General features: G+C 32.6%; 1 protein-coding gene across 3 annotated transcripts; it reads right to left on the bottom strand.

The window, feature by feature from the left end:
* Positions 1–27,594: 27,594 nt before the first annotated feature.
* Positions 27,595–65,464, bottom strand: LOC127721923 (collagen alpha-1(VII) chain-like). Of its 3 annotated transcripts, XM_052228736.1 has the most exons (21): positions 65,342–65,464; positions 57,499–57,525; positions 57,047–57,064; positions 56,140–56,157; positions 54,894–54,917; positions 54,145–54,171; positions 53,478–53,501; positions 51,931–51,948; positions 49,397–49,701; positions 48,403–48,691; positions 45,469–45,767; positions 43,568–43,856; positions 42,197–42,232; positions 39,102–39,428; positions 36,652–36,762; positions 34,591–34,923; positions 33,294–33,428; positions 31,792–31,899; positions 31,125–31,169; positions 29,497–29,547; positions 27,595–28,222 (listed from the first exon to the last, which is right to left on the bottom strand). In XM_052228736.1, the coding sequence occupies exons 1-21, from the start codon at positions 65,409–65,411 to the stop codon at positions 27,702–27,704; spliced, it is 3,075 nt and encodes a 1,024-aa protein (XP_052084696.1). In that variant the 5' UTR covers positions 65,412–65,464; the 3' UTR covers positions 27,595–27,701. The 3 variants fall into 3 exon arrangements, with proteins under 3 accessions (XP_052084696.1, XP_052084697.1, XP_052084698.1); XM_052228737.1 differs by lacking the exon at positions 56,140–56,157; XM_052228738.1 differs by lacking the exon at positions 57,047–57,064.
* Positions 65,465–72,089: the final 6,625 nt, after the last annotated feature.

Raw genomic sequence — 72,089 nt, 5'->3', positions numbered from 1 at the left:
GTCATAGTAAAGGTCAGTAATTTGTCATAATAAATGTTAGTAATTTTTCACAGTAAAGGCTAGTATTTTTCATAGTAAAGGTCAGTATTTTTCCAAAGTAAAGATCAGTAGTTTGACATAGTTAAGATTAGTAATTTGTCATACATGTAATAAAGGTTTACTTAGTAACTTGATATATAAAAGGTTAGTATTTTTTTATATTAAAGGTTAGTAATTTTTCACAGTAAATGCAAGTAATTTGTCATAGTAATGTTATTTCTTTGTCATAGTAGAGGTTAGTAATTTTTCATATGAAAGGTTAGTAATTTTTTACTGTAAATGTAAGTAATTTTTCATAGTAAAGGGTCATAGTAAGGTTATCAATTTGTCATAGTAAAGGTTAATAATCTGTCATTGTCAAGGTTAGTAATTTGTCATAGTAAATGGTTATAGTAATGTTATTTATTTGTCATAGTAAAGGTTAGTAATTTTTCATATAAAAGGTTAGTATGTTTTTACAGTAAATGTAAGTAATTTTTCATAGTAAAGGGTCATAGTAAGATTATTAATTGGTCATAGTAAAGGTTAGTAATTTGTCATTGTCAAGGTTAGAAATTTGTCATAGTAAAGGCTAGTAATTTTTCATAGTAAAGGTTAGTAAATGGTCATAGTAAAGATTAGTAATTTGTATTAGTAAATGTTAGTTATATTTTTTTTACTGGATATTACAGAATTTTTATCTAACAGAATTAAGAGTAAAGAATATTATTTTCCAAAAAGAACAGATATTATGTTATAGATAATGCATATTTTAAGGTTTTTCTTGTCGTAGAACACACCTCGGGTAGTCATGATTGCCCAAAGAAAGACCTCCCGTTCTTGTCGTAGAACACACCTCTTGGTGTCATGATTGCCCAAATAAAGACCTCCCGTTCTTGTCGTAGAACACACCGTGGGGTGTCAGGATTGGTCAAATGAAAGACCGACCGTAGGGAGGTCTTTCTTTGGGCAATCATGACATATCGAGGTGTGTTCTACGACAAGAAAAACCTTAAAATATGCATTATCTGACTTATATACCGTCAAAAAAATATTATTTATTATAAAGATTTGCAAAATTTAGAATCCTATTACACCGACCACACTAAAGTGGGATATTCCTTTCTAATGCGTTCAGGTTTTAATACGCCCTACGGCTAATTTAGAATGTGAAATAAAACTCACTCATTAATCTAGATACATGTATAAACCTTAGAAATTATTATCCATACACAATAAAAATATTACTGTAACTGCATGACGTAAGACACAAATGATTTGTTACCAACCGATAACGGTGTATAAAGAATAAAAGACACTTTGTAAGTAATGTATTGTACCAACTTAGTTTATGGGGGTGGAGGCTTTGTTTTTTTTCTATTTGTAATGCCATTTATATCGCGGAAAAGTGATTATTTTTTCAACAATTTTAATTGAATTGAATGAAATATTTAGAATGATTTTCTTTTGAATAGCAATATATTCTTTTTAACAGATAATCAAGATATTATTATATATAAGTGGTGCTCATATTGCCGATAAATTGTTGAATCAATCATGTAACACGTATGAATTTTCAAAATATGACTATTTTACACATAGCTTTTGGACAAAATATATATGAGCAACAGCCATACCTAAAAGATATTGTACACTTGCAACTTATCAGATCTCAAAATGAGGCTTTGTTGGCAGTTTTCAATTTTGAGTTATGATTCAAGAAGTGTGAAGACCATGTGTGAAAATGAAAGTCAAATTCAAACATATGAATATATCAACTGATAGTCTAATGTCTTATAAACATTTGAATTATATTATATTTGGTAGAGTTATAACACTTTTTGATTTTCGTTCGAAGAGGCGAACAAAGTGGCCTTATCATTCCTCCATCTTTGAAAAATTTAACAAAAAAGGTTATTTCTTGTATTATTTATTCGTTCAATCAATATTCATTCGGAATAAAAAAAAATAAAAAGGGTCAGAATTATTTCCAAATACGGTAACCGGGAACTCGTTCTTGTCGACGATAACATAAAAATATTTGCATTGGACTGATATCCTTAGTCTAGACAGACTTTATTTTATATCCTATTAGCCGTATTTGGCACAACCTTTAAGAATGTTTGGTCCTAAATGAATCTTTTATAGACGAAACGCACGTCTAGCGTAACATAAATTATAAGCCTGGTACCTTTGATTTGTATTAATATGTAAGAATCATCAATATTTCTTATATCATGTACCCAAGCACTAAACATACAAAAAACATACATATAAAACCTGGTGATGTTCAACTTCCCGCTTATATTTTCCCAGGTGATGCAGCTAGCTGCGACTCGTATCCATGCTTGATATTTGAGGACGATTTCAATACTTTAGATTTCTCAGTCTGGGAGCATGAAATAACAGCGAGCGGTGGTGGCGTGAGTTTTAATTTATTAATTTGACCACATATACTTGATAAGTTTGTATTTTAGGCCTAAACAATACATTGTGTTTCCTGCCTCACGACCTATCCTAATTGTTTATGCCTACCAATAAACACATTTGTTGTTCATTGTTTGTTCAGCACTGTTAAAATCTAGATAATTTGGATAAGCATATAAGTCTATATAAGATATTTAAAAAATATATGTACCTACCTACCAAACCCATTTTTAATATTAAATGCGGTAGGAAATAGGCATATATTTTGTTGGTTTAGTAAACTGACTTAAATTATCAGTATAACTTTTATTTACCGATATTTTTTTTTTAAAACTCCCTAACATCTGATAGGATGTTGTGCATGTATATATTATTGACGAATACAAAATTAACATATTAAGGTTAAAAAGGATCGGTTGAAAACAAAACTTTACGACAAAAGATATGATTTCAGCTTCTCAATTGTGAACTTTCCATTTCTATGTGGCGACATTTAAGCAGCGCCTGCATACAGAGCATATATCTCCCAGTTATATACGATATTCCAGGACTTGTATTTCCTATCAAGATTTCCTTGATAGAGGGTTGCTGCTCACAAGGAAACTATTTAGCCCAGAGGTCCAAGTGGTGACGTTGAAATCATCCCTTCGTAGGTTTGACGGACGCCATCAGGAGTTGGTTGACCGTTATTGAATATCCGTTTGTTTCTAATGTCGTAACTACAATCCCGTCCCCTTTTTCAAAATGTGACCTACCGAAATAGAATTATAACCGGGTTTGTACTAACTTGAGCAACACGAATGGTGCCACATGTGAAGCAGGATCTGCTTACCTTTCCGGGGTACCTGAGATCACCCCAGTTTTTGATTGGGTCCGCGTTTCTCAATCTTTAGTTTTCAATGTTGTGTTTCATGTGCTATTATTTGTCTGTTGGTCGGTTTTTTTTGCCATGGCGTTGTCAGTTTAGTATTGTCTTATGAGTTTGAATGTCACTCCGGTATCATTCGTCTCACTTTTTTAAACAATCAAACTAATCAGCAATACGTCATTTTGTACAGACTGTTTATGACGTCTTTATGCTAAATCAGTTAAATGTGTAAGGATTGAAACTTTAGTTTTGAAAACACATTGTTGTTTTTTGTTGTTGTTGTTACTAGCTTTGAACTATTTGTAGTTGTGTTTTTGTTTTGCTTTGTATTGTATTGATCTAATAGGTCAACGGATTTCAAATGGATTTCCAATTAAAACATTGGCGGGAGGCTTGACGGCGGCTGCCAACAGTTTCCATGCGATAAACTATGAACACGGGGTTCTTATGAACCTTTTAATTTTTTTCCAATTTAGATTTGTTGTAACTGTATACAGTGTTCTTACTGAAGACAGTGATGTTACTGGGGCCATTGGTGTAACTGATGTAAAATGGAGATCAAGTTCGATATTGACGATTTTCAGTTTCAACGTTCAGGAGTTATGGACATTGAAAAATGGAAAAATGGCACGACCCAAATAAACATAAAAAATATGGTCATTCTGACAGCCTCTTGTTATTTTTTCTAATACTTCTGTTATAGGTTGGGTGCGTTATATAAGTTATTATGAAGCAAAATAAGACCAGCTTCTTTTATTGCGTTACTTATGTTATGCGGCGATATTCTGATGATTTTATTTTTCTACTATAAATCATTCATTGATTGTTTCATTTCTAGAGCAACGATTGTATATCATGTATATGACCATATGAAAACCATAAACATGTAATTTTTTTAACAATATGATGTTTTAACTTTTTTTTATTCTGTAGAACTGGGAATTTCAATACTACACTAACAACAGAAGCAACAGTTATGTAAAAGATTCAACACTATATATCAAACCGGTAATAACTTATAAACGTTTAATCACTGATAAGTATTTACAACAACTGTGTCGATGCCTCTGCTGGTGGACATTTGTTTCACCAGCCCAGTAGTCTACACGTCGGTGTTGACATGAAATATCGATAATAATGTTTTTTTTTTATATAAAGTTACTTTTATAAAGACTTGAATTATTCGAAATACTAATGATTGTCTGCCTCCAGGTACAGATAACCTTAGCCGTATTTGTACAACCTTGTGGAATCTTTTGTTCTCAATTCCTTTCATCATTCTACTTTATTTGGCCTTTCAATTTATATTTTAGCGTCACTGGTGAGTCTTTTAAAGACGAAACGCGCGTTTGACGTAACATAAATAATAAGCCTGGTACCTTTGATATTTGTTTAGTGGAGTTGGTGTTATTTCTTATTTATTTGTTTACTGTTGTTGTAAATGACTTTTGGTTTTATGAGTCTCTGTTTACTCGTTGGTTTTGGTTGTTATTGTCATACATTAAATTAAATTTATCTTTGGAATAGGAAAAAAAGAGAGCACATGTGACATGTAGCAATTATAATCGAATTTAATACGTTTGACAATGTTTTCAACTAGAAGTAATTAAATGAAAGATCAAAAGGTTTTGAATGTTTCTCTCATTTCCTCTAAGTTATTAATTATAACACTTGAATTGCTTGACTAGGATCATAAATCTAATTCTCATACAGTTACTTATTTCTTTTTAACAGACACTTACTGCAGATCGTTATGGTGAGCAATATCTTACGAGTGGTTCTCTTGCTCTTTGGGGTAAGCATTAGATATGTTTATTTTTAAACATTAATTTTATGTTTTTCTAAACAAAAGTACACAAGAGAAGCCTACATGCAAATTGATAAGTCTAATACATTTACATAACATTTCTCTATCTTGTTGGTTTACTGGTTAAATTGCCCAAATTTGAACTTTTTGCTGATTAGTGATAACTTGTTTATGAAAATTTAAATAAATACGGTGTTGTATGAATATAGCAGTCACCGGAACCATTATTTGTTTTATAAATTTACTGTTTGAAAAAACTATGAATCATTCAAAATACTTAGTATTATCTACCTCCAGGCTCAGAAAACCTAAGCTGTGTTTGTCATAACGTTTTGGAATTTTGAGTCCTCAGCTTTGTACTTTATTTTGCCTTTCAATTATTTTGATTTGAGCGTCACTAATAGGTTTTGTATAGACAACAAGCGCGTCTGGCTAGAAAAACTGTATTCATCTATAGAGAAGTAGTGAAATCAATAAACTTTTGTCGTACACAATTATATTCCTGATTTTGTAAAATGATTGTTTAAAAATGTATTTTTTTATGTTTTTTCCTTTGTTATACCCACCATTTTTTGTATTGTTTGTAAATATGTAAATATTGTATTTCTCTTGTTACACGTATGTATTGTGTCTGAGTGATCAAATAAAAGTTGTAAAGTTGATATCTTTAAAGAGTTTGTTCATCATTATATTTAATTTTTATATTTCATTAATATGTTACAGGTGGTACACCAGCAGACTTGTGTACCAGCAATGCATTCTGGGGTTGTCAAAGAGACGGATCAGCAAATAACCCGATAAACCCTATACAATCCGCAAGATTAAGGAGTACCAAGGGTTTTACTATGAAATATGGAAAAGTTGAAATCGAGGCTAAATTACCTGCAGGAGATTGGCTTTGGCCTGGTATATTTTTTTAATAACATAGATCGATTTCATATTAACCTTCATCAGTCAAAAAATCCCTTCATTTAACATATCAATATTATATTAATTTAAATGTGATTTGATAAGAGAGACCACAGCCAAACAAAGACTGAGAGACAAACAAAGGCACTCAGATATTTTTTTTTTATCTCATACGTTCATGAGGTCTATATTATATAGACATTAATGATGCTAAAATATTTACTAGAATAACAAACTTACCGTATAAATGAATTACATCGTAATTACGAATTGCGCTTTTTGTAGGAAATGTTGCCATATAATTTACAAATATGTAGGTGTATTACCCGATTTTCAATTCTATTGCTATGTTATTTTATTAACAGACAATCTCTTGTTCTTTTACAATTGTTCTTTCCGTGGCTATTTAGTTTTACAATTTATGTTGACTTTTTTTTCATGTAAATATCTTCTTGAGCAAATGCACTTCTTCAACGAAGGTTCAGATTAGAAGGTTTAAAAAAAATGTTTGTCTCTATTGTCGGCATATTCGGCAATATTTGTTTTAAGAAACGTTACTGAATAATAATTTTAATATATCAAAAAATGTATAAACATAACTACGGTTCCAAGCTTTGTTAGTCCCATATCTTAAAATATCATTTATATTCGTTCATAAAGACCAAAACAATCTGTGGTATCTTTGCAGCTATTTGGATGTTACCCGAAAATAATGCATATGGATCATGGCCAGCTTCCGGGGAAATTGATATTGTAGAATCAAGAGGTACTATAAGAGGCAATTTATGAAATCTAGAATCTTTAGGGAGCAACAATTTGAATGTATATGGGGCTGGGAAGAAAACAGTTATTCTGGATTTTCTTTCTACATTGCACATCTGGGACTATCATGTTGCTTAGCTTATAGTGGTCCTGGATGATTTTCTAAAAGAGGGACGAAAGATACCAGATGGACAGTCAAACTCATAGATCGAAAACAAACTGACAACGCCATGGCCAAAAATAAAAAGACAAACAGACAAATAATAGTACAGATGACACAACATAGAAAACTAAAGACTAAGCAACACGAACCCCACCAAAAACTGGGGGTGATCTCAGGTGCTCCGGAAGGGTAAGCAGATCCTACATAGCATAGCACATCTGGGACTATCATAATGCTTAGCTTATAGTGGTCTTGGATGTTTTTCTACATTGTACATATGGGACTATCATTTTGCTTGGCTTAAAGTGGTCCTGTATGTTTTTCTACATTGCACATCTTGGACTATCATTTTGCTTTGCTTATAGTGGTCCTGGGTGTTTTTCCACATAGCACATCTGGGACTATCATGTTGCTTAGCTTATAGTGGTCTTGGATGTTTTTCTACATAGTACATCTTGGACTAACATTTTGCTTATCTTATAGTGGTCCTGGATGTTTTTCTACGTTGCACATCTAGGACTATCATTTTGCTTTGATTATAGTGGTCCTGGATGTTTTTCTACATAGCACATCTGGGACTAACATTTTGCTTAGCTTATAGTGGTCCTTTATGTTTTTCTACATTGCACATCCTGGACTATCATTTTGCTTTGCTTATAGTGGTCCTGTATGTTTTTCTTCTTTGCACATCTTGGACTATCATTTTGCTTTGCTTATAGTGGACCTGTATGTTTTTCTATATTGCACATCTTGGACTATCATTTTGCTTTGGTTATAGTGGTCCTGGATGTTTTTCTACATAGCACATCTGGGACTAACATTTTGCTCAGCTTATAGTGGGCCTTGATGTTTTTCTTCACATGTTGTTAAATATGAAGTTAAATTTAACATGCCTTTTTTATGTATTTATTTTTTTGGCATGGCTCTTCCTGCATTTGTATTTGTTTTTGTCAAAAGTTTGATCCTGCTTTTATTTCACATTTCTTCCTAACCATCCATGAAAATCAAGAACTTATAGTGGGCCTTGATGTTTTTCTTCACATGTTGTTAAATATGAAGTTAAATTTAACATGCCTTTTTTATGTATTTATTTTTTTGGCATGGTTCTTCCTGCATTTGTTTTTGTTTTTGTCAAAAGTTTGATCCTGCTTTTTATTCCACATTTCTTCCTAACCATCCATGAAAACCATTGTTTTTCTTCACATGTTGTTAAATATGAAGTTAAATTTAACATGCCTTTTTTATGTATTTATTTTTTTGGCATAGCTCTTCCTGCATTTGTATTTGTTTTTGTCAAAAGTTTGATCCTGCTTTTATTTCACATTTCTTCCTAACCATCCATGAAAATCAAGAACTTATAGTGGGCCTTGGTGTTTTTCTTCACATGTTGTTAAATATGAAGTTAAATTTAACATGCCTTTTTTATGTATTTATTTTTTTGGCATGGCTCTTCCTGCATTTGTTTTTGTTTTTGTCAAAAGTTTGATCCTGCTTTTTATTCCACATTTCTTCCTAACCATCCATGAAAATCATTGTTTTTCTTCACATGTTGTTAAATATGAAGTTAAATTTAACATGCTTTTTTTATGTATTTATTTTTTTGGCATGGCTCTTCCTGCATTTGTATTTGTTTTTGTCAAAAGTTTGATCCTGCTTTTATTTCACATTTCTTCCTAACCATCCATGAAAATCAAGAACTTATAGTGGGCCTTGATGTTTTTCTTCACATGTTGTTAAATATGAAGTTAAATTTAACATGCCTTTTTTATGTATTTATTTTTTTGGCATGGCTCTTCCTGCATTTGTTTTTGTTTTTGTCAAAAGTTTGATCCCGCTTTTTATTTCATATTTCCTCCTAACCATCCATGAAAATCAAGAACTCCCCCCCATCCCCCCACCCCCTTCCCCCCCCCCCCCCCCCCACCCCCCCAATAAAGGTGTTTCTTGCAAGCAGGCATGAACAATTTGAAATTACTTTGAATAAGTATATAAAAAGTTTTATTAGAAATGCAGAAAATACTTGTTTTATATTCTTGACTTTGAAGTAGATTTAATTAGGCAGATAACATATACTTTATGAACATAACAGGTGCGGGTTTCATAAATAAAATTCTTGATTTTGTGATGTTTTTCAAGGTAATTTGAATTACCGTGATGGTAGCGGCGTTAGCCAGGGTCGTGATTCTGTGGGTAGTACACTTCACTTTGGACCAACATACCCATATGATCCGTATCAAAAGGCACATGGAGAAAAGTAAGTAAATTAAGATGAAAATAATTAAAGTTTTCAGAAGCCTTTAAAGTTAGTAGATTGCAATGAAATAGGTTTTAGAAAAGTACGAATCATGTTGATAAGAATGATCAAAGCATTGTAGAAAGTTGAGCTTATAAAAGTTTTTCAATGAGAATATGTCCAAGATGGATGGAAATGCATTGTGAAAAGTTGAGCTGTGCGGTAAAACATGTAGGATGCACATACAAAAACCCAGAAGAAGCACATGTAGTGAATGATTTCATTATGTGAAGAGTTGAGCTGTGCGGTAAATAATGTAGAAAGCACATACAAAAACCCAGGAGAAGCACATGGAGTGGAAAGTAACATCACAAAAATACTGAACTCAGAGAAAAACTCAAAAAGGGAAGTCCCTGATCAAATGGCAAAATCAAAAGCTCAAACACATCAAACGAATGGATAACAACTGTCACATTCCTGACTTGGAACAGACATTTTCTTTTGTAGAAAATGGTGAATTAAACCTGGTTTTAAAGCTAGTTAAACCTCTCACTTGAATGTTTTATTATGTGAAAAGTTGAGCTGTGCGGTAAATAATGAAAGAAGTACATACAAAAACCCAGAAGAAGCACATGGAGTAAATGATTTTATTATGTGAAAGAGAAAATAAGTAGATGAAGCGTTCATTGATCTTCATTACCCTGAAAAATGTAAACATTACTTTAAATAAGTTTTGGCAGAAACAGTAAGTCGCCAACTGATCATGGTAAATAACACAATGCAACAGTAAAATTCGTTACACAAAACAGAAGCATGTGAAAAAGGGTAGGAAGTGTGTGTTTGTGTGTGTGATTCAGTAATTATGAAAATCAAGGAAGTGGTGCTAAATAGTTTTACTTTATATGTTTTAAAAGAAATTAAAAATTACGTGCTTGAAATAATAAAACAACGTCCTTTAGTTACATATCATTTTAGAAATCTATGCAAAATTTCTCTTTTTGCAGCATTTTGTGCTCATCTTTTTTAAACTTTCCTTTTTAATGTTTTCATTTTCATTGAATGTGTTTGATCTATACATGTAGCTATTTGTTACATTTATGTTATATAACTAAAAATATTTGGTATGAGTGCCAAAGGGACGACTCTCCATCAAAGTCACTATGTAGTTTAAGTAAGCAATTATACCGCGTTTAAACACGGCATGAAATTATTTTTTCGTTTAAAGAGCAGCTAAATGAAAACTCCCTTTTAATCTCTTACATCTAATCATTGTCTCTATCTACTTATTAATTAACTTAGGCGCTTGACAAGTGGAACCTTTTCCGACAGCTTCCATAAGTTTGCAGTTGAATGGGACGAATCAATGATAAGGTAACGTACATTAAACGTATTTACACTTTAGGTATTCACCTGAATTTTGTTTCCTAATGACTTTAGATTTGTCTCCGAATAACCTTTTGGCGTATTCAACAATTAATTAAAAAAAATATTCTGACTTCATACATTTTAAATTGTGATGCAACATTTTACTGGAACTTAATTGTTTGTTTTTCGTTAATGGCCGAAAAATGTGCATACAAGTGTAAAAACGTCTATTATATTGTATGATATAAGTATTAGCTCAATAGTTTGGAATTTCGACCAAACAGAAAAAAAAGACAAATAAAATAAAAGATATCTTTATTTTAATATATCATCTCTAAAAGCATTGATGCTTTTACGCAAAACAACTCAAAAGTAAGAACCTCCTATAAGAACATTTCTTTATAAGATTACTATTATTTGCCTCGGACTTCGTAATTTTTTGTTATTTGATTTTTTTCTTTGTGGTATTTCCTCAGTTTTTGTTTCTTGCCTAGATTTGTTTTCTCTCAATCGTTAAACATCGGTAAACTGCTGTTGCTTTTTTCTTAGAAAGTCACACTCATACATACATAATTGTTACTCTATATTTTTATCATACTCTTAATTCCTTAAATCATATTTCTTAACTTCAGATTTACAATTGATGGAGAAGAAATCCTGAAAACTGTCCCGCCACAAGGTGGTTTCTGGGAGTTAGGAGAATTTGACAAGAATCAACCTGGCATGGAAAATCCATGGCAAGGAGCTACCAGAATGGCACCATTTGACCAGGAGGTACTTTATATAAACATATGAAATAAAATATGTTTTACTTATTGTTAGATTCTTATGTAGACGAAACGCACGTTTCGCGCGCAATTTTGAAGTCTGATCTGTGATAACATTTATTAATTGGCTTGCGTGCTTTTAACAGGAGAAACTCTGAATAGTTAAATGACTCTTACTTAAGAAACCATTTATAACAAAAATAAAGAACGAGAATAATAATGCCATCTTATATTAAGGCCATCTTTTGTCGTTACGTTTCTTATCAAATCACACCTGAGGTATTCATTTCTTTTTGTTGCAATGTTTGTTTCAATGATTTCGTATTTGGAAGATATTTTTGTTAAATTTGGTCTTGAGTGCTTTTCAACTTTATACTTGATTTGGCGTATTAACTTTTTTGATTAGAGCCTTGCTAATGAGTGTAGACGAAACGTTGATTAAGCGTGCGCAATTGTAAGCCTGGTTATCGTATCTTTGTGTTTGATTTTTACGATTACTGGGTCAATGCCACTGCTGGTTTAAGTATACTCCCCGGGTGTATCTAAGTCTAGTAGTCAACTTTTGTGTTGACAGGATATATCACTTATATAGTCAACTTATAAATGTATCGTTTGAACAATTATAAAATATTCGATTAACTAAGAAATGTCTTCCCCGGGAATAGATAATTCCATATCCCGTGTTTGGCATAATCGGTTTTAATTTTCTATCAGAACGTCACTCATCAGTATTGTATAAATGAAATACCAGTCTAGCGTGCAAAATTTGAGCCTTACATAAAATTCACCAGTGATGCTCGAATCAAACATCAAATATTGTAAAAAGGTCAAAACAAGTGCAGAGCATTAATAACCCGAAATCCCCAAACGGTTATCCAAAATACGGCTTCGGTTATCTTATATGTCTGGGGTAGAAAATTCTCAATATTTCGATGAATTCTAAGTGTTACAAACTGTAAAATTAGGAATAAGGCTATATCAGGCAAGTTAGGAATAAGGCAGGATAAAGAAAAACTTGTTTACGCACAATAGGGTGCTATCTTTGATTAATTGTGTTCACCCTAACTTTTGATGGAACGTATCTAAACTCACTGACTCTATAAACAAGTCAAACACTGGTATACACGTAAAAATATGTCTAATGGGTATGCACATGCGCATAACGTTAATAAGGTATAGTGTAATTATTTTTTTCTTTTATCTTTTCAGTTCTATTTGATTTTGAACGTCGCTGTAGGCGGCCTCGGTTATTTCCCTGACTCATGGAGAAATACACCCAATGCTAAACCATGGAGTGATAGTTCAGCTTCTATTGCAAGGGATTTCTGGAATGCAAAAAATCAATGGTACCCAACATGGAACCCTAATACTAATGGAGGCGAAGATGCTGCACTTCAAGTCAACTATATAAAAGTATGGAAGATGAAAGCCTGATTTGAAAATTTGATGAATAAAATATGTATAGGAAAAAAAAATCGCGTTTTTAAATTGTTTAGGAAATAAAGTATAAATAACATTATATCATTACCTGGATATGAATAGAAAAACTGACGACCACAAATATCATACAATGTACTTTTGTCAAATATATGTTAAATAAAGGATCAGCTTTAAAAAAAACATACGGATTGAAATATTTCCAAAAAGAAAACAACCAATTTCCCTTGTAGGGAAAAAGTTAATGAGGTAAAAGGAAGGCTTCATATTTGGAATTGTGTCTGCCTATCCAAAACAGAGCACCTGTATTCACACAATATTGCTCAGTTAGATATTTATGTTTGTCACTTTTGATACGGTTTATATGGTTTTTCAGTTTGTTCCTGACTAATGATCTAGAGTTTGAATGGTCATTTTGGTATCTTTCCTTTGAAAACTCAAATGTATAATCCTGAGGTTAATGTGTGGTCTTTTACAAAAGACAGCTTTTCGTTTTAGTAGAAATTTGTTTGGTATTGATAAAAGAAATGAAAGTTCCAGACTGGTCTTGAAAGTAGGGAGGTAGGAACTAACGTATAATTCGAACGATCTTCCCTAAATTGATGGCACTGAGGCAAAAAAAAAAAACAAAAACAAAAACAAAAAAACAATTACCGTTGCATGTGTTCTTAAACAAAATGGTCAGACACAATATGAAGTAAGGCACAGTTTTATGTGGTTTTAATGTAGACTGGTAACACTAGCTTTTAGATAATAATATAAACAAGACCAATATCGTTTCTGATCCTGCGTCACTGCATAAGTTGTTAAAAAACAAATCTTGAATATTTCCTTTTTATAGAAGCAAAGAAAAACTTTGATGAAGGACCTATGTCGTTTTGTTTGGCTTTGTTGGCGTATTAAGTTGCTAGTTAAGATTACTACGTTACATATTGTGTTATGGCAAGCCGATTTACTTTTTATTCTAAATTCAAGATATCTAATATAAGATATCTAATAAACGTTATATTATATATTATATCAGTATATAGGAAGAACACCACTAATTCATGTTCCCATTTCTTTCTATGTTAAATTCCTCAATTTCAAGCAGGCACAGCTCTTTTGTTTTAAGTTCAAAAAAAGTGACAATCATTGCATGACAAAGCAACACTTTATGGTGTCTTGGACTGATAAAATCAACATACCTTTCATGACATATAAGAAAGAACTGGTTCCCTGAACTTCGGATGTACCAAAACAAGTACTTCAGATCTGACAAACAGGCAAAATGTACCCTCTTTTAAAAATTTGGTGCAGTTTTAAAAATATTCAAAATTATAAGTCAAAAAGAGTTCTACAATAATCACATGTCATTCAGCTTTTATTTGATACCAAATATACCTAAATACTCTACAGATTTTGAAATTTACACTCATGCGTAGGAACTATTTTGTGTTAAATATGACTACTTTCTGGTATGTGCTTTCTGTCCGGGTCCGAATAAGTGGTGTGACACCTACATGTATAGTTTATAAGATATCTTGAAGTTAGAATTAAAGTAAAACGGCTTGCCATAAATTGTTGACGCTTCTATTGTCATGTTAACTTTTGAATCATGTCTGTTCAAGTTGCTCACACAATTTTATCAATAGAATGGAATTTCATGCAACTATCATACAAGAGGAAGGTTTAGTTAGTCATAAAACCACGTGACATCCTCATTTTCTGAAGAACTACATGACAAACAACATTCAACAATACGCTTCATTCTAAAGACTGAGCAGCACGAACCTCATCAACAAATATCGGGCTTATCCTAGGTGCCTCGGAAGGGTAAGCAGATTCAGCTCATCAACATTCAACAAAACGCATTATTCTAAAGACTGAGCAGCATGAACCTCAACATATATCGGGCTTATCCTAGGTGCTTCGGAAGGGTAAGCAGATCCAGCTCTAAATGTGGCATATAAGTTGTATAGATCATTAAGTTTATCAAAAAAGTATTGACCTTATTTAATAAGCTTTATGCAAACACAAAGTATACTCAAAATCTTCTCTTTACTCGCTTAATCGCATGTCAATAGAGACACCAAGAACATGAAGAAGAGTAAATGGTTAATTATGACCAGGACTTCTCTAAGTAAAGGATCAAATTTGGGGAGTAAACCTTCATCAGCATGAACCTTCATACCTAATCAAGCAAGGAATAATAAACAGACTTTTACGTAAATATGTTGGAACGTTCATGACCAAAAAGGCCCAAAAGAATATTCAAATTCATCTTAGGTCAGCTTTGCCTGAGGGATTTGTTACCTAAGTTTTAAATGAACAATAGACAATAGACAATACTTACTAGCTCACACACATTTACATTAAATAGATATGGCATACAGTAAATTATAAGTACAGTTGGAATTATAATTAAATCAAAATGACAGTCGTATTCGCATGAAATGGAGGCTACCAATATGTATGTGTGTATCGACAGATAAACATTCATTTAATTTACATGATTAATGTCCATGAACATGATGAGCAAAAAAGGTACACATATTAAATAATATTATATATATAATAGATTGTCTAAATAAAATATGTATGTGTGTATCTACAAATAAACAATCATCTAATGTACATGATTAATGTCCATGAACATGATGAGCAAAACAAGTACACATATTAAATAAGATTATATATATAATAGATTGCCTAAATAAAAGACCCATCGAAACAACATCTGATTCAAAAATTTAATAACACTTTTAGATATTTAAACGATATATTGGCTCTCAATAATGACGACTTCAGTATGTACACTAAAGAGATGTATCCTGTCGAACTGACTTTAATTAAAGCTAATACTAACAATGAACACTGTCTTTTCCTGGATCTTTAACGGGAAGCTTAGTACCAAAATTTATGATAAAAGAGATGATTTTTTATTTCCTATTGTTAACTATCCCTTGTCACCATCTTATGGTGTGTATAGATCTCAACGTGTTCGATTCGCTCGTGTATGTAACAACGTGTTTGATTTCAACGAAAAAAATCTCTGTATTACTGAAAAAGTATTACACTAGGGTTGTCGATATCACAAACTAGTCAAAACATTTACTAAATTTTATCATCGGTACAAGGACATCATTCGTAAATATAAATCAACATGCAGACATCTTATACGTTCAGGTATTTCACATTCAATATTTTATGGTAATATTCTTTACAAAGCACAAAAATGTCGACATTCACCGCAAAAGGTAACCAAACCTTTAAACAGACTTATTCGGAAAGGATATAGTTACGATACTGTTGTCAAGTCATTAATGATTGCATATTTTGGTATTAATATTGATTCACTTTTAGGGTCTTTGCATCGGAAATAAACACATTTATTCTAAAACCAGTTGTTTGCATGATACGGGTTATGTTCTTCTCATATGTTTTATGGTGATGTGATACTAAACCCCTAACGGGAGGGATTGCACTTGATTTTCATATGATGTAGACATTAGTAGTTTAATTGAGGTCTGGAGCTGGCATGTCAGTAACTGCTAGTAGTCCTTTGTTCATTTATGTATCATTGTCATTTTGCTTATTTTCTTTTGTTACCTATTCTGACATCTGACTCGGACTTCTTTTTAGCTGAGTTTTACTTTGCGTATTGCTATGTGTTTCTTTATTCTACATTCGCTAGAGGTATAGGGTGAGGGTTGAAATCTCAGAAAACATGTTTAACTCCGCCGCATTTTTGCGGCTGTCACAAGTCAGGAGCCTCTGGCCTTTGTAAGTCTTGTATGTTTTTTATTCTAGTTTATTTATATGTTTTGGAGTTTAGTGTGGCGTCCATTTTAACTGGACTTGTACACAATTTTATTTAGTGGCCAGCTGAGGACCACCTCTGGGTGCAGGATTTTCTCGCTGCGTTGAAGACCCATTTGTGGCCTTCGGCAGTTGTCTGCTCTTTGGTCAGGTTGTTGTCTCTTTGACATATCCCCCATTTCCATTCTCAATTTTAACCATTAATATATTTTGTAGTGATTTTTATAATGACCGACGAACTGCTATTTAGAAATATGGTCATATGCTTCAGTGTTATTATTGATTGAAAGTTAATAAGATTAAAATTGAGATGAATATTACTAGTAATCTTTTGTATGTAAGAATCTCTCAATGGTGTAGAACATGAAATGACATCTTCTTCATGCCAACAGGCAATTCAAATATATTGTATGTCACTACCGAAGCACTGAATCCTGTCCGAGCTAGTGTATTATCCTTGTGAAATAATGGTCCACCAGCAGAGGTATCCAACTGCAGTTGTAGGAAATAAATATTCACACAATCTGACAACATGCATGGAGGGTATGAGAGAATATCTGATTCAAAAGATGAATAAAGGATTATCTATATATAAAGAGAATATTCTAATTTAACGCGGAAAGCATTATGACCAGAACATATAAAATACCAAATGAAACTTCTAATATTATAAAAGCCTATGTAATAGTAATGGAACTTTGAGACTTTTATTAACTGATAATGGTGTTTTCTTCCTTCTATGGTCAGATTAATGTGTTGTCTGTTTTCTTTTGTAGATTCCAACATTCGTTTAGAAAATTGTGTATCGGACAGTCTACTATAGCAAACGTTGTTTATTTTACCCCATCTAAAGAAAAAAAAACGTGTTTGATATTCTATTGACTGTGGTAGTTTTTCCAATGCTACCATCGATATTATATGCTCGTTTACAACATTTGTGGCAAATACGTCCTTTAATTGGCATTAATTGAACAGTCAGCGCTTATTGCTATAAAATCTACGGCTATTTAGAATAATTTAATACATTATTATGAAGTGATTATATCTTCCAGATCTGTAAGGCCTAGAACAATAGTAGTATCAAATTTGGGTAAAAACTATATAAGATGTCTAATAAAGGTTATAAGATATCTTGAATTTAGAATAAAAAAGTAAAACAGCTTGCTATACAGCACGATTGTGGACTTCCCTGCCAATGAGACCAGCAATATATCCTCATTTGACCAGTTTAAAAACTATTTTTCTAGCTAGTGTGGTCCCCAATTGCAGTGATTTGAATACATATATGATCCAACTCGTACTAGACCATATGATAGATATAAGAAGATGTGGTATGAGTGCTAATGAGACAACTCTCCATCCAAGTCACAATTTGTAACAGTAAACCATTATAGGTCACAGTGCGGTCTTCAATACGGAGCCATGGCTCACACCGAACAACAAGCTATAAAAAATACTAGTGTAATGCATTTTAAACGGGAAAACAAACAGTCTAATCAATATAAATAACGAGAAACGAGAAACACTTGTGCACCACATCAACACACGACAACTACTAAACATCAGATTCCTGACTTAGGACAGGTGCAAACAAATGCAGCAGGTTTAAACGTTTTAATAGGTGCCAACCTTCACCCTTATCTGAAACAATAGTGTAACATCACAACATAGAAAGACACACTATAAAATATCAATTGAAATGGCTTAACTCAATCAAAAGACATATTAATAAATAAAGGCAACAGTAGTATACCGCTGTTAGATGTCAAACAATTAAAAAATCCCAATTACCTTCAAGAAAAAGCCGCAAAAAACAATAATATACACAGGTAAATGAAAATAATTTTGTTGTAAGGTATACAGTTTAAATTGAGAATGAATACATTAAAACGGTCTGACCGTACGCGTATGTTCAAACCGTACGAGTATACGCATACAGTCAAGATCGTACGCGAAAGATTCAAATAGTGTTATGGTCTGGAACATATATACGAAATAGTACTTTAAATCGTCTTTTCATATACTCTAAAAACGTTTGCACATCATATAGTTTCAAAGGTTCAATGGTTATTGTACCAAATATCAGTAAACGCTTCACGTCTTGTATCATTGATATATCTGAATTAAATATGCCATAAGAAATTGGGAAAAAATAAATAACAAGGATTTGATATACATTTGTAGTAATCTAAGTTAAATAATGAATCGCCTATCTTTGAGTATCACTTATTGAATGTATGGTGAATCTACCTACATGATTATACATATTGAGTTCTTGTATTTGAATACAGTATCGTTTGGGCAATAATAGCAATCCCCGTTAATCGTGCTTATCCCTCGCAATGTTATCTGGCCATTCCAGTAATAACATGCTCACCATTTTCCCCTATCAAACCTTCACGCTTATCACTTGTATGACAGCCGCAAAAAAATCTATTATATTGACGTTTTAGACTACAGCACTTATATACTACATACTCACAGAAATGAACATAATGCATTCAGTTTATACATTTTTTCGTTAAATAATCAAGAATTTTCCCAATATACTGCCGCAATTTACCCAAAAGAACTTACTTTAAATAAATCAAATTTAAACGGTAACAACTGTCCTTTCCTAGATTTAGATATTTCGGTTTTATACGGGAAACTCCACACTAAAATTTACGACAAAAGGGACGATGTTTCGTTCCCTATTGTTAATTTTCCCTTTTTGGATAGTGATGTTCCTTTGGCACCATCTTACGCTGTTTATATTTCACAACTCATTCGCTATGCCCGTGTCTGTTGTGACGTTTTTGATTTTAACGAACTTAATCTATGAATTACTGATAACTTTTTAAGCCTGGGATTTCGTTACCACAAATTACTTAAAACCTTTACTAAATTCTTCCACAGATATAAAGATTTGGTTTTGAAGTTTGATTGTACCTGTAGAAAACTTAATTCAAATGGTATTGCACATCCTCATTTTTACGGCAATATTGTTTACCGTGCCCGGAAATTTAGAAACGATCCTGGTAAACTTATTGATCCTTTAAATAAACTTATTCTTAAAGTTTACCAATTCAACACTGTAATTCGATAACTAAATATTGTTTTTAGTGGTACTAATATTGATTTTGTTATCTGTAAATTAAAAGCAAACTAAATATTATTGTTATATACATATACACATTCAGGGATCTACAATCTGTCGATAGCTGTATCTTGGCATTGCACAAGGTCATGTTTTTCTCTGACCGTTTATGACGTTTTTACACTAAATCCATTAGATGTTGGATGTGTACGGATTGATAATTTAGTCTTAGATGCATGATTTTTTTTTATTAGTTATTATATGCTTTGAACTAGCTGTCAGAAACTGCGAGTACTCTCGGATCTGTACTTAGTGTCTTTTTGTTGTTTGGATGTACAAGTACCCGGCCACGTCCACTTGTATTTGTAGTATTTGTATTTTTATCCATCTGGTGAGTTAAGCCTCTTTCAACTGATTTGTATAGTTCGTTCTTATGTTGTACTGTTACACCACTATTCAAGGTTAGGGGAGGGTTGGGATCCCGCTAACATGTTTAACCCCGCCACATTCTGTATGTATGTGCCTGTCCCAAGTCAGGAGCCTGTAATTGAGTGGTTGCCGTTTGTTTATATGTTACATATTTGATTTCGTTCATTTTTTGTACATAAATTAGGCCGTAAGTTTTCATGTTTGAATTGATTTACATTGTCTTTTCGGGGCCTTTTATAGCTGACTGTGCGGTATGGGCTTTGCTCATTGTTGAAGGTCGTACGGTGACCTATAGTTGTTAATTTCTGTGTCGTTTGGTCTCTTGTGGAGAGTTGTCTTATTGGCAATCATACCACATCTTCTTTTGAATATTGTAAGACGTCTGTTGATATTTTCCATTATTCATGAAAAAGGATAAGTACATTTGAACAATTGGAAAATGCTCTTCATTTACAACATACCAACCTTTTCTAGTCGTAGCTTACATTCCTGCTCTTTATCGTACTTACAAATCCCGTCAAGGTGTTATTGTGCTGTCGTAAATTTCTGTATTCTTGGCTTTTGATTTAACTAAAGTGCTTGTCTATATGCATTTTTGTTTTTCTTTGTTCACATATTTGTTTGGTTTTATTGTGATTAAGATTATAACACAATGTTGACTGCTATACCCCTATTTTTGACATTTGTACCTAGTATGTCTGTTTTGTTCACACATTGCTGTCAATATAATGGAATTTTATGCGGCTGTCATATAAGTGAGATATTTCGCTAGCTAAAAACCAGGTTGAATCCACCAGTCGCTAATAAGAAAATGCAGACGCAGGCAGGTTAATGCAGTTTTTAAAAAAATTGGCAATGACTCTCTGTGTTTGCATCGCAATCTAAATCTGACGTCATTTTCTTAACTATTCAAAAAATGATTGGCAAGAACGTTTCGTTGACGTCAATTTTGAGATTGTCACGAACAGCTGATCGGACACCTTCTTATTAGGCAAAAACCTACATATTTTTTTAAAGATCTATTAGGTATATTTGAACATGAATCTTCAGCTGCCCTGATTGTACATGCAAAATCATTTCTTATTAATAGGTGTTTATTCCAATTTATAATATATTACAAAAACCCCCAAAAAATTATTAAAATATATACACACATGACTCTGTGCATGAACCATACTAATGGCTATAACTGGCCTGCATTTAATAAGATTGTTTAGGCAGGCACATGAGATGTTTTATTATATGCAAGAACTATTATTTGTTATCATGGCCATAATTGATAAACAACTTTTCATTTATGGTTTTAAATCTGATAGTCATCATACTATCATTTTAAAATCATCCCTTTTAGTGTACATTTAATTTTTTGTCTTTATTAATTTGTTCATTTTTCTTATGTTTATAGTCATTAGATTATATAAAATGTGTATTTGTAATATCGATTCACTATAAAAATGTGTATCAGAAGTCTATGTTTCTTTGTGTAGATCCTTTCAAATTTTGATAAGCATGTTTAAAAACAATTCACATAAATCTTAATTATATTTATTTACAATCTGGTGTGTATAAAATTTAGTTTGGAACCTTTCAGTAATTATTGTAACTTCCTTTTCAGATTGATTTACACCTGGCACATATACGATGACATGTTAATGCATGAAGAGTGTTGTTTCTATGTCTAGGTTAGTCTATAAAAAGGTATATACTATGAAATTTAGAGCGAGGGGCTTGCCCCGAGCTCTTAATTTCATAGTATATACCTTTTCATAGACTATCCAATTTAGCACATATTTACAACTCGAGTAATCTTTTAATTGGTCTATTGATAGTTTATTTTGGCTGACTACTTGTATCACAGGTGTTTGTAAAACGGAGCTCATTAACGAAGTTTTGTAAATCTACTCACTAGTATCATTGTAAAATATGTTATTCCAAAAGGCCCTTGACTCCAGAATGAAAAGATGGTAGCTGCTGGTGTAAGTATGTATATTGATATAAAGCGGTGTTTTACTATACATGTTCTTCTTACATGGTAAGATGACCAAATAAATTGACCAAAAGCAGGCAATAATTAAATTGCAGTGGAAGCTTTACATGTTTTGAAAACATTTTTTTAATTTCACAGTAAAACTAAAGCTATAATAAATTTGAAACATATAGATAGTTTGTCCCCATAGATAAAGTCTAGCAGATAGGCATTAAAAAGCAACTACCAATAGATCACAGATTATAGGTTTTGTGTGTTTTTTGTTTTTTTTTTATTATTTCAAAGTAAAAACTAAAAGATTTATCAGAATATGTTTATATATATATATATATATATAATTGGCACATTATCTTCAGACATAATCACAGTTTTTCAATTCATGACATCGTCCTGAACATGCATGAAATATTTGCCACTGGAAATTAAGCAACCGATAATCAATAAATCAATCAATTCATGACGAAATAGAACACCTTCCTTAAGAAAGTTTAAAAAATTATCACCAAGTTGCTTTAATTTCCCCTTCACAAGGTTTCATAGTACACACTGTTTGTGTACAAAGTAATTGCATGGATGATACATTATCATAATTTTAAGATATCGTTGTACTCTAATCAAGGTATAAAGAACCATATGTATTACCCTTTATTTAAATGAAAGAAATTTGCTATTGTCAAAAACATTTTTTAGATCCAAAGATTTTAATAGGAGGATATTTAAAAATCAACGTGAAAACTAATTACAAACTATTTAATTTAATTTGGAACACAGCATTTTATTTCAAAATAGCCAGTGGCAATATTTGTTTTAAATATCTTGATTACGATACAATGAAATCTTACCCTTGTGGTCATTCATGCGTAGTTACTTAGTACACGGGAAAAGTATGTACTATGAAAATTAGAAGGCAAATATAAGCAATTTGATTGGACGAGAAGTTGTAAGTATGTGCTAAAATATCAAATATGAGGTCTACACTATGTAAGTATTAATATTATAATGTATGAGTCTTGCTGGGGGTCCTTCAGTTCTTTTTTCTTTTCTTATACCATTTCCTATATTCTTTATCAATTTTGATTATTATTCTCTTTTATGTGTATTTTAACACCCAATTATTCTCTGTTATTATTTACTCATTTTGTATTATTTAATTTGGTTGACCTTTATTCTGCACTTTTTGCTCATAAGGATTATTATCTATTATGTAAACACCATCAAGACCCTCAGGTTAGGTGTATATATAAGTTGTCTGTTGTATTGAGTCACACTCACTCAATATTACGTAAGTCATATTAATTAATTAAAAAATGGTAATGCATTGGGATTGGTAAATATCAGCTGAAGTTAGTTGTACTTACAAACTTTATTGTACTTTTACAAAACATTCATCAATTAAAAGTTTTTTTTAAATCAATGTAGAACTTTTCGTCAAGTTTACTTTTAATTCGATAATAATTAAGGAACACACAATTTTGACTGAAGTTTTCTATTTGTATCATAAAATGATTACCAATAACTTTAAAATGCCACTAAATGATTACATATTTTTATAACTTGAAGTTTATGATGTTATACAAGTTTTTACAAACTAAAATCGGAAAAAGTAATCAGAGAACAGAGTTACCACTTGTTTCTTTTGAAGATCAACACACACAAGGAAATTGTCAAACAATGAATGTTTTAAAGATAACAGCTTAAGGACATATAACAAAACTATAACCGCGCTGAGTATGAAATATCCCCATGCCATGTCACATGTGACTTTTGGAATGAAACAATTTTCAGTATGACCACAAGAAAAAAAGGATTACATTACTGTTAAAACTGATTCTGGAACATTGAAGACAAAGAAATAAATTACACCAGAAGAAATGATTGTGCACTTTTTTCTTGTAAGATCAACACGTAAAAGGAAATGTTCATATCATTAATCATCATATGCAAGTTATCGAATTAATTTTGGATATATACATAAAACTGTGAGTTGAGTGAGAATTATAATTCCAACATCATATTTAGCAGGCTGGTAACTGCATGTACTTGCTGGTATATATATTGTAATTCTCAATATTTTACATGTATATAGGAATATTCTTTGCATGTTACATGTGATATGAAAGACAAGTTTAGGAATAAAGAATTTTCCAGTACAACATTAACATATGAAAATCAGCAGTATGATATATTTCTACATTTATTATGGACCACGGAAAACAACAAGAAAATATTGTATGCATTATGATAAGGATTTTCAGTTTAATGTGACATATACAATGCTTTTGGTATAAAGTGTGAGAAAACTATTTGAAAAATATTTAAAAAAAAATCATAAGTTTTTGTGAAACTTTTGAAATAGACATTATGTATTCCATTCAAATAATATTCATAATGAACTCTGGAAGAAGTAATGGCTTTTATATACATAAAACTTTATTGAATAAACACATAGTTTCATCTCTTAAAGGAAATCTCTTATTTTATTTTTTTCTATAACAATTGACAATTTGTTCATACTGTATTTACTTACATCATGTACATGACCTAGTGTTATATTTTTTTTCTGGTTATTTTCTGGGCTAATGCATGGACCTGTTTTTACATTTATTATTCAAAAGACTGCAATGAATGATTGATGCATGTTCAACAAATGAACATAGCTCTAGATATTCTAGCTTAAAACGATATTGATTCAATCAAGATCCATTTACACATGTCATGTGACGGTTTTCCATACTATCTACTTAAAACCGGTTTAAAAAACAAATCGAAAACAAAACTTTATCAGGGCTGGATAGATTAATATTTATGATGAAACATGAGTTAAATAGAAGGGACTTCATACTTGCATGCACTAGTGCTTGTTAAATGTGTTGGTTTTTCTTCTTATAAGGAGAATCATTTTGTTTTTCTCTTTATCTTACTAATCCTTGGTCATTAGATATAAGAAGATGTGGTATGAGTGCCAAGGAGACAACGCTCTATCTAAGTCATAATTTGTAAAAAATAAAACATTATAGGTCATAGTACGGTCATCAAAACAGAGCCTTGGCTCACACCAAACAGCAAGCTATAAATCCCCCCAAAAATGACTAATGTAAAACCATTCAAAGGGAAAACCAACGGTCTAATCTATATAAAAACGAGAAATGAGAAACATTTATGAACCACATCAACAAACGACAACCTCTGAACATCAAGTTCCTGACTTAGGACAGTTGCAAACAAATGCAACATATCTTAAAGTAGTAAAAAACCTATGAGAATCGAATTTAAAAAAGTAACCAAGTTTATATTATTTACAATCGGCACATATGTGGAGTTAGAAATGAACATGGGGTTACGAAAGCTCTTACAATAAATGACAAAGTATAACGTTAGAGTATTCCTCTTTTTTCCCTCATGACTTTCGTATGCATCCTGATTTTTGTCAAGATTCGTGAACACCTTCAAATTTAAAAATGAAACATTGTATTACATCTTCAATATGTCTATTTCTAGTAAAAAACTATCGCAATGTCGTTAATTTCTTTCGCAGCACTTTGATACCAGAAAGGGGAATAATCGATCTGAATCATTTCAGTGTTTAAATGTCGCCGCAAGAGGACTTGAGTATCACTCATTTATAAAGATCGCATTGGCGCACCCCGTTAATATGAATTGATACCTTTAAAACTTGGCATATTTATTCTTGGAAAGCTCATTAATACCAAAATTGCTGTTTCTTGTTTTTAAAATGAAAACAACATTTTTAAAATTGACAAGAAAGTTGACTTTTAGTGTGGGCATGGTTGGATTGTATGTCATTTCTGTTTACAGTTATATTTTATTATAAAAGGGCAAATTGAAAGAAAGAAACAGCTGTTACAGGAAAGATAACATCTTTGTCAACCAAATTCAACTTTATTTTTATTCATTGGTATAGTTTTTGGAGTGTGCCGGGCTCTTGAAGTTGAAGGTTCACGCGCCATCTATGGTTGTCGCCCGTTACCATGGTAACGAGTAGGTGAGTTCTGAGAAACCAGAAATTAGATTTTCTGTATAAAAAGAGGTTTTCACGATAGTAGACAAGAAATTGAGTTTTACTCCTATACTCTATCTTTAGACACGTCGGCCATGTTGGTTCGAATGCGGAGTCATCGGACACATTTGTGCAAACTAGATACCGTAATTAAGATTATGTCAAAGTTTGATTAAATTTGACCAAGTAGTTTAAGAGTAGAACATTTTAGAAAGGAAACGACGACGGACGACGAAGACGACGACGGACAGTGGACGCCAAGTGAAGAGAAAAGCTCACATGGCCTTTTGGGCAAAGTGAGCTAAATATTCAAATATTTTAGCAGATCACTTTGTTTTAAGTATGTGATAAATCAAGGAGTTACTAGACAATTAGTTTAAGGCGTTGCTTAATGTTGACCTCAGATGGACTTTTTTGTTATTTTAGGGCATACAGCGCTCCACTTTTTTCGGTACTTACACCCTTGGCTTTCAGATATTTGGCTAGAGCGTTCCTGATCAATGTAAATCCAGGAAAAGCACTTCGGACGCATAAAATTTACAAAGTGTTATTTTTTTTTACAGGTGTAGGATAATATTTATGTAAACAAGACTGCAAACAATATTTCCCTATAATAGATAGTCGTTGATGTTTCCCTATAATAGATAGTCGTTGATATTAACATGGCATTCTTTAATTAAGAAATAAGTCGTTCATGTCATGCTCTATGCTCATTTTAACATGGGTAGGCATTATATTTGTTGATATTTTACACTGAGCGTTAACGAGCTGTAAAATATGGTCAACTATAATGCCTATCCATGTTAAAATTAGCATAGAATATGACACGAAGGAATTATCTCGATTCTAATAGGACAAAATCGGTATTATTGTAGGTCGAAGCGTACAAAAATACCTTACAAATGTTTGGCTGTTCCCTTTTCCTCCCTTTGATGTATGTATACATTACATTTTCGTATATGATAAGTTTAAAAACTGATTGTAGGGTAAATATATGTTGCTTTTAAAACATGATATAATAAATTTTATGCAAGAAGCTAAAATGTATATATTTTATTAGGATACAAATGTAAATCACAAGAATGTAAATAGTAAGTTTTTGCGCATGTGTCAAATATATTTTGTGCTAATTAGAAGACGGCTTTGTTTACAAAGCGAAATAAGTACGTCATACTAGAATATATATTACTTCATTTAAGAGGTAGGCACCTAACGTATCAAAGCTAATTCAAATAAATATTTAATTGTTGCCGGCTATGCTGTATGGTCGTTGTTCATTGTTGAGGGACGTACGGTGACATATAGTTGATAACTTCTATGTAATTTAGTGTCTGGTGGAGTGTCGTCTCATTGGCCATTATATTACCACATCTTTTTATTTTTATATTTAAGTATTTGTAACTAAATTGGGATCCAACACAAAAGCGCAAAATGCACACACTATCCCAACGATTTACATAATTAAGGTTAATCAGATATGTGAAACTGTTGTTGCTATTATGTTAACTAAAATGAAAATACTAATTGAGTGCATGGAAATATTTTAATGTAAGGTGAATATTCAAATACAGTATAAGAGCTAATGACCATTAAACGTAGAACAACAATGATTGATATTTTCCATCGTCATTTTATTTCTTCCAATCTCCCCAAGAATCTGAAGACTGACCCCAATTATTCCAGTTGGAAGTCGGGTTCCATCCTCCCCAGGAATTCACTGTTTTCTTAACGCTTGTTTGAGGAGCAACGCTTTTTTTAACGTTTGTCGCTATTGGAAGTTGAGCGCCTGCAGACCATGCTGACCAGCCTGACGGAATTCCTTTGTTCAAATTTGCGTTATTACCTGCTGTCCATGCTGACCAAGATGATTGCATTTTGTTCTTATTAGCTTTTGGAAGCTGAGCACCTGCTGACCATGCTGACCAACCTGACTGCATTCCATTGTTGACATTTCCTTGTTTGGCTACCGATCCCTGAGCTGCCTGTCCCCATGCTGACCAACCATTCGGGAGTTGAGATCCTGCATTCCATGCAGACCAAGAAGATGCTGCTTTTTTAGCAATTTTTTGACGTACGGCAGGGCCTTTCGATGTTTGTCCTCCCTTCCATGCTGACCAGGCTGACTTAATTTCCTTCTTTATTTTTTCTTTCTCTAAAAAAATAGGTGTTTTATTATAGACCAGTGATATATGTTAATGAACAATCCTTTCAGTTTGATCTGTTTAATGCAATAAGTACTAATTTGATGATAATGAATAAAATATTTGATAACCATGACTAAAATATTTGATTAGTATAAAGTATTTGATAATTATGACTCAAGTATTTGATAAGTTTTACAAAATAATTTGTTATATGATATGGCGACAGCTTATAGACATTTTATAACCTTGTCGTATATCTATATACCTAAAAAGTAAAATAACAAAAATAACGAACTCCAAGGACAATTCAAATTGGAAAGTACCTTATAAAATTGCAAAATCAAAAGATCAAACACATCAAACGAATGGAAACCAACTGTCATATTCCTGACTTGGTACAGGCATGTAGAAAAAGGTGGATTAAACCTGGTTTTATAGCTAGCTAAACCTCTCTCTGGTCCAGCGTATCCTTCTATGTAAATTAAGTGTAAATTATCATAGCCAGAACATAGGTTTGTCATTATTACCAATGAAAAGAAGCGAATGTATGACTTTCTATTTCAAATCATATAACTACTATTCACTTGTATGTATAAGCACGAATGGGTGTATCTAATTTACACCAATATATAAATAACACATAGCTGAGAGGGTGATAGAGCAGATTGTTACCCCGAGAAAACATTGTCAACTGAGGCGAAGCCAAGGTTGACAATGTCTTTTCGAGGGGTAACCATCTGCTCTATCACCCTCTCAGATACGTGTTATTTAATTTATTATACTGAATGTTCTGTTATAAATTTCCAATTCAAAGTAATAAACTATGACATCTTGTACATATTAGCCATCCGTATTTAATAAAGCGCACACTTGATCAAGCGTCTCCGTGAAGGGTAATAGAGTATTTGCCATATGATAGAGTCGTATTTAATAAAGCGCACACTTGATCAAGCGTCTCCATGAAGGGTAATAGAGTAAATTAACACCCTCGAATTAGTCAATCAAAATATGGCATTTTAACGTGAAGTATAATAATATATTATTGTTAATGCAGAATGATAGTTTTTAATAATTTAGGAGGGGGTCTTGATCATATGTTATTGAAAAACATGATAAATACAGAGTATCCAAGTTCATTTAACGCCATCTTGGTATTAATCGTTATATAGGTAAATTTAAAAAATTATCTCCCCATGCAATATGATTGTGAGGAAATAAATTAAATCTCGTTAACCATGAAACCACTTGACATTAAGGGATACAAACCTCATTTTAAACTCACCTATTGGTCCTATTGTGTATTTTCCTTTATCAAGCACAACATGTATTGTACCTGCAAAATACGAAAAATTAAAAAAAGATTGGCAAATATACATTGAATCATGCAAAACATTTTGCATTTTATTTGTTTCTAACCTCGTATTCTTTGAAACCACAACCTGTTACTTAAGATGTATATTTGTGTTTCTTGCCTCGTTTTCCTTGAAACCACAACCTGTTATTTAAGATGCATTTTATGTGTTTCTAACCTCGTTTTCCTTGAAACCACAACCTGTTATTTAAGATGTATTTTGTGTGTTTCTAGCCTCGTTTTCCTTGAAACCACAACCTGTTATTTAAGATGTATTTTGTGTGTTTCTAGCCTCGTTTTTCTTAAACCACAACCTGTTATTTCAGGTGAAATTTTAAAAAAAGGCAGGACAAAAGTTTTGATTAAAAAAAAAAGGCAGGACCGAATTGAGTGAAAAATAAAAAGGCAGGACAGCGATTACAACTAAAAAATATGTGCAGGACAAAATTGTTCATCCTGGCCCCCCATAAAAATCAAATGGTAGCTTCCTAAGGACGAGAATTTAAACAACTATTTGCACGTTTGTTCATGAACATGTTTGCAGAATATACTTTCAAATAACATGAATAATGTTTTGGATATAAGACAAAATCAAGGGACAACTACAATGGGGAACAAATTCAGATGCAAAATAAAGTAATTGGTATGGTATATTTTTTAATTATGTATAAATACTGACTCTTTGAACCGAATAGAGGAAATCGGGACGAGATATTTTTTTTGTCTCAAGGTTTGAAAACAAAAGACTCGTCGAAGATACCAGGCTTATGATTTTGTAAGACGAGCGTTTCTCGACAATACCAGGCTTTAAAATTTGAAAGACGAGCGTTTCTGGACAATATCAGCCTTAACATTTCGAAAGACGAGCTTTACTCGACAATACCAGTCTTAAAATTTTGAAAGACGAGCGTTTTTCGACAATACCAGGCTTATAATGTTTGTAAGATGAGCGTTTCTCGACAATACTAGGCTTATAATTTTGTAAGACCACCGTTTTTCGACGACAACAGGCTTATAATTTTGTAAGACCAGCGTTTTTCGACGATACCAGGCTTATAATTTTGTAAGATCATCGTTTTTCGACGATAACAGGCGTACAATTTAGTAAGACCAGCGTTTTTCGACGATAACATGCTTATAAATTTGTAAGACCAGCGTTTTTCGATGATAACAGGCTTATAAATTTGGAAGACGAGCGTTTTTCGACGATAACAGGCGTATAATTTTGTAAGACGAGCGTTTTTCGACGATAACAGGCTTATAAATTTGTAAGACGAGCGTTTTTCGACGATAAAAGGCTTATAATTTTGTAAGACGAACGTTTTTCGACGATAACAGGCTTATAATTTTATAAGGCGAGTGTTTCTTGACGATAACAGGTTTATAATTTTGTAAGACCAGCGTTTCGTCTACAACAGACTGATCAGTGACGATCGAATAGAAAAAAGCGAAAAGGCAAATTATGAAGTACAAAATTGAAAAGCATTGTGGACTAAAAATGGAAACAACTGCTCCCTTATCCTGTTGATTTTTTATCCCTTATGTGATATGACACTTGCCATCTTTTCCATCAAGTCCATTTTTCCCATCTGTTCCTGGTGTGCCTATAATATAGATTTCAAATCAATTAATGTATAAAAAATTGATAATTCTATGTTCCATGACACATAGCTATAAAAATAATGTTAGCTATGCATCATGCCAAAAATGGTCAGTACAGTTGAGATAATTTCTTAATTATTAAAATCGGACAGAAACTGTCAGAAGAACTGTTCTAGAACAGTCTTTGAAACAAACTAGGGTAGAACTGTTTTAGAAAAGTGTTTCTGACATATTAGAACAGTTCTACGACAGATTATTCTGACCGTTTGGAAGGGAGATTAGATATTAACACAACTGTATCATCATTTCCTACCTCCGACATGTCTTTTCTGTTTTAGTACACTTTAGTGAGAGAATGAGGGATAAAACATTATAATCAAAAGTACATGTATACTCATCATATTAAGATAAAGCAACCGTAATCATATGATAAGTGTTAACAAGATCATGCAGTATTTTCTTAACCGTTTTATTTTTTTTTCTAATTGAATAAATTTATATTTGCAGAAGAGTTTTTGTTATGAATAATGTATAATGGAATGGACATGAGTTAGATATATATCTTTGAATATGGCGTTAGTAATTTTAATGAAGAAAACAATTCCCTATACATTTATTACTGACCATCACGTCCAGGTTGACCAGGATCTCCTGGTTCCCCTTTAGCTCCTCTCATTCCATTTGGTCCCTTACCACCGGGTCGACCGGGGTAGCCATCTGATCCTGGTTTACCTTTATTTGAAATAAAGTAATAATTTATTAAGTTTTGAATTACAGTGTAAAACTGTTTCATTTGTGAAATTAGCATGCTGACTTAGTTTTTCTTTACAGCCCTTTTAAATGCAACAAATATCTTACATCTTTTATAGCATATCACTCATAGCTTGCCTTCAAAACAAACACAAAAGAAATATTCAAATTCATAAGTCGAAGATAAACTGACAACGACATGTCAAAAACCGATTAAAAACAAACAACAGAATAACAGTCCACTCAATATTACCTAGAAAAATAAAGACTGAGCAATACGATCTCTACCAAAACGCGGGAGGGATCCCAGGTGCTCCGGAAGGTCAAGCTGATCTTACAGGAAGGAAACTTAGTATCACTTACATCATTGAACATAAATCATAAATAAGAATACAAATAAATCTTACCCATTTGTTCTTGATCTCGGAAAGAGGCACTGATAATCCGCTTGCATGGGTTTTGATTTCAAGCTTGATAACTTGTGTTAGTGTCGAAAAATTGAAATGAAATATATGATAAGCTTGCTAGGTAAATCATAATAAAATTGAGAATGGAAATGGGGAATGTGTCAAAGAGACAACAACCCGACCATAGATCAGACAACAGCCGAAGGCCACCAATGGGTCTTCAATGCAGCGAGAAACTCCCGCACCCGGAGGCGTCCTTCAGCTGGCCCCTTAACAAATATGTATACTAGTTCAGTGATAATGGACGCCATACTAAACTCCAAATTATACACAAAAAACTAAAATTAAAAATGATACAAGACTAACAAAGGCCAGAGGCTCCTGACTTGGGACAGGCGCAAAAATGCGGCGGGGTTAAACATGTTTTTTGAGATCTCAACCCTCCCCCTATACCTCTAGCCAATGTAGAAAATACAAACGTACAACAGTACGCACAGTAAAACTCAGTTCAAGAGAAGTCCGAGTCCGATGTCAGAATAGGAAACAAAAGAAAATAAACAAAATGACAATAATACATAAATAACAACAGACTACTAGCAGTTACTGACATGCCAGCTCCAGACCTCAATTAAACTGATTGAAAGATTATGTCTTCATCATATGAATATCAGGCACAATCCCTCCTGTTAGAGGTTTAGTATTATACCGTCATATAATATATGAGAAAAACATAAGCATCTAAAGCTAATCAGATTTCGTTATTTCAAAACAGATGCAATTTCAATCACAAATTTAATATCACCAGATAGTTGTCAAATCAACTAATTTCTCTTTCAACAAAAGAAGTTTTCATTGTGATTCAGATGGCGATTTTTTTTTCGCTGAAAGACTGGTACATGTACAGCAGATATTATAATTGAGTAGTCGCAGTTCTTTGTCGTAAATTGAATAAATGGTCGTAATGCTTACCTGGTATACCGTTTTTTCCATCTTGACCTCTCTCTCCTGCTGGTCCCTGAGAGCCTGGGTTTCCATCAGCCCCTCTGTCCCCTGGTTCACCATTTGGTCCTGGTTGGCCTGGAGGTCCTGGGTTTCCTGGTTGTCCTAGTTAATGGAAAGAGAGAATCATGAACACTGCCTGTGTCAGTGTGTCTATTAATGCTGAATATGGGCACTGCTCATTGTTGAACCCCGTATGGTGACCTATAGTTGTTAATTTCTGGGTCATTTTGATCTCTTGTGAAGAGTTGTCTCACTGGCATCATACCACATCTTCTTTTTTTATATTTACAACAATGGACAGAACTATGAATCGTTCAAAGATAATCGGTCGATGGTGTGCTACTTGTATAAGGTTGTTATTTAGTCGACTAACTTACCCAACGAGTTAATATCCTTGTTAGATGTGGTGAATTTTACAATGAAGACAATATTGATTTGTTTTTAGAAAATAGTGACAAATATTTTTAACACGTACTAATTGGAATACCATTGTAGAAATCATATAGATACAGAACGTTAATTGTTTTGAATATTTTATGAATTTGTGAGGTGAACAAAGGGTTATGGAGAAAAAGTACACAATTAAAATATAAACGATCAATTGAAACGGAATATATTTAATTTCTTGCCCACGTATTCATATTTAACTCTTCGTAATGAAACAACGTCTCATAACTGTCAAAATTCATTTGTAATAGACCTAAGATCTATTTTTAGTGCACGAGTTTGTTTGGCTATCAAAATATTTTCACAACTGTAGTGAAGTTTGATTTATTAACTGAATATGTATATCTGAATATCATGATAAATATTTTAGCGGTTATTATAATTATAACTTAACTTTCATTCATTTGCATTAAAAAAAAGTACATCAAGAAATCTCCATTATTTAAAAAGAGAAGCAAACGTTACCAAATGGACATTCAAACTCATAAGTCAAAAATAAACTGACAATGCCATGGCTTAAAAGAAAAAGATCAACAGAAAAACAACAGTATACAAACACAACATAGAAAAAGATTGAGCAACGCGAACCCAACCAAACACCGGGTATTCTCATGTGCTTCGGAAGGGTAAGCAGATCCTGTTACATATATGGCACCCGTTGTGTTGCCCATGTCAGTGCAAACCCGGTAATAAGTTTAATTTAGCAGGTCACATTCAGGGAAAGCGAGACCGGATTCTAGTTTCTAAATAGTATCTAATCCATATCTTAAACTTTAAAAAAAGAAAAATTACTGAATGACATTATGTAATATTTTACCTGGTGTTCCTGGATTTCCATCCGATCCCGGTCCGCCAGGTGTGCCTGGGTTGCCATGTTTACCCGGTCTTCCATGGACAACCGTTGTTTCTGGAACGTATGTATTTGGTGAAGTAGGTGGCACATACGGTTCTGGTGCAGGCACATAAGGTTCTGGTGCAGGCACATAAGGTTCTGGTGCAGGCACATAAGGTTCTGGTGCAGGCACATAAGGTTCTGGTGCAGGCACATACGGTTCTGGTGCAGGCACATACGGTTTTGGTGTAGGCACATACGGTTCTGGTGTACTAGGTGGCACATATGTTTCAGAGCCCGATGAACTACTTGAACCTTCTAATATAATATAGAAAAAAGAAAAGCTAGTACAGAAAGTAGCTTGATATCCATTATGGGTTTTGCTCATTGTTGAAGCCCGTACGGTGACCTACAGTTGCAAACTAATACTTCATTTAGTATCTGGTGGACAGTCGTCACATTGGCAATCATACCACATCCGCTGAGTTTTATATTGCATCGTTAACAAGTAATAAATCGATCATGTTTATTTGAAAATAGCTGTTTACAGTAAGAAATTTCACAGTCGTTCTATAATTATAATAACAAATGTTCTGCATTAAGGATGTTCGCTACTCTGTTTCAAAATAACAAGCTTTTTAAATTGAAAGTTTATAAATAACAGAACTAAAAAAACAGAAAAAATCAACGGTCGATGTCCTTGTTTTCTAGATATAAGCCGTCGCATATTTGGCTGCAAAATATTCACTCTGGATTTTCAAATATAGCTTTTTAAGCTTTGTGTAATAAAATTATGAAAAGCAATGTAGGGGTAAACGGGCAAAATTGTTAATGGCAAAACATTGATAAAACCAGAGAATTCCGAATGTCTGACAAAATTCAAAATTAAGAGGAGCGAACATCCTTAAGTTTCAATAGTGTTTATAAAAGACTGTTTTATACTACAAAGCAAGGACATTTCAATAATGCCTACCTTATTAAATCTTTGATTCCATGTGTATACACACGCAATGTACAATAAAACATTTTAAAATGATACTGTGCTTTTTACGGTCATTTATCTGTGAACACTAAAAATCTTTATATCAACGTAGTAATTATGAGGTTTTAATTTGTAAATTATAAAAAAGAGAAAATGTTTTGTTTAGATAAGTTTCTGTAATTCCTTCTTTTACATAGTTATGTATGTGTATCCGTTGAATAAATCAATGACACAAACATGGTTGCATTTCTTCAGTGTTACGGCTCGTTTGATTGGTCCGTGCAGTGGCCAGATCGTCAGATCTAGTATGATATAATATGATAATGGATACCTCTTGATATGTAGTTTCATTTATTTAATCGACCCTTATTTTCTATGTATGAGGGGTAGAATGGGGATGTTATTTTTTGAATTTTTTAACTTTTATTCCACTGTTCTCTTTTTTATTTGGGGTTAGGCTATTTTTCCCTTTTCTTTATTGTTTTTTATTCATTCTCTTCTTTTTTTAATATTATTCTCTATTCAAGATCTGTACACCTCATCATGTACATTTGTATTTGAAAACCACAATATTCCCAATGCAGATTATTTCAGGACATGTGTTGTGTGCATTGATATATAGCGTTGTGAGCTCTTTTCTATTTCATAAAAGTTACATAATATGGAAAGCCAAAACGTGCCATTATTCCAATTTTATATTTCTTAAACTGTATGTATGTAACGCTATTTTGAAATTCTATCTTTGCAATTCTTAATTTGTTACAGTGCAATTCGACAATTGAAGGTTTGAGAATTGGAATTCGAACTATGCAACTATGTAATTTAAATATCTAATTTGATTTTTCCATATTGTATTGCTACATGGTACATTTGTGATATGTACTTTCGTAATTTATATATTTGTGTGATGTATATTTGTAATATGTCAATTGGGGTGTTGCATTTGTGTTATTTAAAAACAATAATACAAAACCCCATAATGTTACATTTCAGCACTAGCACTGTTAGTAATCCTTTGTTTCGAAGAATACCATTTAGTAATCCATTAAAATGCATCCACTTACTGTTCTCACATCTATCACCAGTATATCCAGAAGAACACAGACATTGTGCTTTACTTCCCATGTCCATACAATATCCATAGTTCTTGCAATATCCTGGTGAGCATTTGCTTCCTGTTGAATAAAGCATGGTTAATTAATGTACACTGAATCTCTATACAATACCCATAGTGCTTACAGTATCCGGGTGAGCATTTGAATCCTGTTGAATATAATATAGTTAATTAATTTAGACTGAATCTCTATACAATACCCATAGTGCTTACAGTATCCGGGTGAGCATTTGATTCCTTTTGAATATTACATAGTTGATTAATGTACACTGAATCTCTATACAATACCCATAGTGCTTACAGTATCCTGGTGAGCATTTGCTTCCTGTTGAATAAAGCATAGTTAATTAATGTACACTGAATCTCTTTACAATACCCATAATGCTTACAGTATCCGGGTGAGCATTTGAATCCTGTTGAACATAATATAGTCAATTAATGTACACTGAATCTCTATACAATACCCATAGTGCTTACAGTATCCTGGTGAGCATTTGCTTCCTGTTGAATAAAGCATAGTCAATTAATGTACACTGAATCTCTTTATAATACCTATAGTGATTACATTATCCGGGTAAGCATTTGATTCCTGTTGAACATAATATAGTCAATTAATGTACACTGAATCTCTTTTCAATACATGTAGTGCTTACAATATCATGGTGAGCATTTGATTCCTGTTGATTATTACATAGTTAATTAATGTACACTTAATCTCTATACAATACCCATAGTGCTTACAGTATCCTGGTGAGCATTTGCTTCCTGTTGAATATAACATACAGTGGAGATCACTTCTAACCTCTCATTAGAACTGTCAGAATAATCTGTCATAGAACTGTTCTAAACTGTCCTAGAACAGTTCTACCTAGAACAGTTCTACCCTAGAACTGTTCTAAGTAGAACTGTCAGAATCAGTTCTAGGAAGAACTGACTAAACCAGTTCTAGGTAGAACTGTCAGGATCAGTTCTAGGGTAGAACTGTCTGAAACTGTTCTAGGTAGAACTGTCCAAATCAGTTCTAGTCGTAGAACTGTCAGCAGAACTGACCAAATCAGTTCTAACCGTAGAACTGTCAGCAGAACTGACTAAATCAGTTCTAACCGTAGAACTGTCAGGATTGTAGAACAGTTCTAAATGACGTCACTGCAGTTAGAGAAATGTTAAAACAGTGCTGTGATGAGAATTTTTTAATATATATTATATTCTTTTGACCTATTTATATTTCTGACAAAGAGTTCTTAAAACTGTACTATGGATAGAACTGACTAAATCAATTCTAGCCGTAGAACTGACCAAATCAGTTCTAATCGTAGAACTGTTCTAGTCGTAGAACTGTTCTAGCCGTAGAGCTGTTCTAGTCCTAGAACTGTCCAAAGATTTGGTCAGATCTAGGTAGAACTGTCTAAAACTGTTCTAGGGCAGAACTGTCAGGATCAGTTCTAGGTAGAACTGACTAAATCAGTTCTAGGTAGAACTGACCAAATCAGTTCTAGGTTAGAACTGCTCTAGCTAGAACTGTCTAAAAGGTGTCAGGATGACAGTTCTACATACTGTCCTAGAACAGTTCTCCTGACAGATTCTGACAGATTTGATGAGAGGTTAGAAGTGATCTCCACTGTAGTTAATTAATGTACACTGAGTCTCTATATAATACCCATAGTGCTTACAGTAATCTGGTGAGCATTTGCTTCCTGTTGAATATTACATAGTTAATTAATGTACACTGAATCTCTATACAATACCCATAGTGCTTACAGTATCCGGATGAGCATTGGATTCCTGTGGAATATAGCATAGTTAATTAATGAACACTGAATCTCTATACAATACCCATAGTGCTTACAGTATCCGGGTGATCATTTGTTTCCTGTTAAATATAGCATAGTTAAAAGAGAGGCGAAAGAAACCAGACGGACATTTAAACTCATAAGTCGAAAATAAACGCAAGATTTTTTTTCGTTATACTAGTATATCATTAACTTAAATGTGGCCATGCGTTTTCCCACTTGCATTGTTTCATTTTCATGCTTACAATACGATATTAGTTTGCTCATCATTGATTGCAGTATTTTTAAAAAGAACTTTAAAAATTAAAAAAAAATATTTGTCTCACTAGCATTCATTCCACACATGTATCTCCTTATTTTTAAATTACATTACATGTAAAATATCAGACGAAAAAAGATAAGCGTAACGTTGTACATGTATTCTGGCATTTCTGATAGATAATATATACCTCAGACTAATTAGGTTGAGTCAAAACAAAATCAAAAATACATAACTGCTTATCAACCTGCTATCTTTGATATGTAATTGGAATACTATCGTTAGCACTGTTTTGGCTGATATTAAAAGGTAACTTGTATGACCATTGACATATTTATACCATAATATTACCTGATGGTGCAGGAGTGTCTGCTGGAGCCGCGGTGTACACTGGCGGTGCTACATATGGTGATGGTTTTACTGTATATGTTGGCGGTTCTACATATGGTGGTGGTGCTACTGTATACACTGGTGGTGGTGGTGGTGTATAAACTGGTGGTCCTACAGTGTACACTTGAGGCGGTGATGGTGTGTTGTATATTGGTGATGGTGCTGGTGTGTATACTTGCTGTGTTGGTGTGTTGTATACTGGTTGTGGTGCTGGTGTGTAAACTGGGGGTGGTGCTGTGTATACTGGAGGTGATGGTGTGTACACATTAGGACTGGGTACATGTCCACCTGTAATGTAAATGTTTGATGACATGTTGTTGTCAAGTATTTCGGGATGAACATCATTTCGCTAATTTAAAACATGAAATGTTTTACTTTTTTTTCTGCATGAAAAATCAGAATTTCTCCTATATAGTAACCCCACATTTCTGAATACAATAATATAGAAGTACTCCAATTCATATTAGAGTGTACATAGTACTGAGTGCAATCATATCAGCTGATTTTGAAAGAGATAAGTGACTTACCTATACTATTTTTTGTATTATACGTTCTTGTCTGTACCTTTTAGAGTCCAATCATCGAGATTAAAAAACGGGGGAGACTAGAAAAACTAGTTAAATTCTAAAAGCCACACGTGCATGTACCTGTCCGAATAGTTAGTGAATGCCTTTTGTCATAGCATAGTACAGTATGTGTAGTTTCGAAAAATGATGTTGATGGCAGATCTATATTTGGTTATTAAGGAATTGTTATCTGGTAAAGACATCTGCTTATTTATGAAGACAGTATGTTTACTTTTAGATGTGCATATGTTTTGCTTTGTGTCGTTTGGTTTCAGTTTCAATGATGTATACTCCACATTCCCTTCTATTAATAGACCTACAACTCCGTGATATATATAACACTTCTGTTTGACTTGTTTTATGAATGTGTTTTTTTATATGATATACATATTGAACCTTTAAGTCATCTTTCATCAATTCAATAGCATATACTCATACAGTATACTTCTACGTTATTTGGTATATCTAGTAGGGAGTTATCTTATTTGCAATCGTACCATATCTTCTTATTTTTATGCAAAGGATTACCAGCGTCAAAGGGTAAATGCTAAAGTGTCAAAATTGCATATGCAGTAGGAAAAATACATGTGGGGTGGGGGGTGGGGGTGTCATTGCTGAGAAATTTAGAATCGAGACACTGAAACTGTTTTCTCTATATACAATTGCATGTTACACAAGAGTTGTTATTTGGTACTTACACTCATTGGACAAAAGTGAGTTCCCAAAATGGCCGATGCATAGTTGGGAAATCGTCCACTTGGACAAGAACCATTTTTACCGACTTTTTTGCCGTTGTAACGACGTAAATAAACAAATAATTCGTCTGCTTTAAACATGACGCCCATGGAAAAAGATGTTACCAGAGGAGAAAAAAAATGTTATAGGATTGCCAGAACAAGGCTATTTTGGGCATAAGATATGGACATCGGCATTGCTAGGAAGGAATATGAGAACCATCAACAAATTCTTAAACAGGTTTCGCGACCGTGGATCTAGGTGAAATCATCTATGCATTTAATGGTCAGAACTTGAACCCTGCTTGTTCTAGGACAGTCAGACCGCACCTTGATTTTAATGGTAACACAAGAGACACAGTTTCGAAGAAAGCAACAATTTCACCAGTAAATCGTGAGAATAGAAAAACGATTGTGTCGTGAAAACTTAATTGGATAGTGCGGGAAAATAGGAAAAAAGTATTTTTTAGGGATGAGACAAAAATAGAGATTGGAAACAACAACGCAGTTATGTGTGGCGTAAAATTGCTGAACGATTACGACCAGTATTTAATTGACTGTACCACGGGAAAACCTACAAAGCTAGATTTTTTGTCATTTTTTGGGGATGGATTTAATACCATCGGGTGGGGACTCTAACACCATCAAAGGAAACTTAAACATTGTGGAATATATAAATATTTTAGATGAGAACTTGTGGCCTGTGATCGCTAGACATTTTTATGTCGACCCGTTCATCTTATAGGAAGACCATGCTCCATGCCATGTGTGCCGACAGTCAAATCAGTGGAAGACAGAAATTGATATTCCAACATTATCGTGGCCGCCTCAAAGCCGCCCAGACATGAACATAATTGAAAACGTGTGGAAAGTGATACAAATTCGTGTCCAACGGAGAATAAATGATATTTCCAATGCCGGAGACTTGATAACTGTCGTGCCGGAAATCTGGACATCACTTCAACTCCAGTACTTTCAAAGACTGACAAAACCCTACCAACACGAATTGGGACTGTTTTAAGAGCTAAGGGATTTATAACAAAGTATAAGTCAAAAAAGGTAAGTTTTCTTTATTTCTAACATATTCATAAAAGTTTCATTCTGCCTCTCCAGAATAGTCCGTAATGATGCATCCGCCATCTCGGGAACTCACTTTTGTCCAATGACTGAATATTAAAAAGAAATTGCACTTTCATGATTTCAATGTTTTTGTTTACTTTTTGTCCGCAGAAAGACACTACATATACATCATCGAGTGTTGCTCTCTTTTAAATAACAGTAATGCATTGTTGCTAATATCCTTGAATTGTCAAAGTGAACACTTGTCCAATTATGAGGGTCTGGATAAAGTCCTTCATTTCTGATTTCTTTAAATTTTTAGGTAATTTGTCTTAAAGTTTATTCTTTATATCTTTTATCCATTATTTTTTATTCTCTATGTTTTAGCACCCCATTATTCCCTATTCTTTATTTTAGCTTATTTTCCCCATTCTTCATTTTGGGTTCATTTTTTTGTAGTATTGGCCTATTACTCTCGATTTCGTAAATCATATCCAGAACCTCATGTTTGCACTTATTTAGATTGTGTAAAGTAATCTATACAATTGAATATCTCTAAGAGATTTAGTTTAATTTATAAGCGTTACAACTCCGATATAGGTATGTGTTTATTTGAAATCTTTCGAGTAACTTCTTTGATGAAGAATAGCAATAAGATGTCCACGAGACAATGTTATTTGAATGTTAACGTTCTTACCTCCTGATCCTTTCTTGTGTGCACGTGGCTTACAACCTGTAAAATACATGTGGCTTCAATTGCGAAACTTCAACCATATAAGTTATCGCCCAAAAATGTCGGAATATACTTGAAAAAGAATTAGCAAAGACGCGCATGGAAAATCTAATATATATGAAGTGTCAACGTGTATTTGTTTCACAGAAGATTTCCTGAAAACTTTGTTATAAACAATATCATAATATCGGGTCTTGTTGGAACAAATATTCTATATCCTTCATTCCATAAGGAACAAATTTTGTAATATTTGTTCCAGTGGAAATAGTATTACAGACCATTTCTTCCATTTAGAACAAGTATAATTTTATGAATAAACTTCTATTTCATGACAGATTAATTGTACGAAATAAAATCGAAAAGAGATTATTAGGTAAACTTGTGATTATTCTTTTCAAAGAAATTGTTTAAATTCATCAATTCACATTCCCATTGATTTGAACACTCGACAACACTATAATTCGTCTGTTCGACTTCGACAACACTATAATTCGTCTGTTCGACCTCGACAACACAATAATTCGTCTGTTCGACCTCGACAACACTATAATTCGTCTGTTCGACCATATGTTGATTGTTTTGCAATAAAGTCACCAAATTATGACACAGCGTATATTCTCTTGAAAACCCGCAAATTTTATCGGAACGAGTTTGACTGTTTCCGTTATACAGTTTTTGACTGATTTTGTTATACAGTTTTTGACTGTTTTTGTTATACAGTTTTTGACTGTTTCCTTATACAGTTTTTGACTGTTTTCCTTATACAGTTTTTGACTGTTTTTGTTATACAGTTTTGGAAATTATTGTCATTCGGAACGCAAATATTTAAATTGTACAGTGTATACTAATATTTGTTACCATTCATCTTGACAAACACTGAGAATTCTTACAGAATATAAGCCTTGGAGAAAAAAATGTGGTTAAGGGTATAATTTTACTTTTTTAACGAATAGTAAAACAAATGGAGAGGCGTTTGCATATTAGGTCAACAAGATTTAAAAATTGTTCTTTTTTCAAAATTGAAATATCGCGATTTCTAAAATTGTTCTTTTTTCAAAACTGAAATATCGCGATTTCTACAGCCAAACTTGTTCGGTAAGTATTACATATACTTTCGCATTGTTCTTGTCCATGATTATGATTTTCATCAACATCAAATATTTCCGCGATGTTATCTAAATATTAAAATTACCGAAAACAGATCCTTCCCGAAAATTTTTTTTCCAGTATTCAGATGCATTTAGAATGTAATAAATAAATTTTCTATTGCAGTATAAACGAAAACAATATTTTCTATAAAAAAAAAAGAAAACAAACATATGTATAAATTCTTACTCATGCAGGCTAGTTTAACAACATCATCCATAATTTTTGATAATTTGTCGAATGAGGTTGTTGTAAAGACGTATTCTTCGGATGAGGCTATGTTATTTAATTCGCTTGTAAGAAATCCTGTTCCAACTCCTATGGCAACTATGACAACGCCTTCCTTCCTAAGTAATGAAGACTCATGTTCAGGTGATTTATGACCATTGTTTTTGCCATCTGTTAACAGAATTACCACCTTCTGTACTTCCTCACGTCCTCCACCATTCCGATTCGGAAAGATTTCTAACCTAGCATTCTTGGAAAGACAAAACATAATAATTTGTAACACATAACCTAAAGAAATATACGAAAAATGTTGCATATGTTAAAATGATAAGATTTGTTACAAACTGCAGAGAGAAAAAAATATCAACTTAAGAAAGATAGTATCTACAATGTACTTTTATTGCGCAGGTTAATATAGGGTATTGAACAACGAGCATTAGTCCTCGAATATGTTTACAGATATAACTGTTTGGTTACATATAAAAAAAGAAGTACTAGTATGTGGTTAGCGTCAAATCGACAAAAAATTATGTTCACAATATAAATAAGAAGATATGGTATGAATGCCAATGAGACAACTCTCCATCCAAGTCACAATGTATAAAAAGTGAACAATTATAGGTCAAAGTACGGCCTTCAACAGGGAGCCTTGGCTCACACCGAATTACATTTTGTACATTGAACTAGAATAGAAATATCGTGGTCCTTAAACGGTTTATATCGTTTGACGTATGCCCAAATGGTATAAGAGCTTTCAATAGTCTTGGTCTTCAAGTTGCAGACAAATTCAGATAACAATGTAATTTGGGTAATATTTTTAAAGTCGTACAATAAAACATTGTGATTCGTTAAAATCGATCAACACGATGGATATTGATTCAATGACGAGACATTATTTCCATTTTGTGGTACGAACAATGCCTTTACATTCTGAAACGGCGAATTTGATATCAACTGTCAGCTTTAGGTCAATTTTCTTGTATAAAACACAATAGTAACTGTACTAAAGCTTAAGTTTGTTTGGATAGGATAGCACCGTGGTATTGTATGTTTATGTTTTATTTTCTATTTACCATCAATTGTTAGTATTCAAGTTTTTTCTGTCTCATTTTCGTGTGTGTGTGTTTTTTTATTGCAAGTTCGAATGCCCCGAATGTTTCTTACGTAAATCAATAGGTGCTTTAGTGTTTTACAAAATGCGACCATATTTAATTGGTTGACTGATTGATTGATTTCTAGTGCTTTACGCCACTTTTAGCACTATTGGCTACTTCGTGACGGTCAGTGCTTATTGATGGAGGAAGCCGGAGTGTCCGGATAGAACCACCGACCTTCGGGAGGAAAACTGAAAATCCTAGTCAATTAAGATTGGAGTCGAACATGTAGCGTTATAACTCACAAAATCAGAGTTCACAGGCTAGTGATACAGTTGTTGAACTGCAAAGACCACTCGGCCATAGAGACCCCTCCCTAGTTACTAATCTCATTCATATGGTAAAGTTATTCTTCCGAGAACACAAGAAAACATAATTGCCAACCTCGCCAGTGGCTATGAACGTTGTCAGGGGTCAATAACGGTGTCATATTGTAAATACATATTTCTATTGTTGAAGACTATGCTACTGCTTACGTGTATTTTGTTGGGTCTTTTTTTGTTGGGTTGGTGTCTCATAGAAGTATATCAAATACAGAGTTCAAGAAGGTTAAACGATATCATGACGACAATCAGAGGTCATAAGGTAAAGAAAGACAAACAACTAAATGGCCAATACACAAATTGAAAAAAAAAAACCAAACACAAATAAAACGAGGGAAATGAAAGTTGTTTAGTGCCCCTTAATTGCAATCCGATTAATGCTTACCTCCAATCCATCCCCAATTGCTGTCTGTCCTATAATAGATGGCATAACTTTTTGAATTGCTGCTTTGATTTGAGCTTTGGTTGAGTAGTCCTTTAATCCAAACTGCTTCGTGGCCTTGTCAGCAAACGTTACTACAGCAAACTGTGTTCCGTCGGGACCAGTTTTGTTGAACCTATCAACGATGTCTTTCATGAAATTTTTCATCAACTGATAATTGTTTGGGTTGTTAGCGTTGATACTAGAAGAAGCGTCAAAAACAAACGCTATGTCAGCATGTCCGGCACAGTCGACCACACAAACTAAAAATAAAACGTTAATGTTCATTATACGATGGATTAATTTCTATTCTTGGTGACAATTTTCGTGAACTAAGGAAAAATTGTATTTTCTTATATTTTTGATTCCGTGGTTTTACAAAAGTCTGTATACAAGCCTAATGAAGCTGTTTACTTTACTGAACATTTGAATTGATTTCGTGATTCAATTGTACCCTAGAAAACCACGAAAATTGGTACCTCACGAATAATAAACAAAGCCACAGTATTATATTATACATGTACAAAATGTAGTTTCTTACATATGAAAAAAATCTATGATAAATGTATAAAAGGCATTGAAAATATTAAACTATCAGATATTAAAAGGTCCCCGAGGATGACTGTGGAATAGAAAAATTGTCAATTTTGATCTTCTATCGACCGGCAGTAAAACCCTTGCCAAAGCGGTTAGTCTGTTTGGTTGTGGGGGGTGTATAAATACGCAGCCACGACCAGTCACAATGGGGACGTTAAATCCGATGTCTCTTGTGGAAGGAATGTAACGCTATCTGTACGTTAAGAACCTTTATTATAACTCTTTGAGGGGTCCGTAGGTGGACTGTTGCAATTATAAATTTCTGATCCTGTCCAATGAACCCTCATTTTCCAGTGGCAGTCCAAGTTTACCGCTCTTCATCCTGGTCAACCCCTATTACAGGATAATTATTTATTTGTTCTCTCCCTAAACATGTAGGAATTATTTGCCACTGAACGTTAAGCAAACAACAATCAATCGAACAAATGATTATAGTATATGATATTACACAATATACTTCTTTTACTTAAAAGTGTAAAGTTCGCCACTAATAGCAATAAAACGTTTAGAAATACAACATATTTTGGTTTTTAACTGCATAAATACGATAAACCCGTTATTTTTCAATTGCATGTAAGATTCAGGCTTCGTCATCATCTCCATTTTCCTCGATTTTATCACTCTTTATATTGCCAAAATTGATGAATCCGTATGAATCATCTTCCTGCCCCCATCCCCCCCCCCCCCCCCCCACTTTTTGACCTACACATTTGGTATCTATATATGTATGTGTAAATACAAAAAGATGTGGTAAATGTCTGTTTGATTCAATAAACAATGATATGATAAAGGTCGAAATCGTTAAATGGAGATTGTTTCCAGTGTTTACGCCGCAGCAGGGCAAAATATCAAGGCAATGATGGAACGGGTGATTGAAAAGTTGTGGTTGATATTTATGTCTAGGAAAACATGATTATTTTGTGTTGAAACTAGACTTTGGACTAGCTATCAATAACAGCAAGTTATCCTATGTCGTTACTTCGTGTCTTTTGTTGTTTTTTTTTTTTGTTAGTTGGTCTGTTGTGCTTTGTGACGACGTAAAGAGTCACGCCCTTTTCAACTTATTTTTATCAATGAATAAAATGAAATTTCGGGTTAACCAGCTACCCATCGACAAAAATAACTATAAAACAGATTTGAATAAAAAAAAAGGTGTCTATACAACATGTCAAGCTTTGAATCGTGTTGTTTTTTGGGGCGGCATATACCACAAATCACTCTAGGATGAAATTTGAAAAAAAGGCAGGACAGGAGTTTTGAGTTAAAAAAAGGCAGGATGAGCAATTTGGCAAAAAAAAGGCAGAATGACAATTTATGTAAAAAAAGTCAGGATAAACTAATGAAAAAAAGGCAGGACCGAATAGAGTGAAAAATAAAAAGGCAGGACCGAATAGAGTGAAAAATAAAAAGGCAGGACAGAGATTACTTCCGGTATTAGTCTAAGTCGAACTACGGGTATCGAAACATTTCTCTCTGGTCCGACTGACTTCGAGATAACGAGAGTCGACTGTAGATAGATTTTTTGGGGGCTAAATTAGGTACTAAAACAATATCTGATTCACACAATGCAAGGTAGACCAACATGACGTCATAACAAATCATTAAGGGGAGGCAAACAGTAAGTTTTACACTCTCTTACATACCACTGTATTGACATTGAAGTCAACTCATTCCGTCATTGGACAAATGTTTATATATAAAAAAACGTAAATAGCATTCCCTATGCCGTCCCTGACAAATATACGTTGAACCAATATCTCTAACACATACGTAAATAATTTAATTTTGGATGTAACGCGTCTTCCGATTGGCTGGCGTTGTTTTGTTTATCAGCTCATAGACATAATTTTGTCATGTGACCTTGACGTGATCAACGTTTTTTCATGATTTACTCCGGTTTAAAATGGAATTAAGAATTAAATTATAAGAAATGACTGTAATATTTTTTTTGTCTATTCGAAATAACATAAAAAATGTGGTGCACACTTTAAAATATTAAGTGTGCACCACATTTTTGATGTTATTTCTTCATAGACAGAAAAAACATTACAGTCATTCCTTATAATTTAACTGGGGTGATCTCAGGTGCTCTGGAAGGGTAAGCAGATCCTGCTCCACATGTGGCACCCGTCGTGTTACTGATGTTACTGGTATTGTAGTTACGACAATTGGAACATATCCGTTGTCATTTGTGAAACAGATATTCCATAACGGCCAAACAACTAACATAGTTAGTGCAAAGACCACCATGTAAATATACACAATAATAAAATTAAGAATTATACAGGAGTTTCTCCTTACCTTCGCACGCTAGTTCGATTACCAATTTGAGCAGTGTAGATAATTCAGAAAAGGAGTTAGTGGTCAAGACGTAATTTTTCATCGTAGCTATCTGTTCAAGTTCGGTTTTTACAAATCCTTTACCAATTCCAATAGCGATGACTGTGACGCCAGCTTTTTTCAATTTATGCGCTTCGTGCTGAGGTGGATCACCGGCGTTACTTTTACCATCGGTCATCAGTATCACTATCTTTTGTTTATCTGGATTACCGCCGCCTTCTGCACCACTGAAGCTGTTTTCTCGAACGTGCTGATATAAAAAAATAAAAAGGAAAGAGTTCCATATGGCATCCCACGGAATAAACTGTAGAGGGTGGCATTATGTTTTTTTTATCGGGTGGTGGTTTCATATGGAAGGCACTCTTTGCCAAAAAAAAAAAAAAAACAACCGAGACTTGAACTGTTATGTATATCCAATGAAATAAAGATTGAAAATACATCTACTCTTTGTATGTGCAAACCGTCAGGACTTTAAGAGTACAAAACGAGAAAACAAAAATATTTTCAATAAAAATTCAAAAATGTTTTCAACCAAACGTGGCATATATTGTTTGACACCTGAATATTTTTCAGGTACAAGTTATGTATTTTAACTGGTTTAAATAAACGAAAATATACAAAGTAAAACCAAGCAAAGGAATTTTAATCAGAATTTCTTATCAGCTTGCAGATCATGGCTATGGAATCGAAACAACCTATTTTACCATATAAGAGGGTCTGGACTGGGAGAGGGGGGGGGGGGGGAAGGGGGGGGGGGGTCTTCATTTATTACTCTTTATCTTTTTTAACCATTTTTCTTTATTCTTCATTTATTTGGCCCATTATTCTCTATTCTTTATTTTTTTATCTTGTTTTCTCTATTCTTTATACTCTTTTGCCTTTTATGCTGCACTGTTTGCCCATTACTCTCTTTTCTGTAAAACCCAACCAGACTATCATATAAAATCCTTATTACCTTCAGGCCAGTTCCAATCTCTGTTTGGCCCCCGTTTCTCGGTACCATATCCTGTATTCCTTTCTTTATATCCTCCTTTGTTTTAAATTTATTTAAGGGGAATGCTGTTTTAACACCTTGAGAAAACTGCACAACCCCAAATTGTGACCCGTTTTTACCATTGACACCAACAGATGTGAAACTGTCAACGAGCTCTTTGACGAAGTTCTTCATCATCTGATAATTTTCTTTGCTATCATATTGTATACTAGAGGAGTCGTCAAATAAGACAACTATGTCAGCTTGGACATCACATTCCTCTGCATCTACAACAAGTAAAAAGTAAAATAACAAAAATACCGAACTCCAAGGAAAATTCAAAACGGAAAGTCCATTATCAAATTGCAAAATCAAAAGCTCAAACACATCAAACGAATGGAAAACAACTGTTATATTCCCGAATTAGTACAAGTTTTTCCTTATGTAGAAAATGGTAGATTAAACCTGGTTTTATATCTAGCTAAATCTCTCACTTTTTTGACAGTCGCATAAAATTCCATTATATTGACAACAATGTGTGAACAAATCAAACAGACTAACAGGTAAAAAGATCTTTTTAATTGCTGTGTTCTCCAACTGAGAATTTATAACCTATATGAGAATTGGATATCAATTCGAGTTATTTTATTTCAATATAATAATAAACGACCTTTTGGTGAGTTTATTAATACTATTACAATCAACGAGAGTTGATATCAAGCAATATCCAATGTTCACGAGTGGTTTAACCTATTTTTCTTATGGTTTATAGTCAACACTTTAATTTTGTAAATGAAAAAATCCGCATATCATTGATCTAGTCTTTTGCACATACATTGTACCAGTATGACGTCGTATATTCTGTTCTGGCGTCAAACTATAACATCTGACATTTTAAAACGTTTTGTACGCTTCAAAGTGTAATCAAAATTTGAAAACAAGACTGTCAGGTGAAAAGTGTGAGTGTTTTGTACATGTATATCATTGAAGAAATCACATATATCCGTTGTCATGAACGAAATGTTCATCGTCTAAACCTTTGAAATTTATCAATGTCCTAACAAATAGCCAATGGAACTGTCGTAATATCGTCTCACGATGCTGGATAAGCCATTAAAATTAATGCATTTTTGTATTACTGTTTCGTATCACACTCCGTGCATCGTGATACAATAAATATCACTATATATGACAAAAATAGATAACAGACCGCAACCATAATAGAAAAGTTTATTTTTTTTTTTGGGGGGGGGGGTATTTTTTCTCTTGCTCCAAATTGTGTTGTAACATCAAATTGTCTTGCTGTCTCTGTCTTTGTTGCTATGGGTGGTATTACATAGCACGTGACACAAAAAGAAATATTTTCAGAACACAAGAACAAAAATTCTTTATTTGTTCTCTAAAATCCTAGAAGTTCAGCAAAAGTCTACCAACATTCGCTAAATTAACAGCTATAACTTCCTGTCTGATCTTTCATTATATTACAATTTGGCTCACTGTTAGGCAAGGTATAACAGAAACAAATTCAAAATCCTATCAGAAAGATTTCCAGTCAAATTTTTATCTTCGTTATTAAACTGGCACATTTGGTGTTCGTTACATACTGAAGATTGAAGATTGCTGGGAAATATCTTTTATATGATCATTATGTTTGCCTGATTTACCTTTAGGCAAAGTTGTATTGACAGGACCAGGACGATATTAATCTCACTACAACGGTCTCAAGTAGCCTGTTGAAGCTACCTGCATGTAAAAGAATCAGAGAAACAATTTTCGGGAAAGGTCCTTTATTGAATATTGATCAACTTTAAAGTTTAAGACACTAAACTAGTGACGCCATACTTTAGTCTTTACAGGAATGTTCTTTCGCATGACTGTTTGAGTCTGCCGTTAATACATGTATGTGTTTTGGGGTTTTACGGATATACAATTGATCTGAAAATGGCTACAACACAAATGAGAGACGTGTTGTCCTTTAAAGTTGAATGCAAATAGCTTTGGGGTATACGCCAATGAGAACGCTACCCAACGACATAAATACATGTATTTTAAATTATATTTTATACATGTATTTTACGTCTTATTCTTTCTTCTGTAAATTTGCAAACTAATAAGGCAGCCACTAATACAGCAGCTAGAACACTGTTTTTTATTTCTTAATATATTACCACTATTTTGTACAATATGAATTACATGTCGTATCATATTTCTTCACATCAAGGAGCTGGTGTAGAGATCGAAAACACGTTTTACTAATGTTGTTATTCAAATGGCTATTATTGTAGCCGTTGTTAGTTGCAGTATAAACTTCGATTAATCTAGCCCTTCCGCAGTTTTCAATATAAAATAAAGAAATGTGGTATAATTGCCAATAAAACAATTATCCACCATAGACCAAATGACGTATACACGTAGTGTCACATGAAAGTTGACATTTGACCTTATCAAGTATTTTTATTTGCGTTTTAAATGCATGAAAATCTAGAGCTTCTAAAATTTACGATAAAGGTACATACCTTTCCCTTTATTGCCTGAAAACCCCAAAAATTATATGTTATAATTAATGCATAGTTATATATACTAGTATAACAATGTATAGTTTTTACAAATAAATAAAAGGAGACGTGGTTAAATATCATTGAGACAGCAACCTAACGACATAAATAATCAAGTTTTCAACAATATGGAAGTCGTTTTGTGGGTCTTATAGTGCTCTTTGTTCATTTTTGATAAAATAATAAAGATTGCTATATATTTGAGATCAAAGTGCATCTATCTCCCTTTACAACTATAATTTGTACGATCTACGGTTGTTTTTGTTGTTGTCAGAATTATACTCAACAACGAATGGAACTCACCACCTTCATTAATTTCTTTGGAGTAAGAAATTCTATCACACATAAATTTTCAAAAATATGATTTAAATGAGTCAAAATGTAGATACAACGTTTCTTAAAGTAATAAACACCAAATTATTTCTTTTGACATCTCAAAAAACATATTTTTAACAACAACAACAAAAAAACAACAACAAATTTGTAACAACTGAAGTCTTGTTTATCTTTTCAAATGAAAACAAAACAAAAAAAACAATTTGATTTTTAGTTTCTTAATCGAGTTCCTATATAATGACCAATTTTAAATTGACTAATCTCAGACTTTTGATTTTTAAATGTTGTAGTTGAAATGTCCGTTGTAGCAACTAACATGAATATGTATCTTTAAAATTTGCATTAATTTCAAAGGTTTACTTAAAATATACTAGATTTCTACAAATTTGTAGCGAAAACAAAAATGTATGGAACTACAATATATGGTCAGATGTGGTGCGTTATTTATGTGATTAAGTATATATTGTTCTATCTCTAAACTACCCATTGTAATTCTTATCATCTAGTTAGACTACCGAAGTTCAGAGAACAATATTGTTATAGTGTTGTACGTGTATCTCCACTCTTTTTCGGATATTTTGCTCCTCCGAAATTTATATCTAAATTTTCTTAGTCAAATACTTTGTGCCATTTTTTCGCATGCCTTAAACTCAACACATAAGCAATTCTCATCAAATCTTACAGAATTCCAAAATTCATGATGAATCTCCAATAAACATAATTCTAGAAAAATAAAACATTTGGTTTGTCTTGTAGTGTTCTATCTGCATAAAGAAATTTGTGACAATGTTCTAAAAATTTAAGTCCACTTAGAAGATTCTTGTCATTATAAATGATATCAACATTATCAAGTAATAATTTAATTTTGGATGTAACACGTCTTCTGATTGGCTGAAAGTGTTTTGTCTATCAGCTCATAGGCATAATTTTGTCATGTGACCGTGACGTCATCAACGTTTTTATCATGATTTACTCCTTTTTAGAATTAAATTATAAGGAATGACTGTAATATTTTTTCTGTCTATTCGAAATAACCTAAAAAATGTGGTACACACTTTTAAATAACACGCTAAGCGGGTTATTCAGTGTGCACCACAGTTTTGATGTTATTTCTTCATAGACAGAAACAATATTACAGTCATTCCTTAAATAGATAGCATAAACATACCTTGGTCTATACTTCGTTGGAGAAGTAACTGTAATAAAAGAAAATAAAAATAATGATTATAACAATATTATAATAATAATAATAATATTAATAATAATAATAATAATAAAAATCGTATAACGTATAAATTGCCTATCAGATAATTTTATCAATTTCCTAAACTTTGCAATTTAGTTTTATGTGATCCTGCATTTATGATTTATTAATTATTTGAGTATATTTGAATTTAATTGTTCACTTCATTTGAATGTGAAAATATGTTACAAAATCTTATTATAATGTTGGTGTATGTGAACATCATGTTACTCTTCAACGACCCTTAATTTAAACAATTCCTAGTCTTATTCCTATTCCTAAAGGTGTCAAATATGCTTTGAACAATAGGTAAAGAAAAAATATTGGATTCGAAAAAACAAAAAAAAATTTGTGACGTATTCAATACATGCATTGTATCTTGTTTTGTCAAACCGTTGAAATTGTGAATATTAAGTTATTTCGGTGAAATAGTCAATTGTTTCAAAAGGGTTTGACAAAGTTTTTTTTCTAACAGGTATATTAAATTGCATATAATGGTAAGATTAGTCTAGTATTTGTTATACGATTCTTTAGCTTGTCATTATACCAATTATTCAATTTTCACACATATATATATATATATAGCAAATACATACCTGGTACGTAAGGGGGTGGTTCAGCAACTGTAATGATAAAAATAATAATATCAAATATCATTTAATGTACAAATTTCATAATATGTAAGTATATCAATTCCCTTGACCTTGTATGGTAGTTATAGGTGAAAATAAACGGCGACAGATACCTAAGAAATAGTCAAACTCATAAGAAAACTAACTGACAATGCCATGGCAAAAAAACGAAAAAAAAAGATTAAAAAAAAAACAACAAACAAACAACAGTTTTACAAAACACAACATAGAAAACTAAAATCTTAGCATCACGAACCCAATCCAAAACCAGTTCATCGCAATATATAAGGTGCCACATATGTTTTGAACACTAGGTAATAAAATGTTAGATTCCACGTGCGGATCCAGGATGTTGACCAGGAAGGAGGGGTGGGGGGGGGGGGGGGTGGGGGCAGGGGCTGGAACAAGCAAACGTTTGGAGTGATACTTGTTAAAAGTCTATGTAGCTCCATTAGGATTCGAAAAAAAAACAGTTGTGATGAATTGTTGACGTATTCAATATATTCATTGCATCTTGTTTTGTCACACCGTTGAACAGATGAATATTTAGATATTTCGGTGAAATAATGAATTGTTTCAAAAGGATTTATCAAAAGTTTTTTTTTCTAACATGTATACAAATAAAAAGATGTGGTATGGCTAGTCTAGTATTTGTTATACGTTTCTATAGCTTGTAATTATAACCATTATACTTATATATAGCAAATACATACCTGGTACATAAGTGGGTGGTTCAGCTGTAATGATAATAACAATAATATTAAATATCATTTAATGTACAAATTTCATAAAAGCTGTTTTCTGCTCTTTGGTTGGGTTGTTGTCTCTTTGACACAATCCCCGTTTCCATCCTCAATTTTATATATCAATTCCATTGACCTTTTAAATTAGTTATAGGCGAAAAAACGGCGACAGATACGAAAGAAATAAGTCGAAAACGAACTGAAAATGCTATTGCAAAAAAAAAAAAAAACGAAAAAAGATTACAAAAATTAAAAAAAAACCAACAGTCTACAAAACACAAATTTTAGCACCACGAACCCTACCAAAAACCAGGTCATCTTAATTTGAAAATGTGTTACGAAATCATATTGTAGTGTTTGTGTATGTGAGTGTGATTGTCAAGCTGCCCATGAAAAGACCCCTTTAGACCTATAGATGTCACAACTGCTTTGAACACTAGGTAATACAATGTTAGATTCCAAGTGCGAATAAAGGAATAAAAAAAGCAAAAAGAAATAGTCAAACTCATAAGAAAACTAACTGACAATGCCATGGCAAAAAAACGAAAAAAAAAAAAAGATTAAAAAAAAAAACAACAAACAAACAACAGTTTACAAAACACAACATAGAAAACTAAAATCTTAGCATCACGAACTCAATCCAAAACCAGTTCATCGCAATATATAAGGTGACACATATGTTTTGAACACTAGGTAATAAAATGTTAGATTCCACGTGCGGATCCAGGATGTTGACAAGGGAGGAGGGGTGGGGGTGGGGGGGGGGGGGGGGGGGGGGGGGGGCAGGGGCTGGCAAGCAAACGTTTGGAGTGATACTGGTAAAAATTTCTATGCATGTATCACATATGTAGCTCCATCAGGAGGGCGGCTTCACGGCTGCCCCCTCTTTCCCTCCCCTTTATTAAATCCATCTCTGGATTCGTAATAAAAACCAGTTTGGATGAATTGTGAATGAATTGAATAAATACATTGAATCTATTTTTCGTCGAACTGTTTTATAGATGAATATTTAGATATTTCGGTGAAATAATCAATTGTTTCAAAAGCCTTTGACAATAGGTATATTTTTCTAATAGGACAAAGACGGTTTTTTTTCCAATAGGCATATATCATTGGCACTCATACCACATCTTCTTATATCTATATATCATATTTTAATCAATTTCGTGTTGTGAGATTCTTGTCATTATTATAATTATCCAAAGCATATACATACCTGGTTTATAAACTGGTGCTGTAATAATAATAATAATAATAATAATAATAATAATAATATTAAATATAATCTAATTTATAAATTTCATAAACGATAAGTATATTAATTTCGTAAACCTTGTGAAAGACAGGCGGAATAATATATTTGAATTTAATAGTTCATTTCAAAGTAAAAATGTGTTACGAACTTGATACTTGTAAAATATCTATGCACTTAGCATATATTTACCTCCATAAGAGGGCGGCTCTGCTGACCCCCCCCCCCCCCCAAAAAAAAAAAATCGCCCCTGTATTCGTAAAAATAAATGGTTTGCATGAATTGTGGATGTATTGAATATATACATTGAATTTATTTTTGTCGAACTGTTTTAAAGAGGAGCATTTAGATATTTCAGTGAAATAACCAATTGTTTCTAAAACCTATGACAAAGGGTTTAGTTTTCTTAAAGGACAAAGACATTTTTCTCCAATAGGCATATATAGGAATCTGATGTTCAGTAGTTGTCGTTTTTTGATGTGGTTCATAAGTGTTTCTCGTTTCTCGTTTTTTATATAGATTAGACCGTTGGTTTTCCCGTTTGAATGGTTTTACACTAGTACTTTTTGGGGCCCTTTACAGCTTACTGTTCTGTGTGAGCCAAGGCTCCCTGTTGAAGACCGTACTGTGACCTATAATGATTTACTTTTATAAATTTTGACTTGGATGGAGAGTTGTCTCATTGGCACTCATACCACATCTTCTTATATCTATATATTTCATTTTAGTCCATTTCTTGTTATAAGATTCTTGTTATTATTATGTAGTCCATTTCTTGTTATAAGATTCTTGTTATTATTTCGTAGTCCATTTCTTGTTATAAGATTCTTGTTATTATTACAATTATCCAATAATCAAAGCATATACATACCTGGTTTATAAACTGGTGCTGTAATGATAATATTATGTTTTATGATAATAATAAAAGTATTAATAACAATAATAAAAATAATAATAATATCAAATATACTTAAATTTTTAAATTTCATAAAAGATAAATTCTGTATTATCAATTTCTTAAAGCTTGTGAAAGAGAGACGGAAGAATATATTTGAATTAAATAGTTCATTTCAAAGTAAAAATGTGGCACATCAACGTTTGCAGTGATACTCGTAAAAAGTCTATGCATTTTTCATATATGAAGCTCCATTAGGGGGGAAGGGGGGGGGGGGGGGGGGGGGCTCTGTGAAATAATCAATTGTTTTAATAGGATTTGACAACGGTATTGTTTCAAATATACATATGTATACAATTTAGTCCATGTCTTGTTATAAGATTCTTGGCATTATAACCCTTATACAGTTAACAAACAAAAATACATACGTGGTTTATACGTTTTTGGCATTCCATCTGTAATAATAATAATAAAAATAAAAATAATAATGAAAACAACACTTTATAACTGTTAAGGATGTTCGCTACTCTGTTTCAAAATAACAAGCTTTTTAAAAGACTATTATAAATTGATAGTATATAAATAAAGGAACTGAAAAAGCAGAAAAAAATGTAGGGTCCGTGTGCTTGTTTTAGAGATATAAGCCATTGAAAATTTGGCGGGAAATAATTCTCTCTAGACTTTTCTTACATTTAACATTGGCACCCTTTTTCTTTCAAAAATTATGAAAAAATAACATGGATTTTATAGGATTTTCAAATATGGCTTTTTAAACTATTAGTAATAAAATTATAAAAAGAAAAGTAGGGGTTAGCGGGGAAAACTTTTTAATGACACTACATGGATAAAACCAGAGGATTCCGAATATCTGGCAAAAATTCAAAAACAAAAGGGGCAAACATCCTTAAGTGTCCGAAGCGCTTTCCTAGCTTTACCTTCATCAGGAACGCTCAACGCTGAATATTGAAAGTAAAGGATGTACCAGTACCGAAACAGTTGAAAAGCTATATGCCAAAAAGAACCAAAAAAAATAGCCAAATCCATCTAAGGTCGACTTTGACAGTAGGAGTTTAAACCTTAGTTTCTTTATGATTTGTAAATTTATAAACGGACAATTTAAGAAAGGTTTGTTATTAATCATGTCAATATTGAAATGACTGGTGTCTTACTGCAAACACAAATAAAACAAAACAACAATGATTTTCAACAATGCCGATAGACATGGACATATTTCAACTATGTTTTAAGTGAATGTATGTTGAACGTTAATGTGTTCAAAGATAAAAATATCTTGGATTTCATTCATATGTATAAGGGTCGTCTTCACGCAAGAAGATCTTTCTATAAATAGTCTTAAGGATGTACACCTCTGAGGAGCCAAAAATTTCCAGAATTAAACTTTTTTTTTAACCTGATTTTTGGGTTTATATGACAGTAAGAAAGTAACTGATAAAGAAAAAATATTATGGTGGTGCACTGCTTTTTTTGCTACAGCCATTTGAAAGTACCCATTTTTTATGATTTTCTCATTTTTCATCAAATTTTACTCATTGTTGAGCTATTATCATGAAAAACACAATTTTACAATTAAACTTTTTTCATACTTTCACTAAAGATAAAGTGGACCAATCTGAGTAAATTTAACTAAAAAAACTATAGGTTGGTGTTAATATGAGAAAGTTTTATTAAATTTTGTTGCTTTCTCATGTAAATTTGGGATTTTTCTCTTTTCTTTTTTAGAACAAAAAGCATGTTATTTCAACTTCTTTATTATAATTGATTGAAAAAATACATATCTTACAATTTTGAAAAAAAAAATGATATGGGATGTACATATTTTTGGTAAAACTATTTCTTTGTACCCTCACCTATTTTCTCCACGTTTTTGCTGATGACACTTACCAGACTGGTTATAAAATTTGAAAATGTTATTACTCAAAAATTACTTATTGTAAGTACACAATGTTTTCACAGAGTTTAGTTTGGTTATAATACCTTTTATATTCATTGATATTTTCCACTTGTATCACATGTTTGGAAATAATTCCCAAACGAGATTTCCACGAGACCGAGACCTCAGAAGACTACATCCTTTAAGACCTACTCTAAATTATCAAAAGATGTATTGGATTGTTACTAGAATGCATATGTTTGATCAGACAGTTAAACCTATTCATGTATATTGTGGTGAGGTGCTAGGAATGTTTAATCCTTTTACAAATCTAAATCTGGGAATGGTTTGATGACTTTAAATCAAATATCGCAGAAAAAAATGAATTTAAAAGCTGTAAAAGAGGGACGAAAGATACCAGAGGGACAGTCAAACTCATAGATCGAAAACAAACTGACAACGCCATGGCCAAAAATAAAAATAAAAACAGACAAATAATAGTACAGACTGTAAATATACATGTATTGTTTGTGTCCATTCGAAAGCAATAAATGTAACTGTTTTGTTGAAATAGACTTGCATTATATATAGGTTAAAGTAAGTTAAAGTAATATAATAAACACTATTAAATTAATATTTCCACTACTAGAAAAAATAAACTCATCAAAGATACAAGAATTGTTATATTGTACACCAGATGCGCGTTTCATCTACAAAAGTCTCGCCAGTGACGCTCGAATAAAAAAAGTTAAAAGGCCAAAATAAAGAACGAAGCAAAAGAGGATTGAGAACCCAAAATTCCGAAAGATTTTTCCAAATACAGTTAAGGTTACCTGGTAGTCTATTACTAGGATAGATTGAGGGATCTTCATAGTTTTTCCCATTGACTTAAATTATTTTAGGATTTTTGTGGGAGCATTTGGAACAGTTTTGCTAAAGGTTGCATCAGTGTCCTTTTAGTTTTGGTTACAATGCGAGTTAATATCACACCAAATTTTAACAATACACATAATAATGTCATTTGAGAATTTGAGCATTTTATATTTTATTATTGATATAGTAAATATTGTATGTGGCTATCATTGCACTGATGTTGCCCATTATGGGTTCCCTATTGAAATGATAGTATCTTATTTATCTTAACTTATCCTTATATTGATTTTAAGATACGCACTAACAGTCTCAGAAAATTTGCATTTTCAATCTTTTATTACATTTTGATAACGTATTGAGTTAAATGTAGACTCAAACAGGAAAACATGATCAACCTACTCACTAAAACTGAGGTGTTGTTTTCATCACCTTTTAAACCAAATGTGTTTATATCAAGAAAGCTGACGAACCGATTGTTCCAAATGTTAAAGTTATAAAGTCTTAATTTAGAATTGTTGATTTGTCCATATCATGATTTAGTTCACTTTTACTGAATATATGCGTCACAGATGACCACGGATGCTTCTAGTGTTGTCCTGGTTTATATACAATTCATTGTCATGTCTCTATTCTCTATTCTCTCTGTTCTCGACCAAGAAGTACCTAATGTAGAATACAATGCACTCACAAAATAGGCGGAATATACCAAAAGTGGTTTGTGTGAACAATTTTTCACACAAACCACTTTTGGTATATTCCGCCTTTTTTGTGAGTGCATTATAAATGCAAGCTTTGAAGTAAAACTGATTAATGTAATTTTGTTTCACAAAATGCTTAAAACGAATTGATGAACTTGACAAATATAGACATAGTATTGATCTAAATAGCTGCCTCCTCTCTTCCTAAGTTTCCCGTCCAATGATTTAACATTTGTCAGGATAAATTGCTTTAAACAGTATGCTTTCATGCTATTGTTTCCATCTGTGACCTGTGATACAGGTTACTTTGGGACAATCGCCCGATTAAGTTGTCATCATCCACGCGAAAAAGAAACGCTTAGCAATTATCTAGTTGGTTAGAGAAAAAAAACAACACAAAACGTTAAATAAACCGTTTTATATTAAATAAATCTTTCTCGATTACCCTTTGATCTGCTTGGTAATTTTTTCAACAATGAACAAATGTCGATAATCGGTGATTACATGTTTCAGAAATAATGCATGCATATGTTAATATATAATCTCGTTGTTTTTGTAGATATAATAAGTTCTTTTGTAGCAGTAATAATATTTGTCATAGATGATTTTGAATTATCATATTTTTATCATTATGCAAAAAACTTCATTTTTTAATATCATTCAGGTTTTCATATTTAACAAACCGTTATTCAACCGTATAATCGTAAATCCCTTATTTATTAAAAACAAATCAGTCGTTCAAAATCCGTTTTTTAATTTAATTTACCGAATGCAAAATTATAATATTTTGATCGTTAACATTAAAGTAAATTTGTAGGTGATTATTCGATGTATTATTAACAAACACACCTTATGGAAAGTAGATGTTGCATTTACATGTGTCATAACTCCAATGTATTCAGAATGCTGGCTGAAGCATAAAATCAACAAACTATTTTTTCCGGCTTTTGTTAAACAGATGTATATAACATGAGTAGCAAGCAACACATGGTATATAAGATCTGTAAATTATTGTTCATATTGCATAGTGTAATGAAACAATCATGACATTGTTTTCAATTTAAAAGAGAGACAGAAATAAAGACAGAGAATATTTTTGTGTTGTACCAATGAATACAAATGGCTCATTTCTTCACAATATTAAAAAAAAATATATTATACCACATTAGAATTGTTTTCTTCAGATTATTGCGTTTTTCTTACTTATGTTCAACTTGTACTGATTAAAACGATACGAAGGACATTGACGGGTTATGGTATTTAATATTTAAAATTCGATAAAATGGAAATTATTGGAAGGATATTTAGAAATATGTATCGTTTTCAATTCCTCCGATTGTCTAAATGATAGAATCATATTAATACATCGGATTAGCAAAAGCAAATGCGTTTTGTGTCTATTTATTTCAGCCACAACAACATTGAAATACGTCAAATTATTACATTTTATCCAGACAATCACTCTTTTATTTTAATCAATTGTGTTGTTTTTTTGTTGTTTTTTGGGGATGTTGGTGGCCGAGTGGTCTAAGTAGTTCATCTATTGTTTCACTAGCCTATCAACACTGAGGTTGTTAGTTCGTACCCCGCACTTGGCAGGTGCATTCGACCCTAATATTAATTGACAAGGATTTTCCTGCCAAAGGTTGGTTGTGCTATCCGAGCACTCCGGTTTCCCTAAACAACAAAAACTGACCGCCACAATGTAGCCTATAGTGCGTTAAACGCCAATAATTGATTAATTGTTGTTTTTTATCTTTGTTTGTACATTGTACGTCTATTTTCCACGAGGAGTTTGATTTTTGGGGTGGTTTTTTTTTTGCCTGTTGTACTGTCCAGTGTTCTTGGTAATTCCTGATGTTATCACAAAAGGCAAAATTACACAAGAGAGTAATCTCAAATCGGAAATAGTTGAAGTACTGATATGTTGTAAGGAGACAACTATTTGATTTTCGTAGGATTAGAAAGGGCGCAAAAGGAGGGTTTATTGGATATTGTTTCAATTTTTCTGTTTCTACGGGATTTCTTTATTTCATCACGACATTAGGAAAATATCCGCTATCATCTGTGAAACGGATATTCCATAACGGTCAACCAACTCGTGATGGCGTCCTTAAAACTTACGAAGGGATGATTTCAACTTCACTACTTGGAACTCTTTGTTTAATAGCTCACCTATACAAGTAATGTTGAAAACGAGGCTATTTTAAATATTACTTATATTAGTAACTTTTCTAAATATTATTTTTATATGTGTCCATTCTTACAGATTTTACTAGCTTTAACAAATGTTCACAGTCATCTGGTTATTTTTCCCTTGAAATATAAAAACTAATTATCCTGAAACACTAATTGCCTTTCTGACGCACTTATCTTTTTAATATATCAACGCTTTTGGGTCAAAGATTGGTCTCTTAGGACTACTTAAATATAATTTTCTTTGAAAATCTTCTTGAAGGTAGACAGATATAAATAGATAGAAACTTGTGATTTAATTAAGACTTGGAGTTATTTATAATTTGTAACCCAAAAACAATTACAAATGTTCCTTAAATAATTGTAATTACTAATTCTTTCAAAGATTTATAAAATAACTTATTCAAGTGATATTTTTGTCATTATTTTTTACCTCTATACTCCTCTCAAATTTAATAAATTCTTAGTTGTATGTAATAAAATGATGTAAAAAATCATGACTACTAGATTCAGTCCATGCTTTTATTGAAATTTAAAATAACTCTAATGAGTAAATTAATATTTTTTGAAAAACAAAAATTACCTTTATACGTAACTGAAAAAAAACTTGTTTAAGTAACGCCCCTTACTTTTCATGCAGAAAAAAAAAAATTTCCATGCAATTATAGGCTGCATTTTATGCGCACAATATCATTTTTCATCCTGTATGGAGCGATATTATTTATTTTAAATCAATTACAGGTCAGCATAATAATTTTTGAAAACAAATATCCATACAATGCGAAAGTTTAAAGTTTTAGTCGTTAATATTCGGATATAAGCCAAGGTTTTACCGAAAAGAATATTTTGTTGCGATATATATTTTGTAATTTCAGGCGCCGACGAGGGTTTTCTTTAACGACCTTGATTACCAATTCAATTCAATTCAATGTTTTATTAAAGTCTCATCTCTCAACAAGTACAATCAATATTTATACATTATAAAACAATACGGAATAAAATGAGAGCCATTCTATACTGAATTATAAGAGATTATTAAAATGCATAGATATAATACGCTAAACAATATGAAATAAAATATTATTTACAATATATAAAATTTCTACGCCTTTTTAAAATCAAATAACTTGTTTTGGCACATGTACACACACGTATCATATTTACATCTGCGAATAAAAACACTAACTTGTGGTTATCATCTAAACTATTAAAATTTTCATTAAAAGTTGCAGCAACATTAAATAAATGGTTTCTAAAATCGTCATAAAGAGGACATCTTAATAAAACATGCGCTTCATCTTCAATAAAACCGTCACATATACGGCACACACTGTTTTCTAAAACAATATTTTTATATCTCCCTGGTTCAATCCTTAGGGGAGCAACACCACATCTAAATTTGGCGAAAGCACTTCTGTGACTGAAGGGTAAAGCTATTTTGCAGTATTCCTCCGGTTCAAGATTTTCTTCAAACAATCGTAGCTTATTGCCACCTCTACTCAAAATAGATTTATCAGAACGTAAAACACCATGCCAATTATCGACATGTTTATCGTGTAATTTTGACATAAATAGTTTTACAACATAGTTAGTGTCCATATTTTCAGGATACGATAAATGACTTAAATTTAGTTAACAGAAGGTTTTCCATACTAAAAAGTTCCAGTTACCCATGAGGGTTTTGCACGGTCGGTATTTCAGGCGCCAAATAATTGCTATTATGATACCTCATAATTAAGAAAAAAAGATTACAGTCTATAAAGGAAAACAGTTAAATAAACTACCGGAAGAAATATAATACGATATAAAGATAGAAAAGAATTACAAAAAAGGAAGAAAATAGACAAAACATCTTTTTTCAACAGATATCAAACTGAAAGGACCAATTATATAGGAAGTAATATTATTGAACTGTTAAAATAGAAGTAAGTCACTCCAGAAATCATAAAATCTAAATATATTAAACCACTGACGCCGACGCTGAATATACTCGCCTTAGTCCCGCTTCTGGCGCTTTCTTTGAAGGCGAAACAAAAACTGAACAATGACATCAGTTAAGTCTTCAAAATTTTCTCACATATTTCTATCTGCTGAATTCAGAACTGCTCACACAGTTTGCATGCGGTAAATGAAGATCGATAGCCTGCTTTATTGGTTTATTTAGTAGCTTTTTCTTACCTCTGTTTAACATTGATTTTCTTTTTCAGATTAAGGGATAAAACAAGAAGAAAAGCACTGAGGAGATCTTAAAAGCGGAGAGGATACAAAGGATAACAGAAACAATAAGTCAAATAAAAACAGAAAACGCCATGGTCATAAATGGAAAACGACGGAAAAAACATACATCAAGCCACAAAATACCATACTAAACTACTAAAAAGTAAAATAACAAAAATACAGAACTCCAAGGAAAATTCAAAACCGAAAGTCCATTGAGCAACACGAATCAACACCCTAAGGTGCCCCAGACTGACTAACTTGGCTGTACTTGACTATACTTGACTATCTGAAAATCTTGAATTAAAGCAAAGAAAGTTGCTGAAAATCTTGAAAAAAAAAATAAAAATATCATAAACTGAAAAAATAAAATATATTTTTAAGTCTATAACTTACGATTTCCCATAGAGCTGACACAAAAAACCAAACACAAAACAAAAAATCCTGTCGTCACAATCCTATCCATGGTCAAAGTCAGATGGTTCCCAGCAGACGACTAGTTGAAATGAGTCGGTTAAATAGTATTGCCTTGCCCTTTTTACAGATAACGTCACATGACTTTTAATATCTAATTATGGAGGATCAGGCAACAGTTGTTGTCATAATAAGGATTGTATTTTGTAATATTTATTAAGTATGTAAACATCAGTTTTGCATGTTTTATTTGCTGTTCCTGATCATCTACAGTGAAACATGTCATTATACGAAACTATCTTATTTAAAGTTCCAGGAACGAAGAAAGACAACTGTCTTACATCTACAAGTCTTATACTCGTTTTAAATAAAACAGTTACGTAAATTGATATTCTAATTTCAAATATTTTTAAATTTGTGACTACCGTAATTGTGAATGTACTTTTATACAAGTGAGTATATTATTAGGTTTTACTGTAAAATATCTTCATTAGAGCAACCAAGGCATCTGCGTTAAGTCACTAGAAAAGAATATTAAGTTCTTAAATTAAAATATTATTTTGTTGTTTGATATTAAAACGCAGTAGGCTGTGTGATTAACATAACCCATTCAATATTTATATAAACAAATTTATAATTTCCGGAACGTACAGTTTATGTTGCACTCAAACCTTTCACACATTGAAGGTCATAGAAGGTCATGTATATTTGGTGTATTTAGGTTTACAGCATACAGTCTAGTAAGACAAACAGGTAGATTTGAGTGCACGTGAAACTGTTTAACCGCACGTCTTTAGAAATAAGAAGATGCTGTATGAGTGCCAATGAGACAACTCTCCACCCAAGTCACAATATGTAAAAAGTAAACAAATTTGTTTGCATGTACCAAGTCAGGCTAACCGGACCATATCTTGTTCGTTCTGGTGTATCTTTGTTTGAACATTTGTTTGTTCGGATGAGTCGGCTGTTTTCGGTTGATGTGGTCTGTTGTAATGTCTTATATTTTTGGTTGTTCATGTTTTTATGAAAATAATAAGTGGTAGGATAACCAATGAGACAACTATTCACCAGAGTTCAGAAGACGTTGATATAAGCAATCATTGGTCACCATACGGCCTTTAACAATGAGAAGAACCCATATCGTTTAGTCAGTTATATAAAAAGGCCCCGACATAAAAAAAAAGGATCAATTCAAACGAGAAAAATGAGGCCTAATTTGTACGATACGATTTACGAAAAACAAATAAGACAGACATGAAACAACGACAAACACTGCAGTATATGCTCATGACTTGGGACAGGAACATACAAAATATGGCGGGATTAAACATATTTGTTACCGCTCAACTTAGCTCGATAAATATTACAAGACCATTTTAATCTACATTTAGTGTTACTTGTTGACAAAAAATGTTCTTCGTAAAAGAGGGGCAAAAGATACCAGAGGGACATTCAAACTCATAAATCGAAAATAAACGGTGAAGGTTGGCGCCTATGAAAACGTTTAAACCCGCTGCATTTGTTTGCACCTGTCCTAAGTCAGGAACCTGATGTTCAGTGGTTGTTGTTTGTTGATGTGCATGGTTCATAAGTGTTTCTCGTTTTTTTATATAGATTAGACCGTTGGTTTTCCTGTTTGAATGGTTTTACACAAGTAATTGTTGAGGCCCTTTACAGCTTGATGTTCGGTGTGAGTCAAGGCTCCGTGTTGAAGGCCGTACTGTGACCTAAAAGGGTTTACTTTTACAAATTGTGACTTGAATGGAGAGTTGTCTCATTGGCACTCATACCACATCTTCTTATATCTATTGGCAACGCCATGGCTAAAAAAGAAAAAGACAAACAGACAAACAATAGTACACAAAACACAACATAGAAACTAAAGACTAAACTTCACCACTTGGAACTCTTGGTTTAATAGCTTCCTTGTGAGCAGCAGTCCTCTATCAAGGAAATCATGATAGGAAATACAAGCCCGGGAGTGTCATATCAATTGGATAATTGCAGGCGCTTCTGGAATGTTTCTGCACAGAAATAGAAAATTTCGTGACTTATAAATAAGAAGATGTGGAATGAGTGCCAATGAGACAACTCTCCATTCAAGTCACAATTTGTAAAAGTAAACCCTTTTAGGTCAATTGTAGTCTCTATGTTGACCTCTAAATGTCTTTTAGATTTTTAATCGTTCCATTGCTCCCTTTTTGAAGTATATCTCCACATCCCCATGTAACCCTATACTTTAGAAGAAAGTACATGAACTGTTCAGCACGAAACAAGCCTTCGATTAAAATTTAATTAGTTTTACGGACATATAGTTCTTACTTTAGAAAGCGAAAACTATCGTTTATTACATCAGATATATATAAAAAAGTTTTAACTAATAATAGTGTGTATCCCATTTATATTGAAACCAAAAATTGTTAGAAAAAATGTCTCTAACTGAAAGGATTATTTATCATTGTAGCATACCTTTACTTAAACCATTAAAAGAATATACAAGCTCTTGTTAATCATATTCTCATGTACACTTTATATGCCAGGTTACTTTAATTATTCTTCAATTTAAAATTGCTATATCCCTGTCCAAAGTCCAAGAAGAGTTCAGCGCTCACAAACACACTTTAACCCGAAACTTATTTTATGCGACTAAAATTCAGTGGTTGTTGTAGGTTTTTGTTTGTCATATTCGTTTTTCGAAAAAAAAACACGTTTACTTATAAATTTCATGTGTTATCCCAGATTCTTATTAAGACCAAAGAACAAATTGGCAGTATTTGGCCACAGCCTTTAATATTTTTATTCTCAAAATTTATACATATTATATATAACCGACATAAAACTGATTCAATATACGTGTATGTTGTTACCGCAAATTGTTGGCAACCGAACTATCATTGATATATAATTAAACATAACACCACAAATGATGCTAACTGAAAATATGAGGTTATCCGCAGATTGCTGATTACGACAACCGTACTGTCACAAACACGCACACACACACATATATATATACAAGTCTAAATTGAAAACAACGTTCAAACCTATGATTGCTTTGGATAAAAACCGCAATTTTTATACGTGTGCATGCAAAACAAATTTCTTGTTAGAGGGGTCTAAATACAGCACAAACAACATTTTCCAAAAGACCAAACAAGTGAAAAAGTATTTTTTAACAAAACGCATTTGACTAACAGGTCGAACAACTGATGTTCTTAAACCCTGCTGACTGCCATTGGCGATTGCCAAATAAACGGATCACCGATGGAATAAATGGATCTTAATTATAAATTTATATATATATATACAAGTCTAAATGGAAAACAACGTTCAAACCTATGATTGCGTTGGATAAAAACCGCAATTTTTATAGGTGTGCATGTAAAACAAATTTCTTGGTAGAGGGGTCTAAATACAGCACAAACAACATTTTCCAAAAGACCAAAAAAGTGAAAAGTATATTTTAACAAAACGTATTTGACTAGCAGGTCGAACAACTGATGTTTTTAAACCCTGCTGATATATATAAATTACTACCACAGATAAAGGTAACTGAAAATAAGATTAAAACAATTTAGAAATCACCGTGGGAACACATGTGATGTATCGAAACCCTTACATTGTTCATCTGTAGTAAATGATCCTATTAAATAAACCAACATGTTTTTGATGCAGCGAATTCTGCAGATCACAGGCCAAGTAAATTCAAAGTTTTTGTCGGAAAGTTTGATAACATCGACCTGACTTCTTCACCTGTCCTGTCTGTCCGTATGGCTAAATACATATCGGTGTTCAGAAATTGTCAATTGAAACATCACCTGAAATTATAAAATAACCAAAGCAGTATCTAATTCTAATACATTGTATTTATAACACATAGACATTTCTGAGAGGGAGGGAGGGTTGTTTTTATTTTTTTAATTTCTTTTGATCATCTGCTGCCTCTCCTGTTGGATCCGAATTCAAAAATGATCGTTAATAGTAATTAATAACCAAACCAACATGATAGTGCAGCGCACCGTTATACAGGACTTAAATTATATTAATTGTTTTATAATATACACGTAAATCAGACCGTTGGTTTTCTGGTTTACATTGTTTTATTATACACGTAAATCAGACCGTTGTTTTTTTCGTTTGCATTGTTTTATTATACACGTAAATCAGACCGTTGGTTTTTTCGTTTACATTGTTTTATTATACACGTACAGTAAATCAGACCGTTGGTTTTTTCGTTTACATTGTTTTATTATACACGTAAATCAGACCGTTGGTTTTTTCGTTTACATTGTTTTATTATACACGCAAATCAGACCGTTGGTTTTTTCGTTTACATTGTTTTATTATACACGTACAGTAAATCAGACCGTTGGTTTTTTCGTTTACATTGTTTTATTATACACGTAAATCAGACCGTTGGTTTTTTCGTTTACATTGTTTTATTATACACGTAAATCAGACCGTTGGTTTTTTCGTTTACATTGTTTTATTATACACGTACAGTAAATCAGACCGTTGGTTTTTTCGTTTACATTGTTTTATTATACACGTAAATCAGACCGTTGGTTTTTTCGTTTACATTGTTTTATTATACACGTAAATCAGACCGTTGGTTTTCTCGTTTACATTGTTTTACATTTTGTCATTTCTTTTATGGCTGGCTATACCCTATGGGTTTATAGGCCGCACGATGACGACTAGTTCTGGTGTATATATGTCTCATTGACATTCATACCAAATCTCCTTATTTTTTAAATCACTAAAAGACGAGTCATTCACAGTTCCGTAACGTTTCTATTGTCTCGCGGTCCTTGCTATTTATTTCTAGGTCTTAGTAATAATTTTAGCAAACATGCAGAAAGCAAAGTACATGTATGCCACCCAAAGGGTAAATGAGAAAGTCGGAGAACAATTTTGAAATGAAAAACGAAAAAGTAAACTCTGACTATCCGTCCACATGATCGCATTTTTACTTTCCTTGTAATTCGTGCAGTGAACCTACAGATGAAATACAAATGCATTTCCATATTCATTGTACAGCCATTTCAAAATCTAACGAATCATAAAACATGATCATCAAAATTAGGTCAACCATAACAACTGCAGAGAAGTATTATGGCAAAATGGACAGGTTCTTTTGCACGAACTCTTAAAGTCAGAATTCTATCAATGAATTCGAAAACGGAAATAAGGTACTAAAAAAATTGAGAATGTAAATGGGGAATGTGTCAAAGAGTTAACACGACCAAAGAGCAGAAAACAGCCCAAGGCCACCAATGGGTCTTCAACACAGCGAAAAAATCATATCATCATAAAATATATGAGAAGACCATAACCCGTATCATGCCAACAACTAGTTTTAGAATACATGTGTTTATTTCCGATGGAAAGACCCTATGAATGAATCAATATTAATTCCAAAATATGCCATCTTTAATGACCTGCCAACAGTATTGTAACTTTATCCCTTCTGAATAAGTCTGTTTAAAGGTTTGGTTAGCTTTTGAGGTGAATGACGACATTTCTGTGCTTTATATAGAATATTACCATAAAAGATTGGATGTGAAATACCTGAACGTATAAGATGTCTGCATGTTGATTTATATTTACGAATTATGTCCTTGTACCGATGATGAAATTCAGTAAATGTTTTGCCTAGTTTTTGATATCGAAAACCCTGTACTAAATATGGTTAAGTCTTAAGAACTGACAATTTTGTTTTCTTTTTTTATCTTTCTTTTGGATGGGGTTTGCGAAACGAATCGTACCATAAATTCTCCGGAAACACGAAAATAAAGTCAAGTTACAGTTAACTGACTTGCATGTTCATCCGAAGCAAAATACAAATACTATGATACTTTTCAACGTATCAACAAAAGGTAATGTAATGTATACGGCAAGAAGTCAACAACCAAACAACACAAACAACCAAAAAGTCATCTCAATAGATATAAGAAGATGTGGTATGAGTGCCAATGAGACAACTCTCCATCCAAGTCAAAATTTATAAAAGTAAACCAGTATAGGTCAAAGTACGGTCTTCAACGCGGAGCCTTGGCTCACACCGAACAGCAAGCTATAAAGGGCCCCAAAAATTACTAGTGTAAAACCTTTCAAACGGGGAAATCAACGGTCTAATCTATATAAAAAACGAGAAACGAGAAACACTTATGAACCACATCAACAAACGACAACTACTGAACATCAAAGTTCATATAAAGTTCACCTAAAAGCCTTCAACAATAGACACAATATTTTATGGTTTATCTTTTATTTATTCAATTGTTTGGACTAGGATTGAACTACAACTAGACTGATTATATATAGACATCTTTTAATTTGTGTTAGACTATATGTTGACCACAAGATGTCTTTTATTTTTTATTGAGTACATTTTAAGTACATTGTATATTCAATGGCTCTTGTATTTATTTGATGGTATAAATACTGTACATTTGAATTGTACTAGGTCGACTTAAACATACATATTATGAAAGCATAAGCATATTGTATCTCTAATATGTGAGTTTTTTTCTTTCTTTTGTTGCTGAGAAATCCTTGTTACGAAAGAAAGTAATAGCGTTTACCTTTAATAAATCCAATTTCATCGTATTTAACATAACAATAATGTCAGCATTACATCAATAACATTTGCATTTCCGAATAATTTGCGTAGGTTGCAGAACAAACCTTTTAAGTTATGATTCTGAATGACAGAAGGTGCATACAA

Source organism: Mytilus californianus, unplaced genomic scaffold (genome assembly GCF_021869535.1).
Source record: "Mytilus californianus isolate M0D057914Y unplaced genomic scaffold, xbMytCali1.0.p SCAF_12, whole genome shotgun sequence".
NCBI lineage: Eukaryota > Metazoa > Mollusca > Bivalvia > Mytilida > Mytilidae > Mytilus > Mytilus californianus.
Note: the sequence above shows the minus strand (reverse complement) of the source record. Positions and strands in the feature narration are given on the sequence as shown.

Coding starts and splice junctions, on each gene's coding strand:
- LOC127721923 (XM_052228736.1), bottom strand. CDS start 65,411: ATGGATAGGATTGTGACGACAGGATTTTTTGTTTTGTGTTTGGTTTTT. Junction 53,502..54,144: donor ACCACCCCCTTACGTACCAG/GTATGTATTTGC, acceptor CTTTTATTACAG/TTACTTCTCCAACGAAGTAT. Junction 48,692..49,396: donor AGATTGGAACTGGCCTGAAG/GTAATAAGGATT, acceptor TTTTTATATCAG/CACGTTCGAGAAAACAGCTT.